The 72,089-nt window shown below is 37.8% G+C and overlaps 1 protein-coding gene across 1 annotated transcript; it reads right to left on the bottom strand.

Moving 5' to 3' along the window:
- Positions 1 to 28,603: 28,603 nt before the first annotated feature.
- Positions 28,604 to 31,335, bottom strand: SCL13 (SCARECROW-like 13). Its single transcript, XM_079039583.1, has 2 exons — positions 31,189 to 31,335; positions 28,604 to 30,468 (listed from the first exon to the last, which is right to left on the bottom strand). The coding sequence occupies exon 2, from the start codon at positions 30,354 to 30,356 to the stop codon at positions 28,725 to 28,727; it is 1,632 nt and encodes a 543-aa protein (XP_078895709.1). The 5' UTR covers positions 30,357 to 30,468; positions 31,189 to 31,335; the 3' UTR covers positions 28,604 to 28,724.
- Positions 31,336 to 72,089: the final 40,754 nt, after the last annotated feature.

A 72,089-nucleotide genomic window follows, 5' to 3' on the forward strand; every position in this document is an offset into this window, starting at 1 on the left:
GACGCCAGACCTTATTTCTTTCAAACTCATTGAGTTCATCTTGCATTGCCTGAACCCAATCAGAATGATCAAGAGCAATATTGACGGTCTTTGGCTCAACTTTGGATACGAAGGAATTATACATACATAACTCTACTTTGGAGAATAGGGAGGTTTTCTTTGCCTTCACTTGAGATCGGGTTAGGACCTTTTCAGACACATTACCCACTATCTGAGATACAGGATGATCTCTGGTCCATTTGGTGAGAGGAGGAAAGTTTGGATCATAGGATGGATCCAATTCAGCATTGACCATTTCTTCCAACTCTGATTGAATATCATCATCATAGAACATATCAGAATTCTCCCCCTCGACAGATGATGAATCATTTGGATCTTCAGGTTGATTTGGACCTTCAGGTGCTACTGAACTTTCAGGTGTAGTCGGGCTTTCAGGTGCTACAGGACTTTCGGTTGTTACAAAGATTGGATTCTCCCCCTGAAAATGTGAGTCCTGTTGATTTGAAGAGAATTGATTCTCCCCCTCAACCGAAGTGTCGTGCTGAGGAGGTTCATTTCGAACTGGTTCTCCTTCTCCCATTTGTTTGGCTGCATCTTCGACAATCTGCTTCAGACGATTGATTTTGTTGCCTTCTGCCTTGGCTTCCAAGAGAGTGGCTTTCTCAGGTTCATCGAATAAGTCTACGAACTGATCAAATAAATTAGCAATCGTAGCTATGACTTGACCTGTTTGAGAGAAAATCTCTCCAATTGCTTCTTCAGTAGTCTTTAGTTTCTTGACGTAATTGTCATCGAACGTCACATAATAGGTTTCTTCAATCTTTCTAGAATGTTTATTTAAAACCCTGTATGCCTTTGAAGTAAGAGAATATCCCAGAAAGATTCCTTCATCAGCTTTAACATCAAACTTGTTGCGATGTTCTTTGGAGTTGAAGATGAAGCACCTTGAACCGAGCACATGGAAGAATTTTACATTCGACTTCCTGTTGTTGATGATCTCATAAGGAGTGAGAGAGAAACGCTTGTTGAGATAAGACCTGTTCTACGTAAAACAAGCTGCAGCAATAGCATCAGCCCAGAAATATAACGGAAGACAAGCAAAACTTAGCATAGTTCGGGCCGCCTCACACAAGGATCGGTTTCTCTTTTCGACAATACCATTTTGTTGAGGTGTATAAGGGCTGAGAAGTTATGACTGGTTCCTTTTTCTGCCAAGAAGTCTTCGAATTCTTTGTTCTTGAATTCCAGTCCATTGTCGCTCCTAATGTTTCGAACGACTTTTCTCAGTTGTACTTCGACCTGCTTGATAAACATCTTCAGCTTAGGAGTGGCCTCAGATTTGTGCTTCAGAAAAAATACCCATGTAAAACGTGAGAAATCATCAACAATAATAAGAATATACTTGCTACCGCCAATGCTCTCGATTGATGATGGACCACATAAGTCGATGTGAAGCAACTCAAGTGGTTCAACAACTTTTGTGTTTATAATCGATGGGTGACTTTGACGACTCTGTTTCCCCATTTTGCATGCAGTGCACAAGTGTTCCCGATCAAACTTGAGCAATGGAAGACCCCAAACATGACCGCCGGTGACAAGCTTGTTGATGTCTTTGAAGTTGAGATGTGAGAGTCTTCGGTGCCACAACCAACTTTCGTCTGAATGAGCTTTGGAAAAAAGACATATGGCTGGATTTCCTTTGATTGGTCTGAGATTCAGAGGAAACATTTCGCCTTTTCGATCTGATTTGAGAATGACCTTGTTGGACCTCTTCTCTATAATTTCTGAACCTTCGTCGTCGAATGAAACTTTGAGACCGGTACCTCCCACCAGTTGAGATACACTGATGAGATTATGTTGCAACCCTTCTACATACGCCACCTTTCTTATTGTGAAGTCTCCATTGGTTATCATCTCATAACCCTTTATTGTTCCATAGGAGTTGTTACCAAACTTGACATTGCCACAATTTTGAAGTGATCGAAACTCCCTTAGCTCTTCCTTCCTTCCTGTCATGTGACGTGAGCAGCCACTGTCAATGTACCATTCTTCGTCAAACTGCTCGTCACTAATAAACTGCAAAAATTAAGCAGATTTAGGAACCCAAAGTTTCTTGGGTCCACGTGAGCCTTTCACAAGAACAGGAATAGTAAGAGAAACATCAACAAGATATGTTCGTTTTATTAAGGTTGTTTCATCTTTTCTTTTAATAGTAAACACTTTGATTTTATTAGAATTAGTTGCAGGCATTTTGGATTCAGATTCTGGTGTTTGGACTTTAGCCTGCTTTCGGTCTTCCTTAGCTGAGGAAATCTTCCTTTTTCCTTTCAAATCCCTTGATGATCTTGAATTTTGTGTAGGAACATAATTGGGCATAGAAGAAGATTGAGAACGAGTAGAATTAGAGGAAAAGAAATTAGAATGAGAATATTTCCTGACTCGAGATTCGGAATGACCCTTTCGGTTGTGATCATTTGGGGGACCGAACCTGGACCTTCGGTAGCTGTTTGATGATGAACCGAAGTTGGATTTTTGGGTGTTGTTGGTTGGTGGTCCGAAACTGGGTCTTTTATTGTAACAGCTTGATGGACTGAAATCAGGTCTTTGCCTGTTGTTATTTGACGGACCGAAACTAGCTTTTCGGTTGTTGTTTCTTTCAGTACCGAACCTATCCTTTCGGTTCTGTTCTTCGTGTGGCCCGAAAGTCTTTCTCTGGTTCTTCTGAATTTTTCTTTCTTCTCCCTTTGACTTAGAATCTTTGTCATGATAAGTGTAGTGAGGATTTTGGGAGCGCCAAAACTACTTTCGCTCTGAGAGATTTTTCTTGTATCTCAGGTTTCTCTGCTGTTTTTGATTTCTCACCTGTTTCGGTTGTCTGTGGATATTAGCCTTTTGTTTCAGCTTCTTAGTAACCGGTTCACTCTTCATAGATGAGGTTTTGCTTGTGGAGGTGACTTCTTCTACTGGAATCTCTTTTGTGTCACTAGTACTTGGTGCGTCAAAGTTGGTAGGCTTATTCAGCGGTTCGGGCACATATCTACCTTTAGCCTTCCAGGATGTTCGCTCTAACAGACCAACTGTTTCGTCTGCGTTATCTATCGGTGCTGACCAGAAAAACTCATCACAGCCATCTGCATTATCTTCGTTCACTATGGCAGTGAGTTCGGCTGTCTGATGTTCGGTTACTCCTGTGACCTTATACACTTGATTGGGAGTAGTTCTAACCTTCTGAAACACAACGGCCTTTTCTTTAAGGACTGGGGACTTAGATTTGGTCAAGCGAGCGAATTCCACAGAATTTTCAGAAATCAGATTTTTGTGGTTTTCGGGTTCGCTTCTGACGAACTCAGAACAGTCAACTTCGTCCTCTACAGAAATTACACTCATATAATCGTCCTCATTAAGTTCAGATGCATTTTCAACATCAATTTTGTTTTCTAAACTCAAATTGGTACTCAATGAGTCGAATTTTTGTATGGTTTCGGTCCGAAGTTTCAACTTATCATTTTCATCCAAAAGATTTTTAAGCATGTCCTTATGGTCTTTGGACTTTATAAAAGATTCTATTTTTTCCAGACCATACATGTAAGTGGGATTAACATCATTGGAAGATACAACACTTTCACGGTTGTATGCTTCGGCATCGATTTCATCCTCCTTGAAATCAAGGAAAGGAAGAATCATGCGATGTATCTTCTGCCCTATTTCACAATTTAGATGCAGTTGAGTAATGTTAGCATAAAGCCTTTTGGCGATCAAACAAAAAACATTCCTTTGTTTTAACAATTTGAGATTGTCTCTTTGTAAATAAATGTTTTCATCCCTAGACTTAATCAGCTCCAACTCCTTCTGCTCTATCCACATCCTTCGCTCCTCACTCTTGAATGACACCCTGCTTATTTGGTCAGTCAGATTAGAATTTGTGACCTGTGTTTGAGTTAAACAACTATCTAGATTTGAAATTCTTGAATTCTAGTTATTTAATTCCTTTTCATATGATTTTTGCGTAATTTTAAATGAAACAAAAACATATTGTACCTTTTTGATCAGTTCATGAAGTTCACTGATCTGCACACTAAGAGGTCTTGCTGTAAAGCATAAGTCCTCTCGCTCCTTGGCCTCTTCATTTCCACCATCAGTGTTGTATCCCCTCATCTGAGATACATCGGTCACCATCAGACATCTTCCATTTATTTCACCACCTTTCGCAACATAAGCCTTTCCATGAGAAGGCTTTCTCACTTCATCGTCTTCTCAGTCAGTCGACCACACCTGCACGCCACCGAACTCATCATCATCTATCGAACCCTGCACAATAAGAGCATTCATAGAGGGATTAGTAGCAGCTTTCTTCCTTTTTATCTCTTCCAGTCTTTTCAAAAGACTTGCTTCTTCATCTTTCTCTTCATCTTTCTCTGCCATCTTCTTCAGCACGCAATCTTTTCCGTAGTGATTCTTCCCACCACAGTAGAAGCAACTGACAACAGAGTCAGCTTCACCCTTTGCTTCCTTTTTCGATTCCTCAACCTTCGGTTCATTTTTCACCTTTTCAGAACTATAGCTCCCTTTCCAATTACGATTTTTGTTGGAAGGGAACTTTTTCTTGATGAACCTTCTAGGATTTGACACCATCATTGCATAGTCTTCGGCTGTCAGATCGTGATCTCCCAGATTTAGATCCTCTTCATCTTCTTCTACACTTTTACCCTTGGACAGAAGCGCCAGAGACCCCAGATTTGAAACCATGCTTTTCTCTTGCAGCACTGTCTTTTCTTGGGATTTTAGAATTTCCACCAGTTTCGCCAGCGATTACGATTTAAACTGCTCGTGTGCTTTGACCGTTGACACAACAGCTCTCCATTAGGATCTTAGACCATTCAGAAAAGTGACCTTCTGTTCAATGAGCTTCCTTTCAATACCATGTTTGATCATCTTGCTAAGAAGATGATTGAAGCGATCAAATGTTTGCGTAACAGACTCATCAGGATTTTGCTTGAACTCTCCAAATTCAGACAGGAGTAAGGTCTGAATTGAGTGCTCCAGATCTTCATCTGTGGAATACAGCTCTCGCAGCCGATCCCAGATTTGTTTAGCCGTACTACCGGAACTCACCAATCTAAACGTGTCAGATTGAAGAGCGAATCGAATTAGTCTCAGTGCCTTGATGTTGCACTGAAACTTCTCCTTTTCGTCCTGAGCAACATCTTTCACATCTTTCAACAAATCATTATACTCCTTTTGAGTTTTAATAATTCTGGATGTTCCTGAATGAGCAAATGGTCCAGTCACAATAGCTTCCCATATCAGATACCCATTATCTTCAGATCCAATGACGTAGTCTTCAAAGTGGTGCGTCCAAACCTCGTAATCTTGAGTGTAAAGAATTGGAATCTTGGTTGTAGATCCTATACTATTTGAGATGTTGATAGGATTGGATTGAGAATCGTCCATGCTTGATCGTTTAACCTGTTGTAAGATCAGACTAGTAATACGTAATATTAGGGCAAGATGAATAAATAATGAGATACGTCAATTATGGAGTGACGGCTCAATAAATATCAGTAAATGTGGAATAAACCCTAATCACTTCTTTCACAGAAGAGATGTGTATGAATTACACAGTCTCCTGCTCTGATACCAATTGAAGAGTTAAGAAACTCTTTGATCGTTTAGATCTTTGAACAGATTAATCACAAAAACAATAAACAGTAATATCAAGCACAAGAATGAATCAAAATATGTCGAATGATTCAATAGATTCAAGCCTCAGCAGATCTCGATAAAGAACTTCCGCTGTAGAGGCTGTTAGGGTTACAAAACGATAAAGATAATAATTGACTTCCAAATCCTTACGTACTAAGATGCATGCAAGCACCTATAAATACAAAACCCTAGATATAACTCTCGGATGGACAGGCCCAATCTGGAGACTAAATGGACTAAAGAGCGAGCCCAAGACGCAACACCTTTCACACCCTACAGGTTTTATGCATAAGAAACAATCCTATGTGCTCATACAAACCCTAATGCTTGGATCTAGGTTTCTCTATTGTACATGCTTTGAATCCAAGACTAATAAATTTAGATCTAACATATTATAAACTAAATTAGGGTTTAGAGAATTACCTTTGATTGTTATATTGCAATAACAATCACTCCCATGCTTTGAATTGCTTTAGAAAGCTTAGTGCCTCAAGTGTTGCACCTCTAATGGAGTCACAAACACCTTATGCAACTTGGATGAAGAGGAGAAGAAAGGAGGCTACCCAAAACGACTAGAAACCCTAGAGAATCAGTTATCCACGTTTTTGGGGCATAGGGGCCCTTTATATACATGTAGGCTATTAGGGTTTTCAACTAGGTAACCCTAATCTGACTGCTTAAGCCCTAAGCAGCCCATGGACTCGTTTAACATATCCCTTGGACGATTTCTAATGGGCTTCCCATAGAATTCGTTCAACCTATATATTATTAGGTGATCCATAGCCCAATTATAATTATCTTATAATTACAACTTCGGTCCCCTAAGTTTAATTAATCTCTTTTAGCCACAAAATTAATTATCCATTAATTCTTGACTAATATTAATTAAACAATATGATTTCTCCTTTAATATATTATTCTTATAATATATTAATAAATCATAATTAAACCTTTCTCTCCTTATTTCATCCTACATATTGCTGTGGTGAAGGCAACCCAAAAGGACCATGCTCATAATCGGGTCAAGTACATACCAAAATAGTTATGGACTTAGACACTAATCCAACAGTTGTTTCAACTGTTGTTGTTTCTATTGTTGTTGTTTCATCAGTGTGCATCCATTCACCTATATTGACATTTGTGTCCTTATCAGATTAGTTCACAGTGATGTCTAGACTTTCTACCTCCTCCATAATGGACTGAGTATTCGAAACCCCAGGTCGTATGACTTTCGTCTGCTCAGGGATTGTTGTGTTTTGTTGTGCACCAAAATTGATGTTTACATCCGTATTAGATACGTTTGCATTGAAATCGGGAATACTTGTCTCATCGATAGTTGATTTGACAGAGGTATCCATTTGTGGTGACACATGAAATGAACCTCCTATTTTTGTATCTGTTCCATCACTGTCATGTTTTAATTCCACAATAACATTGTCTATTTTATCCTCAACAAGAATGGGCTTTCGCTTCTTTAATTTTTGCACCACATCTATTGCATTCCTCTTTCTTGACATAGGAGAACTAGGATACAAAAGCTTTTTAATCACAACTCCTCTTCATGTAAACTATAGCTTCTTTACCCTCTTTGAGACACCCTTTTTGACAACAGGCTCGCCTTCTTTTCTAAGTATTTCTATAATAGGAGCATGAATCTCCGTAGAAACTTTCTCAGCTTTTGGCTCAACAGATTCGACTATAGGATCTTCTGTGGGTATCATGGATTCATAATCATATGGTTTCTTAGCAGGTGTCTTTGTTCTTTTGAGTACCCCTTTTCTAGTCTTTGTGGGTACAGTTTTTTTAACGACTTCTTCTTCTACTTTTTTGGACTTCTCTTCTTTTTACTTTTTTTTACCCTTATATGATTTTGATGAACCTTCAGCACCTATAGATGTAGCTTTTGGTTGAAGAAAACCATTTTGAGTGGAATACAATAAAGCTTGATATTGAATCAACATTTGATGTGTATGATTGATTAACTTGAGCATCGAATCATAAATCCTAGCAACCATTGGGAATAGCATAGCATCATCCACCATAACTTTTGGAACCGTCATTGATGGAAACTTGGGTGTATCAACATCAGTAAGAAAAAGAATATTTTCTTGAGTATACACTTCCCTTAAAATCAATCCCCAAAACCTAGCACTCGAAACTCCATTTGCTAGTTTTGAGTGAGAGATTGAATTACCAAATTCTTCCCATAACAAGGATGCATAATCAACATCTAGTCCATAAAACAACCCAACCATAATTGATTAAACTTCAAGCGTCGCCTTGTCCAACCTTGAACTTCGTCCTATTAAGCACCATAGAATAATGCTGAAGAAAAAACTATAAATACATGGAAAACTAGACTTCTTAAAGTGACTGATGACGGATAAAGTGGGTCAATGACCCATCTCATTGAGCATATGAATAACTTGTTCAGTAGTTACATCATAAAACGTGCCTGTAGAAGGTAACTTCAAGATTTGGGCAAATTGCTTCTTAGTAAGTTTCTTTGTTTTATTGTACATCAATTGAAATGTAACAACCTTCGTGGTTTTGTTATAAGTGACAATAGAAGCAGCCAAAGACAGCCATTGCATCAGAATTGCAAATGAAGATGATAAAGCGTGATTAAGAACAGAGTTTTTCAAAACCAAAACGATCAGTTGTAATTCTTCAGGATAAGCATCAAGCAAGGGATTAAGCCAAAGATTGGTGTGTTGAATCTTCATCATCGGTTGTGAGACCTCTTCGTCATTGGTTTTGAATTGATCAATGATGTTTTGTTCAACATCCATTTGAGTAAATTGAGAGAATTGTTGAGAGAAAAATTACGATAGGGTTCTTAAGAGAATTATAGGAGCATAAAATTGGAATTAGAATAAGCAATTTCCTTAAACAACTAGTGTGAAATTTGAATTCAAACCGTTGCCTAATTATATAAAACCATGTGGAATATTGGTTACTTAATCCTCACCATAAAAAATTGCCACATATAAAAGTGATGATCACTTTTTGCCTTGAGCCTCATGAAAATCTTGAACCGTACGATCTAATAGATATTTAGCATCCTCCAATCAGAAATGAACCACCATGACTTTTGATACAACTATAGAACCATCCTTTGTTATGGAGGCTGGGCTCATTCACTTATGGGAAGGACAAGCGAAATCATTTTCCAGACTTCACAAAATCTAAGTTTCGAATTGGTAATACTCAAAACCTCAAAGCATATGTGTGCGAAAGAAAAAGATAGAAGTAAAATAAATAAATGGCATTGTGATATCAAATAATCTTTGATATAAAAGTAGATAGATCCCGAGCAAAGATACGCTTCATTCGACATCAAGAGAGATTATGAACTGCTTGTGTGGTTTCCTGTGAATTACGATCGAAAAATCATTAAGGAGTATTGAAGGGACTCTTTTTCGTAAGGTTCATGGGTGGTTTCATTTTCAAAAAAAAGTTACAACTTGAAATAAGTGTAAAGAGTTGTGCAAAAATACTTGGATGACCAGTGTAGTCAAGAACAAGCAAGCTTTAAAAATTTTAAAGTAACGAAAGTTAGAGAAAGATATTCAAACGAAAATACATAAAAATTTAAAAACTGGATCTATTGGGTGGAACAACTTGGGATGAGTAGATTTCATTAAGATCACACAATGAAAATGAAAATGAGATTTTGAACATCGAAAGTATTACATTGAAACAAATGTTTCGTGATAATCTTGAACATAAAATGTTCACCGTCAATTCATTAAGTTGAGATTTGTTGGGTTTCACCTTCATCATGCAAAAATGATTTAGGATCATTAACACACAGACATAAAACATACCTATATCTTGGTTGGGTTCAACCATTGATGTCTTGGGCATGTGTCATTGTGTGTGATCGTGTTAGAAATTTTGGGTGAAAAAGATTGGATATCAAGACTCATTGTACCTCTGCGAAAAATTGACTTAGCATAAATCTCTTTACTCAACATGAGAAGAGAAAGGTAGCTCTTCGACTATTGTGAATACAGCCTATTGGGAAGAAACTTTGGTGTGAAAATTTTCATTATGGCTTCGAACACAGAGTCAATGAGGCTTGAGGACAACATGTTGCAGCATGCTTCTAGGGACACCTAACTAGTATAAAATTTCCATATCATACCTGTTTCCTTTGAATTTGCTCAGTTAGCACGCAAAAGAACATGTTAAAATGAGCTCCAAAAAAAATAAGGAAAATATTTATGTGTTTTTCAATTTTCTGAAAATGAAAATTCAAACATAACGAAAATACTTTGTATTTTTGATATTATAAATGCAAAAACAATAAAAATCTTTTTGGATTTTTGAATTTTATAAACGAAAGAACAAAAAAAATCTTTTTGGATTTTTGAATTTTATAAACGAAAATAAAAAAAATAAGAAAATCTTTTTAGATTTTTGAATTTTATAAACTTTAATAAAAAATAAAAAAATCTTTTTGGATTTCTGAATTTTATAAACGAAAAGACAAAAATAAGAAAAAAGATATTACAATCACTGATTATTTGTCAAAGATAACAAACACTTTGCACGCAAACCAATGTTTTTTTTTCATCTCTAAAGAAATATCCCAATGATAAGTAGTCACCAAAGACATGTACTTTCTATCGAAAGACTAACTCCATACCCAAGACTGACACTGAATCATTTAGAGGAAAATCGAATGCGAAGGCATGCGAACGCTAAATGTGAACAATAACTTCTAAACCGTTATCAGACAATTAATGAAAGTTAGTAAGACACTCAAAAGATATATTAACTAGTCGAAAGTGAGATAACAATCGAAAGTAAGTCCAATATATTCACATTTTAAATCCAAGACAAATTATGTAGAATGTGGAACATAACAAGCTTCCATCATTCCAAATCCATTTAAGATTCTTAAAAATGCTTTTTCATCTAACGATTTTATAAAAATATCAGCAATCTGATTAGTTGTTTTCACAAAATGGACTTCAATACTCCCATCTTCTACTTTGCCAACTTTAGGCATAGAAATGTAATCATGTAATAACGAAGTTTCAACTTTGATTTCTCTTTTTCAACATTTTCTTAAGAAACGTCTACTTTCTTTACTTTTACTTCTTTCCATTTAAAAACTTTCAACACTAATTCTTGAGAAGTCATACTTCCATTCAGAGAATCGTTTAAGTAATTCACATAAGCCTCATGGACTTTTCCTTGAGAATACTTTTCAGATTGAAGTTTTCGAACCTTTCCTTCCAACCAAGGATTTAGATTTTTAGTGTCATTTCTGCCTTTGACAAAAGATACTTTTGATTTTTTATTTACATCAAGATTTGAAAAAAATGGACCAACAGGCTTAAAAGGCACATTCTTCTTTACAACATTTTCCATCTTTGTAAAATTCATTTGAGATTATGATTTTTGTGGTCATTGTTGAAAGTGGTTTTGGTATCGATATTGATAACCAAAATGTGAATCTTTTTGAAAAATCTTTCTATTTTGGGAAAAATTTCTTTGTCCATTATTTTGAAACTCCTTCATCTTATGAACATTTTTCTCAACAAAATTTTGACGAAAACTTTCTTGTTATTTTTGTTGAGTTTGAGTTGAACTTTTCATGTTCATTTTCTGATTCACTTTTTGAGCAACCTTTGCTTTTGTAGAACAACCATTTTTATTTTCAACATTCCTTTGACCATTACTTGAATTATATTGAGGAAATTTTTTGAAGTATGAATTTTTGATGTTTGTGAAAACTTCTTTTCGGAATTTTGTTTATTTTTGTATTTTAAATACTTTGCTTTCTGTTTTTCCTTTTGTTGCATCCAATAAGCCTTGTTTCGAGCTTTCTTTCCAGAAATTTCATTTCTCAATTCAGATTTCACACCCTTCTCCTTTTGATTTTGAAATTTCTCATTTTGATTTTTGAAAGGAACTTCTTGTGAAACTAGTTTTTCTTTCTTTTTGTAATCATGAACTTGTGTTTTTATTATTATAATCATTAGGAAAAACTTTCTCATTGTTTTCTTCAGTTTTAATTTCAACTTTTGATTTTCCTATTTTCACAACTCAAATTTTGTTGGCTTTCATCTCATTTTTTTTGAAAATAATTTTGGACTCTTCTGCCTTTGAAAAACATGTTATCTTTTGTTTAGCCTTTTTTCCTCCATATTCTGATTTAAATAAAAACCTTCTTTAGTCACCATTTGATTATCTTTTTTCAATAATTCGTTCATTTTTTTTTATCAAAAGTGTCAACGTTTCCTTTCTTCACAAAGACTTGATTTGGAAGACCTTCGATACATAATGGACAAAGAACATAATTTGTTTCCAAATAATATTTTCCCTTTTCTTTCAAAATCTTTGAAAATTCCTCTATATCAATATACACCTAAGTTTCTACAACTCGAGGAATTTCCTTCTCATTCGAATCATCATCACTGTCACTTTCATTATGAGTAATATCCTCAACAACAACTTCCTCCTTTTGCGAGTCACAAGATTTGGTTATCAAAGATGACTCGTTGTTTAATTTCGCATTAGAATCAGCATTATCTTTTTCTTTAACCAACAAAGTGACATTAATGACAGACAATTTCGAGCAAGCAACACATTCCTCTTCCTTAATTTCACTTATATTGTCATAATTATCTTCGATATCAGCAAAATTTTGTTGAGTACTTTGTGATGAATTCTCAATCTTGTTTAAAATCTCGATTTATTCACTTTTGATTAAAATTTTGTTCACTTTTGGTTAAAGTCTCCTTTCAATTTCACTTCCGTCTTCTTCTCATCTTATATCTTCTTTACTTTCGACATCACATTCTGACTTCCACCAGCATTCCACACCTTCCTCTTTTCAATATAGTTCTTAAAACCTCCATTAATTAGCTTCTTGAAAAACTTCTTTACTCTGTTATTAATGTAATAAGAACTTCTTCATCATCAAAATTTATCAAAATTCCTTCTTCATCTTCTTTTGCATAACCCTCATACTAATGTTCCTTCACATTTGCTTTCGACACCAATGCCATTAGACCACCATAGTTCAACTTTTTCTTCTCAACAATCTCCATTATCTCTGTTGCGCGTGTTTTGAGAATATAGCACGAATTTGATAGCAAAAAGCTACCAAAATTCTCCTGTGTCTTGATCATCAAACATATGTTTCTCCATTCCTTTCTAAGTCCATACACAAAAGTAAGATTGAATTCAAGAGAAGTATGTTTTTGTAACTTCCCATTTATACTACCAAAAATTTCATTTCTATTTAAAGTAAAAGTTACCAATTATAAAACCATTTTAAGAAAACCATCTATTCCTAATTACAATTATTGAAAATCAAAGTATTATAATGAACGTGAAATCCTCAATGTTGCTGATGAGTGTGTATAGTCCCGCCTTCGCTTTCCCATAGCCATTGCTGATACCTGAAATAATAAAAAAAAATGGGTTAGAATATAGCTTAGTGCGTTTCATCCAAAATACCCAATACGATAAACGTATAAGCATGCATAACGGATCACAACCGCTCGGTTGGAATGCCCAGGCCCAATAAGTCCTCGAACTGGAATGCATACATGTAATAGGTCCAATACGCCATCGAGTTGGAATACCCAGGGTTTGTTGGCCTACCACCTCAACCCAACCGCTCTTCCCGAACCTCCATGCCTATGGCTTACAGTTAGCTCACATCGGGTCTCTGGGTCTACAACACAAAGCATGACCGCCGCAACCCACTACTACCATGTGTCGACATATAAACAATCAAGGATCGAGTAGGCACATAATACATGAAAACAACAAATCATACAGCTCACTACCACTTACTAGTACTCATACCGCACATTGTCCCGATACCAGCTAACCTCCATGAAATGCATAACAATAAGTATCCAGATGTGAGATAGCACCCAAATAGATGATTATACTCTAGAGCCACAACCATACAAGGAATGGGCAAGAAAGCCAAGATCAAGAGTTCTCAGGCTATCCTTCATGACTACATACAATCCTAGGGTACTCCACTAGATGACAACCAACAAGTATAGATAGACACACAGATGTAACAAATCACGACAATATAGAAACATCCTATATACCAAGATACATATTTAACAGATCACTACAACATAGCAAAACCCTGTCTACCAGGATACATATCTAACATATCACCACTGCATAACAACATCCTATATACCATGATATAGATCTAACATATCAGTACATCATAACAACATACTAAGTACCAAAAATCCAAGGAATACATGACCGTATATACTCAGAGGTGAGATACACACCCGAACAGGTGATCCTACTCTAAAGCCACAACCAAACAACAAAAAGCAAGAAAGCTTATATCAAGAGTCCTCAGTCTCTCCTACATGAATATATACAGTCCCTATGGAATCCTTCTACTAAAAGATAACTAAAACTAGTGGGACGTCATTAGGGCCTTCAACCCACGGGTACACTGAGGCAAAACTCACCTGAATCGAAGAACTCTGGAACACTAGGATACAATCCCTTTTCAGCACTACTTGCACCTACGAATCCGCTAATCACCAAAACCAAGTAAAATCTTAATAAACAACCAAAAACCCTCAAGTTTGACCCAAATTCAAACTTAGTCAAAAATTCAATGGTCTAGGCCACGTCATGGTCCTCCTTGGCCATTCATTTCAAATGGAGAAAAGAATGAGGTTGGAGAATTAATTTCGCATCCAATTTATCAAATCAAAGATTTGTTTGATCAATTGATTACAATGTATCAATAAACACGAAGAAATAAGAGAGAAGGTGAAGTTATAAAATGAAATTTTCTTGCTGAACGTAAACGTGGAAGCAATAAACTTGAATATTACGCAAATTGTCGTGAAGCTCAGGAACATGTTCTTGATGATGATCATCGTGTTCTTTATGTTCAAGAAAAAGGATTTCAAGTTGATTCTTATGATGAAAAAGTTTTTTGCTTGATTGGAGTTCATACCAATGATATTTTGTGTTCTTGTGATTCGTTTGAAAGAATGATTCCTTATCGGAAGCTGGTGATCCAAGAAAATCACAAGTATCAAACTCCAAAATATTTGATTCAAACTCATAAGTTGAAGTTATGGGAAGTGGGTTTGTTCATGAAATCAAGTCTTCAAGATGCAAAAAGATGAGAAAGAAAAAGAAGAAGAAGATTAAACAGAAGAACAAACGGGTTAATTCACAAAAATCGTCAAATGTTGTTGTGAATCCAAAATCCGTGAAGTAAATTTGGGTTCCAAAGCAACAATCTCCAAAGGTTGAATTGAATCTGAAGTCAAAACCCAAAAGTGTTGGTGGTTCTTTAGAAGAGCATGAAGAACACGAAGAACGAGTTGTACATCACGCATAGTGGGTGGTACAATATTTAAATTGGTGATTTTCTTGTTCTAACAAAAGAACCAAGATATTCAAATTTTGATTCGTTCATTGATAATGGTACTCGATTCGTTAAAAAAGTATCACAAATTCTCAAATGGATTCGAAAACGTCCATGATTTCGAGTCGTATATTGCATTTTTCATTTTTGATCGATTTTCCTTATTGGATCTAATCCGTTTAAACCCCATAGTTGCTCCAATTATTTTTGTTTAGATCAAAATTCCAAAAATCAAAATCATATTTCCAATTTTGTTTCTTCTTTTCGAAATTACTGTTCACCCAAAGTGTTCATCATACTTGATTCAGCCCAAAAATCATTTTGTGATCCATATTTCGAAGTTTACAGTTCATTACTGAAATTTTAGAGCTCAATCATTCCTCTTTTGATCTGATAAGTGTTGATTAAGCCCAAATGTTTGTGAATATTGTGTCATCAGCTGTCTGATTCGATGCTTCATCCTATGCTTATACGAGTTGTACATTTACATCGTCCATGCAACTCATCTGATGCGTGTTTGTTCTTGAGTTTTCAATATCGTTATCTCATTATTATTTTCTTTTCTTGTTAATCAGTTGAATGCGATTTGTATGTTGATCAAAATCGATTGGAATGTTTGTTTGATTTTGAATGCGAATCGTATTTGGATTGGAGAGTATTAGAGCACATTTGGTTTGATTTAACTTTTTGGAGTCAAAATCAGTGTTCTTGAGAACTTAGAACTGAAATTGATTTTGATTTCGAAACCAACATGAAGTTCGTGTTTGATAACGAATGGATATATGGTTATTTTGATTTCAAATGGTGTATGTGTGTTTGTTCGACTAGATTGTTCATATATTGGGAACACATTGGAAGTCGTTCATTCTCACCTGGGTCTCGATTGGGTTTTGCCAATGATAGAGTTGGATTCGTGATTCTCAAATAATTTTGTTACTTCTAAAAATCGATGTGTATGTCTTGAAAGATGACAAATGGGTTAAAGGTCAATTTAGGATCGAATACCTTTAGGTCGATAGTCAAAGGGATATCGATGGGATTACTAGGATCGAGATTTCGAATTGTAATTGAACGAGTTGGTCATAGGATTCGAAACTGACTGATGAAGGTAATTTTGATGTCAGATCGGGTTTCACTTTTGGCATATGAATTTTTTATTTGAAGATGATGTTGGAATCGTATGCTGGGTTTGCTTTGGAGTGAAAGAGCTGATGAATTGCAATTTTGATCTGAGTTGACTTGTGGAAGTCAAAATATGTTCTATTGATTTCAAATTTACAAGAAGGATTGGAATCGATGGAAACTTGGATCCATTGACGAACATATGGTCGATGTGAAGTCTAAGTAGAAATTGGAATCGATTATGCAAAGTCAAGGATTGAATGAAGGCGATTTTGATTTCATTATGCTTGTTATGTTCGCTATTGAGGATTGATTTGGTATTGATAACGAATGGATTGATTGTTTGAAAAACGCGAACATTGAGTTTTGGAGTATGATTGATAACGAAAGGGAGGATGGAAATCAATGTTCGATGGAATCGTTGGTGTCGAAAAGCGAAGGTTGAAGAGTTGATATTGATTGTTGAATCGATTGGTGAATGAATTGATATTGATTTCGAAGGTTTTGGTGACAAAAGGCGAAGGATTATAATCATAATAAAGAAGATTTTGATGTCGATGATTTTGGCAAGACCTGTAGTAGCGAAGTGTCGATTAAGCAATTGAGTGGTCCAGAAGTTATTCAGAGATTCGATATGCTTCGTTTTCGATAGTTCTTTGATTAAGAAAAAACTTCATTATCAATGGGTTTATCAATGGTGCTATGGATTTCGTTACGTGGTTCACAACTTGGGAAGAAGGAAGAAACACAAAAGTTTCAAAATTTGTTCCAGAAGTTTCGAAGACATGGCAGTTTAAACCCATTTCAAAATTAGGACTAATTTTCGACATTTTAGGAGAAAAGCAAGTATTTTCATTTCAATCCCCTGGACTTTTGTCGAACTTTGCAGTTTATACCCATATTCGACATTGGGGTATAATTTCGACATTTTGAAGCATTGTGAAGAACTTTCGAAAAGAGTCCCTGCAATTTCGAAAAGCTGGCAGAAAATACCCAACTTCGAAATTGGGCTAACAAATTTGAGAAATTGAAGAAGTTACAAGTTTGGTCCCTGCAGTTGGTGCGAACTTACACTTTATGTCCAGTTTCACAAATGGGGAGTGTTTCGCATCTTAAGCTGCATTTGGCGCAACGGGTCCCTGCAAAATTCTATTATTGATAGTTTTTACCCGGATTTTGGAAAATCTTGCAACTCTCACCCAAAAGTCAAAAAATTTCACAAATTGGAAATTTTTTCGAGGCTTTTTTCGTGATTTTTTTCCGTGCAAGATTTTCAAGGTTTCATTTTGGCACACATCAAGAGGGAGTATTGTGAAGTTCATTCATCAGGCGCTTCTCACCCTTAATGGGTTTTATAATCATTTTTTGATTATAAAAAGGGGGAGAATGATGGGTATTTGAAGCGGGTTTTTGGGTATTCATTTGCACATTTGAAGACCGGTGTTAATTCGAGGGGGGAGTTTGGTCTTGATCGCGTGAGCTCGTTGGATAATGAAGTCGGGCATCCAATCCTAACTTTGAGGGGGAAAATGTTAGGGTGCAAATTCATGCTTGGATGTATTTGTGCTTTACCCACTTGTATTGTGTAATGAGTTGTCTTTCCTATAAATAGGAAGTGAGCGACACTCATTTATATAAATGAACCATTGGAGTGTCAGACTAGAGAGAGAATTTGTACAAGACCCATTTGTATATTCTTTCTAGATCTAACATGAGCTTAAACAGATTTATTTACTCTTTGTGTTCTTGAGTTTGTATGATGATTCACTAGATCTTTCTCATTCCGTGCATGCCATCATAATCAACACCACTACATGGCCTACCCCGATCCACTAACCAACAACAACGCTCGAGCTCAACAAGACTTAACTTATCCTACCAAGTCTTCAGGTCGTGACGCAGACCTCTAAGCCCTAATCAAACAAAAACAGACAAGGAAGCTCTCATTACATCCCTCAACCTGGGCCCCTAACATCCTAGAGTTTAAAACATAAGCATGACCTATATATTATATTACAACTAAAACTGATCCCTCAATGCTTGGGCTCAACAAGACTTAACTGATCCTACCAAATCTTCAGGTCGTGACTCAGACCTCCAAGCCCCAATCAAACAAGAACATAAGCAAAATCCCTCATCACATCTCTCAACCTAGGCCCCTAACATCCTAGAGTCTAAAACACAAGCATGCCCTACATATGATATTAAAACTAAAACTAATTAATACAACCTGAGGGGAAAATCCAACAGTTTACGATGATCTTGACACAAAACTGGAAGATCCAGCAGTTGCGCGAAAGTCATGAACTTGGAGAAATCTTACTGAGAACCGAACCTTGGGACAAGGTCTTCTTGCTATGAGGTTACACTCTCCCCTACTTGAGATATGCTAGATTCTGAAAACTTCACAATCCTACGATACTCAGACTAACTTGACCTTCACTACTTGATCCCAACCACTGATGTCTTGATACATAGGAGAATCTAAAACCTCACAACATTCATAAATGTCTAACGTGCATGCATTTCGAGGACAATGATAATTAATCCATTCACAATAGAAACCAGATTAAAAAAAGTTAAAACAAGATAATTTCATTCAACTGATCATCCAAGATTACAACTGAACTTGAAACACAAACAGGAATAACATATGAATACCAATACTGTAGTAATTGCTAAATAAAAGAACTGCTAACTCAAATCTCAGTCTCCGGGACTCCAGTCGGCCCATGACGACCGTCGAATAATTGCCAAATTAGGGGTGTAGGATCCAACACCTCACCAAAAATGAGAAAAGGACAATGAGCTCTGATGTGGCCTTTTTGGCCGCAATGGAAACAAATTCGCACACTGTAATCTCTACCTAAATGGCTCTCCTTTCCACATCTGTGACATACAAAGGTTCTGCACCTCCACTCAACTAATCTTGAGCTCCAAGCGATGGAATTAAACTGCTTCGTTGCAGGATGGGACTAAACTGTAACCTGACACTGCTCCCTCGTTTGAGTCTCTTTCTTAATCTCTCGCCTCCTCGAAGCATCCAGAAGCTCAACGAGGGTACTGCATCTCTGGGTAGACACAAACTGCCGAATATCCATCTTAAGCAGGCTCAAGTACCAAGTCATCAGAGTCTAATCTGAAGCAGTGAACTCATGACAGAACAAATCCCTCTCAGTAAACATCTTGGTGATATCTGTCATCGACTCAGACATCTGTCGCAGATCCAGGTACTCATGAGTTAGACACTCACGCTCCACAAGAGGAATATACTCCGCTCAGACCATGCCCAGAAACTTTTCCCAAGTCACTGCGGCTCGCTCGGCCTGCAAAAATCCCTGGATTACAAAATCACACCAATCCTTCACACCACAGCGAAGAAGATTCAACACAAACTTCACCTTCAGCAAAGAAGATCCTCGAAACGATGATCGGGCCCCTGTCGCCTCTGAAATTTGGAGGCTTCGTGTAACTGAACTCTCGATACATCATATCCCCGATTCCCTGGGATCCACCAAAATAAACGGCTATTGTGGCTGCTGCAGTAGCTACTTGCGGGATGGTGGCATAGCAGCGGTCAAACTCATCGATCAACTTGGTCTTGACTGACCCAAACAGCTTCAGAATCGCCTCTACCACCTTGGCAACAATGATCTTACGAATCTCCTCCTCACTCATACCTGCTCTCCTAGTGCCACCAACACCTGATCCTGAACCTCCAAAAGTCGCCAGAATGAAAATATATCATAGAAATATTAGACATCAAAACACTGCTCAGCATATCGGGACACCCTCCTATTAGTTCCTTAGTAGCCCCTAGATTCCTCCTGAATCCTCTACGAATTTTGTGCTTTTAGTAGTACGGACCCATAGTACCTTCCATACCTATCTGTATTTGATTCAGAATTCATCCCAAGGTCCTAAGGCACTACACTACACCATTCCTAGGTGTGCTAACAACTACTTCTCCTACAAACCCAACTAACTTCCTAGGATTATCCTTGCTCCTGCACCACTGGCTGATTTTGATCATGCTTGTTGTATACAATACGGGGTCAAATAGACTGTCAAATAATCAACTCTGCCCTAAGTCCACAACCAAACAAGGAGCAGGAAGTAAGGCTAAGTTGATCATTTTAAGGCTATTTAATCTCGAACGTATACAAGTAATCAACATACATGCATCAATCACCCAATCAAGTAACATAAGAAATTCCATATATCATAAAGCATCACCGAAATCAAGCACTTTTATCCAAAGGTCCCTATAAGAACCCTAGATTATCCACTAGCATGCTTTTCTAACGATTCACATATCAGCAACATCAAAACTCAGTAGATATAAACAACCAAGGATCAAGTTATCACATAATACAAGCAAAATACAATCAAACAAGTGACAATCGCGTTCTAGTCCTCATACCGCACACTATCCCACTACCAGCTAACCTCCATGAAATACATAACCATAAGTAACCAGATGTGAGATAGCCACATGAATAGATGATTCTACTCTAGAGCCACAACCAAACAAAGAACAGACAAGAAAGCCTATATCAAGAGTTTTCAAGCTATCATATATAACCACATACAGCCTTAGGGTACTCTACTAGATGATAGCCAGCAAGTACAGATAGACACGCAGATTTAATAGATCACTACAACATATAAACATCCTATATACCAGGATACAGATCTAACAGATCACTACATCATATAAAAATCCTATATACTTGGATACTTATCTAACATATCACTACAACATAACAACATTCTATATACCAGGATACATATCACTACAACATAGCAGCATCCTAAGTACCAACAATCCAAGGAATACATAACTGTATATACTCGTAGGTGAGATAACACCCGGATACGTGATCCTACTCTAGAGCCACAACCAAAAGGAACATGTAAGAAAGCCTAGATCAAGAGTCCTCAGTCTATCCTACATGACTATATAAAGTCCTTATGTCATCCTTCTACTAAAAGATAACTGAACTAGTGGGTCGGCATTGGTTCCTTCAACCCAAGGGTACAATGAGGCAAAAGTTACATGAATCAAAGAACTGTGAAACATTGCGATTCGATCTCTTTTCAGCACTGCTTGCACCTACGAATCCGCTAATCACCAAAACGAAATAAAATCTTAATCAATAGCCTAAAACCCTCAAGTTTGGCCCAAAGTCAAACTTAGTAAAAAAGACAACGGTCAACGTCACGTCGTGGTCCTCCTTGGCCACATCGTAGCAAATGCCAAAACAAGGCAGTCTCGATTTTTGACTTCGCCACGTTGTGGCCACTAGAAAATCACCAATTTCTTAATAAGAGCTTAATCCTTTTAAACCTAAGCTCACACTTCTAGATCTACTTCTTCGCACTGACTTAATGGATAAAGTTTCTAACTTTATCCATTAGGACCTCACCATAGGACAAGATCATAAACCTTAAGTCCATTAAGTCCTAAATGTGACCAAAACTAAAATATGAGGCTAAGAACACTCAAGCTAAGATCTTTTTCTCACTATCTTAGAAGTTCATGACCAAATGAGCACCACATCAAACTATGGAGTTCCTCAAACTCCAAGAGCACTCAAGAAAGGGACCGAATCATCGAAAATTAGGCTCAAGCATCAAACAAGAAACACAAAGGTCAAGATATTAACTTTATACCTTCAATAACTCAGAAATACGAAGAAGATCTTGAATCCATGCTTGCTCCTTGCTTCCTTGCACCAAAATAAACCACGTTCTTCTTCTTCAAGTTTTACTAAATGAAGCAAACAATCTCAAGATATATCCACCAATCTCATTTCTATGGAAGAGTGGAAAGGGTTGTGAAATGAAGGGATGGAGGCTAAATAACATGACCTAAAATGGAGGTTAAGATGCTTAAATATGGATGAAACCCTAAAAATACATGGGTTGGGTCCTGAACAGGCGGTACGCCATGGCCATCCATTGCCATGATATGGTGGCTCTCGAAAACACGTGTTCGATAAGTATCATGTCGCATCGTAGGCATCCAAGCCCCACATCGTGACTAAGGGTCTACTCCAAAAATCCTTATTTGATTCGTTAAGTCTTGGCCCACCTTCTTTGGAAAAAAAGATGTTACCGTTTTACCCCATATCGATTGCACCTGAAGATCAGATTATTCATCCTGTCATAATAGGCTTCAATATTTTCGTTTTCTTTCTACTTGAAATCAACAAGTTCAGAAATGCATTTTATCACTTAACTCTTCCTTGTTCTTTCATTACCCTGATACTTCTCTTTTAGAGTATCCCATATTTTCTTAGTTGTGCATCTAATAACGTAGGTGTAGACGACAGGAGGGGGAGCACCTCTCAATTCAAGAAGAGCATTCTTATCACATGCCTTCCTGGTGTTTGCTCGTGTAACCATATCTACATCTGTTCGAGCAGTACCAACATTCTCAACCAAATATTCATGATGATTTCCGTATTTGACAGAATTCCACAGATTTTCAGCAATTTCATTAAGATAACCTTCCACCCGGTCGGCCCACTAATCATAATACTTAGGAATCAACATCAAAATCTTCGTTGTAGATCCAAGAAGATTTGTATAGTTCATCATCGTGTTCACATTGAGATTAGCCATTTGATTTGATTTGATGAAAAGAGAAATCACTAGAAGAGAATTGAGATTATTATCAGATCGATTGATAGAACCAATAGCAAAATCAATTAATCACTTATTGATTAAGTGAAGAATTATGTTTTCAACTTGCTAAACAATGAACCAGAATGAGCGATTCACAAAGATGAAAAATGCTACGAAGATTATTCGATCAATGAAGTGAATCCTGCTCTGATACCAACTGAATAGTGTTAGAAATAATGTTTGAATCAATCAAATATATGAAAGCGATAAATAACGTCGAGTTCTAAATATGATATGTTTAGCTCTGATTAAGTCTGGAAAGAGTACAAAAGTTTAAAGTACAAAAAGTAATCAGAGAGTGTTACTACTCTAGACCTAAGCACTTACAATATTTATAGGGTACATCAAACATACAAAAAATACAATGACTTGACCATACATATCGAATCCTATAGTTGCCTTGTAAATAGCTTAGATAACGAAAGTACTAAATTTTCGTTATTTACAGACACAAAACCGAAAGATATATCTTTTAAATCTCACTACAACTTTCGACTCTACAATTTTGGATGAAATACAAGTTCAAGCTTGTTGATTGTTGAAGCTAAAGCTTGTGGACCTAGAGCCTACATTGCTTTTCTTAGCTTTAGAAGGTATAAAGCTTAAATCTTGATGATGCATTTGTTAAATCTAGCTAGTTTTGGGTTTTATGAGTTTTGTGATCCCATAATCTTGGTTTTCTCATTCTTATTTTTGTTATTTTCCAAATGGCGCCCTCTCGTGGTGCCACGTCATTAGTACGCACTTTGCGCACGTGAATTTCTTGATTTTCAAAATGATGTAACTTCCTCATACGAGCTCCGTTTTCGATGTTCTTTATATCCTCCAAAATCCCTCGACGAGATCTACACCTTTTATTTAGACTACGTCAGCTAATTTTAATTGAATTTATTTTTAAAGCTATATTTTTAACAGGCTTAGACTGTTAAAGTCCGTTAAAACTTCATAACTTTCTCATTTGATATCCATTCTTGACTCTCTTTATATCAACAGAACCATATAGGCGAAACCCTCAACTCTCTTTTAGACTGTTTTTCCTAACAATCAACCGATCTCTACTTCAGTTTTTGAGTCGTATACTGTTGCGCTGAAACTTCGAAAAAATCATAACTTCCTCTTACGAAGTCAAATTTTGACCTTCTTTATATGCATGATCTCGGCTTAATGACTACTACGACTTTCGTTTAGGTCACTTAGGATAAAAAGTAATCTATCAAAAATTCACTTTTTACGATACGCAAATTCGTGTCTGTTTAATCGCAAAACTTCGAAGAAACATAACTTCTTCATACGAAGTTGGATTTTAGCATTTTGTATATGTACGGAACCCTTATCACATAATATATAGCTTTGGTTAAGGTTATTTATCTTAAATAATCTTTTATCAAAAAGTCATTTTTAACGTTAAATATGTCTTAATTGACTACCCCGAATATGTAGGTGTTACACCCTTGGGGACCTTCCTAACATCAGCCTCCACCCTCTTCAGCCTCCAACTTAAAACCCTTGCCCCCTAAAGAAAATCTTGAGCCTTTTTATGTGTGTTTGGGTGCATTTTGGATGAAAGAGAAGTTCAAGCTTGTTGATTGTTGAAGCTCAAGCTTGTGGATCCAGAGCCTACATTGCTTTTCTCAACTCCAGAAGGTATAAAGCTTGAATTTTGATGATGTATTTGTTAGATCTAGCTAGTTTTGCGTTTTATGATATTATTGGTCCCATAATCTTGTTATCCATGAGCATGGCTAATTCTAATCCAATTGAGTTGTGCTTTCAAACATTTTTGAGTGTTTTGAGTCATAAAAATGTGATCTTGGTCCCTTTCTTCGCTCCATTCAAGAGTTATGATGTTTAAGTGGAATATTAAGTTAGGGTTTTAGCTTTTGGACCATTTCTAGCCAAGGAAAGTCATAAAGGTGAAAACTTTATGACTTAGAATGATGTTTTGGATCAAGACCTGAGTTTGGATGTAAGGTCATTAAGGAATAAGCACTTTTTAAAGAGAAAAGGATCCATATGGCATATGGTGGGTGTACCAAGAGGTACGATGGGTGTACTGGGCTGAGGCCCCAAGGATTGGAAGCATCACGACTACGCCCAACGTAGTGACTAAGTATGTGAGGCATACTTAGTTTACTTTGACCTTCTTTGACTTTTTGATTTTCTGACTTTGACCTTTGACTAGGGGTTTAACAAAGTTTAAATTAGGGGCATTTTGGGTATTTTTAGTGGTAGATTGAGTTTAGGTCACTGTTTATTATATAGGTGACCAGTAGAGGCAGCAGGTGGATTAATGACTTGTTCAACTATATTTTCATATTGTGAGGTGATTTTTCCTCACTGTAACTGTGGGTTGATGGAACCAATGTTGGCCCATTAGATTGTGTATCATGGTATATTGAATTGATGATATGCCGGTTATGTATTATACTGATAGATCTGTATGATTACCTGTATTTACTGAGTATGCATTAGATTGGTAGATCGGTATGATTACTTGTACTTGCTGGTTATTAATTGTTATTGTATATGTCGACATGTTATGGTTTGTTGGGGTTGAGGCGATCATGCTTTTTGGTGAAGGCCAAGATACCTGGGGCAGTCCAGATATACTAAAGGCCCGAGAGACGGCCCAGTCATGCCAAAGGCCCGGAGAGCGGTCCAGATAGGCTATAGGCCCTGTGTGGCGGTCCAGTCAGGCTGAAGGTTCATATTATGCATGTTGTTATTTGTTTAATTATATGTGGTACTTTTGGGGAACTCACTTAGCATTGGGTTACAGTTTAAGTGTTATGTTTCAGGTACTTCATATGATCGGGTTAATGCATATGCTTAATCGTACACATCCTTTAGGTTTTATGAGATTTGATTTTGGGATACTCTGATCTGTGAGTTTGGCCTTGGAAACTATTTTTTGTAAACATTTATGGTTTTTGGTTTGGTTTTGAAAAATGAAAAATTTTATCATGATTTTTGGGATGTTACATATGAGTTCTCTCTCTCTCTCTCTCTCTCTCTCTCTCTCTCTCTCTCTTTCTCTCTCATGAAAGACTTATCTTCGAGCTACAAAGACCAATTATCAAAAGGTCTATAGAACAAGTATCCAAACGACTTTTATGGATAACCAATGTAAATACACCTCTCGGCTCTGGGTTCCAATTTATCTTGCTCTCGCGCCTAACGAGAGCCTCACAACCCCGAACCTTGATATATATGAGTGAGGGTGGTTTCGCTGTCCACATTTTATGAGGAATTTTGGCAACCTTCTTGGTAGGAAAAAGATTGAGGATATGGGTAGTTGTCTCTAAGGCATACCCCCAGAATAATATATGGAGTGAAGCACGACTCGTCATGGAACGAACCATGTCAAGCAAGGTTCGATTTTGCCTCTCAAATACACCATTAAGTTGTGGTGTCCTAAGAGGGGTCAGTTGTGGCGATTAACATCCCTTGTGGCAAACCTAAAAATACCACATACATCAGTATGGACAAGGTCTAACATTCCTTCACCTCTTTCACAAGTTCAAATGAAATGTGACTTAGTCATATTGTCTAATAGACAAGACTTGCATTCATCATCCGACTTTAGGTCAAATGATTCCAACACTCCATACTTTTGGAGTTAGGTGTTGCATTTCTTGTTAATACGCCCAAGACGACAATGCCATAAGCATGCCTTCTCTAAACCACTAGAAGAATCAATATTAAATACATTATTGCCAAGTTCATTCACACATACACAACCATTTCATATACGTCATTACAAGGATAAGATCTGAAAATAAAACACCACTTTTATAAACTAAAATCACACCATCATTATTGTCAAACATATAATGATAACCTTGTCTAAATAAAGCATGAAAATAAATTATGTTTCTTGTCATTTCCGACAAATAACAACAATTGTCTAAATTAACCCTAACACTATCATCATACATAAGCTCAAAAGTCCCAATCCCAATAACAGTCAATGTATGTCTGTTCCTCATGATCAGGTTCGACTTCCCATGCTCGACCTCTTCATTTTCCCTTAGTCCCTGCATATCAGAACAAAGATGGAAACCACATCCTGTATCAAGGATCCAAGAATTTGAAATGTGAGTGCAAAGCCAAAACACTTTGCTCTTTTCTTATCTTACTTCTTGTAGGTACTTGGGGCAGCTTCTTTTCCAATGTCCCTTGTAGACATAATGAAACCAAACAACCTCTTTCGGATCACTGACATGAGGAGTATCAAAGTTGACATTTCCCTTTGACCCACCACTGGACTCTCCAATGTGGGTTTTCCCTTTCCACTTGGTTTGGGAATAAGCCTTCCTTTTCTTTCCCTTTCTTTGTTGAATAACCATGACCAGGGCACTTGCAGAACTATTCGAATGACACTTCTTCAATCCAGCTTCAGCAGTTTGCAATGGACTATGGAGTTAAAGACCATACCAATGAGTGACTCCTTGTCGATATTTACATTGAGGTTCTCAAGTCTCTATATTTCTCTGCTTCTTTTGCACATGATCACGCACAAATTCCCCTTTTTCAGTTTTAACGCCATAAGGGCCTTGATGACTTCGTAACACTTTTTTCTCGCTTTCTTATGGAACATTTGAGAAAGAGCCAAGTTCATTTCGTAAGGCCAATAGTCCTCATAGGTATTCCCCGAATTACACAAACAAATGAAACCCCAAAAACAAGAAGACGGAAATCTTTCGTCTCTTCAAAGATATTCCCCGATTTACATGACCAAAGTGTTGGTGGTCGGGGACTCAATATAAAACAATAACAAAACTAAAAATAAAAAACATCAACCAAAAGAAAAGTTAATTGTTATTTTTTATGGTGTTAATGGACAAAATATGCAAAGAAAATCGAACCTAAGGAGAACTTTGGAACTGTTTTGAAAGTTGGACCAAATTTGAGTAAACCTTAAAAACCAAGTTTGATTTATTGTAGATCTTGCAAAATATGTTAGAGCTCGAGAATTTGATTTGTCGATACATTTACTCATTGGTCATTTATGTGGTAATTTACAAGTTTGATTTATTTGTCTATTAATTCCATTTAACAAAAAACTTATCAAATTAACATTCTGCGGGTTTGTACTTTGTAATCAACGCCTGAAAGTTTAATTTTTGCTGAAATTTTGTTGCTGTTTTGGTGGAATTTCGCTGCTGTTTTTGGACCATTATTGCTGATGTTTTGGGCCGATTTCGGTTCTTACTATAGTTTTGGACCATCTATATTTGTTTTTGTTTGAATTTTAACTATTATATAAAAGTAAATAATCATAAATTTATACTCGATAAACTTTTGTTTTTAAAGTAGGAAACCGATAAAAAAAAAACAGAAGATTGTTGTCGCTGACTTCTAGCAACGCTGCTTCCACTTTTGGCGACAACATACAGAGCCATCGTAAATGTGGCAGCGTCAAAAAGTTCTTTAAACTCTTCAAAGAACTTAACTCTCTTTTGACCTTTTCTCTAGATTAGTAGAACTATTCTAGTATTAACAACCAAATGTTTTTAATATCAGAATAAATCGTTAAAAATACACTAGGAAAGCTTCAAAGGCATTGGATGTTGCGCGATCATAACTACTAACTCGTAGATAAAATACATCATATAAATCAAATAAATACACAACGGTATGTTAAAGTATCACCAACAAGCAAAATCATAAGACATTACATGCAAAAATAAACTCTCAAATATCTTTTAATACAAAACCAGTGTGTAATAATACATGTTGTTATTATTATTATTATTATACATCTTCAATCCTACACAAAATTAACCCTAATCATTACTAATCACCTCCAAGCCGAACAAGTTACCATCGGCCGATTCTTCCACCCAAGAACAAGCGCACCATCTCTCTCACCAAGCCTATACCCCTCACTATACTCGCTCAAAACCCCTTGAACCGCTTGAACCACCGCATGGCTAATCGGGCTAGCCGTGAACCCAGCCGCCTGAAACCGAAACCGCCACTTAGCCAACGGCTCATGTCTTTCCACACGGTCCGTATCCTCACACGCCACTATATTCACCATATCACGAGCCACACAATTCTCTTCCGCACTAATCCTCCGCCTGTCGCCCCGTGGTAACTCAATGTTCTTCGGAAGCTTCGCATCAATCGACTCAAACATAGCCGTGTAATACTCAAGAGCCTCTTCAAACCGTTTTGAAAACGAGGAAGTATTCGTGTTCGATTCTTGTTCAAGAAGTGTAACAACTTTTGGAGACAAACTTTTAACCAACCGTATCAACCGGTCACGGTGGTTAACCGTGCTAACCGACTCATCCGGCATATGGTGCAACATGTAAGGAAAGTTAACCGCTAGGGCTTCACCCTGGTAAACCCTAAGGTTTACCCAGTTGACCTCACTTCCTGATATTGCGGCCGCATGGAACTCGAACGGAACCCCGTTCGCCTCTGCGACTTGCGCGAGCCGTTGGCCGACCTTCTCGAGCCCACCGGCTCGCGCATAAGACGAGTCACCGTCATCAACGCCGGTGACTCGTAGGCTCGGCGGACCGCCAGGCCGCCGAGCCAGGTCTTCAATGAGTTGGACCCATTGACTGCCTTGTGCGATTAAGAAGTCGATGACATGGACGTGGTTTTCGTATTGGAATGCTTCTTTGATGACAACGTTTGCTGACGTGTATGCGAATTTGTAATATGGGCAAATTTGGTAGAGGGTTGACATGTAAGACATGAGATCTTTTGGGCTTGGTTCGTAGCATTTTAGTTTTTTGTAAATTGCGGATCCCGAGGAGAGTTTTCGGGCACGAAGGCCTTCGAGCATGTAGGCGCCTAATCGTTGAATCGGGTCACCGGTTACTGAAACTTTGGTTTGAATATGTTCCATGAGAGTTTCGGTGATTTCTTTAGCTCCACCATCATCCATCGATTGAGCACATAAGATGAGGGCTTGTTTCAAATCAAGATTTGAAATTCCAATTTGGAGCAATTTATTGTTCTTATTGACGTTTTGAAAGGAGCTTGTGATTGACCCATCTTCAAAATCGGATTCTCCAAGTAGTTCCATTGCCACATCTCTTATAAATTGCTCATTGCTAATGGGTGACCCGTATGTGTTTTCCGGTGATGAGTTGTGGAGATTTGATACGCATGATTGGGAAGAGCCTTGTGGGGAAAATGGGCTCCGGGTGTTTGATGAGACGCTGGTGAATGGTGAATTGTAGATTTCTAGTGCTGGAGATGATTCCAAGGTGAAGAATTGGTCGTTGAAGGCGTTGCCGGAAACAATGGAGGTTTCTTGGTGGCGGCTGGTGACAGTGTCACCAGGGTAGCCATTGTTGTTCAAGATTTGGAAACGGGAACCGGTTAAACGGAAGGGTTCGATCTGGTCTGATTGGTGATACAACTGGTGAATGGCAGCTCCTGAGCTTCGAGGATTCTGGGATGTTTGCATTTAATGTAAGAAAATCGGCGAATCAAGTGACAAAATTTTAACTTTTGGTATAATTAGATCGCGTGCATGGTATCTGATTCGATAAGATTGGCTTCAATGATAGCTGTTTTTCCTGAATTCAAAAAGTTTCGAGAAATGAGAAGCTTGCAGATGACGAAAGATAATTAATAAATCTCGAATCTATGGAAGAGTAATGATACAGGCATCTAGAAGCATCATGGTATCAGAAATAGTGAAATACTGCTATAAAAAGGACCAAATATTATCTAAATTAAAACCCTTGTGGTAATTTTGATATGGATGAAAATTGTTGAAATGGATTATAGTACCATGATCCTAAAGAACCCTAATTTTAATGGGGATAATTACAACTAAAAAAAATTGCATTGTTTCCTATTGATAAAATCGCCCACGAAAACGCGTATTTAGAGAAACGTAAAGCCAAATTAACTTTATTAAATCAAAGAAGGAAAACAAAATCCTAATGATCAAATTAGAAGAAAGAGAAGAAGTAATTCATGTTCTTCAAAACAAATCCTGTTGTGCCAATATATAAGAATTAAGAAGCCTAATTATGATAACAGAAAGAAATTATCAATACAAGATTTGAAATTAAGGCATATAATTCTAAATTAAGATGATTTAACAAAACCCCATCTACCCAAATTCATGAATCATCAAACTAGTCGAACAAATTATACCCCGAAGCTTGTTAAATCAATCAGAAATCCATCAAAGACTAAAGAAATCATGCATAAATATGAAGAACAAAATCGGGGAAAATGATTGGAACATTGAATTGATAGTATAAAGTTTTTTCAACAAAACATACCTTTAGATGTTCAGATTGTTCAAAGATTTGATTATTTTTCAGAGAGAGAGAGAGAGGAAACGAGAGAGTCTGACTCTTGTTGAATGTTGAATGGTGGAGTATTTCTAGATGATGATGACGAATTTAGTACATAAATATGCTGTAAGGGATGAGAGAGAACTTTTTATCTGACGAAAATACCCCTGCACATTTCTAATATTACCAAAAATATTTGGTCATGGTCACTCCGAACTGTGGAAGTGACTTTGGATGGGTTTACATTTCTTTTTAAGGTGAATATGATTGGAGAAGACTTGCCATTTCAAGTACCCTATCATGGAGTCATGACCACTTTCTATATATTATGAAACCTGATTTATGAGTCATGTCTGGTTTTTGGATGTTATGTTTTTATTATGGATTATGTAATTTTCTTGTAAAAAAATGATTATAACGTGTTCAAATATACGTATCATTGTTCTTACTTACTTTTTTTTTTTGGCTAAAGAAGCATTCTTCAAGTGATTATTAGTATATTACTATCTCATTTAAGTAGTATCGTGTTACATTCATTGTTGTCTAAATGGCAAAAAATATAGTATGAACTGGAAATAAAACTTTTATATTGTGGTTGTAAATATTTTAGCTTTTAACTATTTGTGTAACTATGTTATTCGGCAACCAACTGCACTAAGTTTTCTAGGAGCTTATATCATAGTGATATTGATTTACATAGATCTAATCGGTGATAACTGATAAATTGAGCATATTTTGTATCCATAAAAATTTAATTTGCTTGGTAAAAATAGCAAATTTTCGTTCTTGCATTGAATAATTGTTTATATAAATACTTAGAATAAATAGGCTCAGAAAAGTGAATAAAGTACAAAAATAGAAGAACAATACCATCCCACATGTTACAATCATTATTTGGTAGATGATTATCCCAAATACATTGTGATGGACAATGATCATATTGTGATATTCTAAGTAATATATGTTTTTTATTATTCTTGTATTTAGGTGTGTTATTATGTTGCTTTTTTCGGTTTTTAGTTAAATTGGTTCGGTTTTTTCGGTTTTTTATATCTTAAATTTAACCATAACCAAATCAAATAATGTTCAGTTTAAGCGGTTTCAGTTTATTCAGTTCGGTTTACCGGTTAAACCGAATAAAATTTCACACGTAAACTAAATATTAAACTAAACGAATAAAAACTTACTAAATTTTCACCAAATGAAGAAAATACACTAATATATTACATATTATATTTAATTGTATACGAAGATGAAAGAATTAACCATGAGTTAATTGACATTTAGGCAATTGGTTCTTGTTTTTTAATATAAAATATAAAACATTTATAAATTTATTATAGTTAATAATTAAATAATTAATTATTAAAATCTTTTTAGTAACTAATCTATAAATTTATGCATAAAATATTAATTCATACACATAAACTATAAATATATATATTAATTATATTGTTTTATTTGGTTTTTCGGTTTAACCAAAATTATAAGAATTCAACCAAAACTAAACAGAATAAAATAACATTATTCGGTTAATAAAATTGAATTAACCGATATGCCAAACCAAACATCATTTTGTTTAGTTAGATATTTGGTTTCAGTTTTTTATCACCCCTATTTGTATTAGGTATCTTTTTATAAGATATTGATAATAATTATTTTGTATTCATAAGATATCTCAAATAATTAATTAAACTTTTAATGTTTAATTAATTTACATATTTGTATTAGGTATCTTTTTATAAGATATTGATAATAATTATTTTGCATTCATAAGATATTTCAAATAATTAATTAAACTTTTAATGTTTAATTAATTTACATGTTGTAGGTATGCTATATGTAGTCAACCGATTGTGCAACTAATACGGAAGAGACAAGCATAGCGTTTCTTGAGTAAAGAATATGATTTGCATACTTCAGCCTAAGATCTAAATTATAAATTTTATTGTTTGACAAGCAATTGAGGACAAGTCAACTTTTAATATATAAACAATGTAATTTTTTTATTGACATGAATGTTCTGGGAGTTTGACAAGTTTGAAGTATAAACTTCATATAACTTGGTAAATCCAAAGTTGTACCTAATTTTAAAATAGACTTTTATCAAGTTTTAACATTAAAATTTTTATTTTTTAAAAAATAAGATTCCAACTATTTTATGAAACAGATAAAGATATATTTATTTATGGATTAATCCAAAAAAAAAAAAAAAACAATTAGCGGTTTTTTTCAGGATTAAATTTCAACTTTATTTTTTTTCTGAAATTTTTTTTATATATTTCTTTTTCAGTTTTTCATGATTTAGCACTTACAATTTTTATTTTTCTATTTATGTCTTACATTTTTTATTTTATGTTTGTTGATTTAGCCCTTACATTTATTTATTTTCTCGGATTAAACATCAACTTTATTTTTTTTAAAAGCCCTTATATTTTTGTTATCTTAGAATATTTCTTGCATCCATTTTCATAATTCCATAGAAGATGTTCTAGCTTCAAGATGGTTTAGAGTAAATCTACAAAGATAGTCTCGTAAATCTGTAACATCCCAAAAATTTCAACAAATTTAAACATTTCAAACAACCCATTTACTAATAAAAGTGTTTACAAAATCATTGTTTCTAAAAAATTATTTAAAATCCGAGTCTCCCTAGATTCAATCAGTCGTAAAACCAAGGACGTGTATAGTTACGCACTCGCCTTTCCACGGTCCTCCGAAGTACCTGAAACCATAAACCAAAACTATAAGCACGAAATTTAATGAGTTCTCCCAAAATACCACCACACAAACAAATCACATGCACAAACACTCATGCCTGGCCCAATCAGCATCGGGCTGGAATACCAGGCATATCTACAATGGGCCCAGTCATCCTCGAGATGGAATACCCTCGTATCATAAGCATGTTTGGTCCAATCAACCATCGAGCTGGAATACCAAAATATGTCGGGTCCAATCAACCGTCGGGTTGGAATACCCACAGGCCCAGTCAACCTCCGGGTCTAGTCATCCATCGAGATGGAATACCTTAGGTTGGAATGTAAATATATAGAACGGTTCCAGTCATCCTTGGGATGGAATACCCTCAGCCCAATCAACCATCGGGTTGGAATGCCCCCGGTCTATTGGCTCACGCACATAGCAGGAAAGCCTCAACCACTAAGAATATGTGCCGATATAGCAAATAAACATATAAACAGTCTACATACATATAATAGGATATCAAATCCAAAGGGTTGGCCTTGGTGCCTTCATCCCGTAAGTACAGTGAGGAAAGACTCACCTCAATCCGTTGATAATCAAATGCCTGCTCAGGTTGCTGAACCGGATAACCTCGCGCCAACTAACAAAATACAATATTAATCAATAATTATCCCGATAATCCAAAATCTGAGGCCCACTCCATAAATCAACTTCCAAAAGGGTAAAATACCATTTTACCATTTTCTTATTTGGCCCAATACCAAGGCCCAACCCAATCACACAAAAGACCAAGATGGCAACTCAAAGCCCAAAATGGCCCAACAAGGCCCAAAACCACATCTTACATCGTGACCAGCCTTGATCACATCGTGAGAACCCACTTAATTAGATCCCAACTCATCATTACTCAACCTAGGCAACTTACCCAAAGAAAAGTCAATGGGCTGCCTTCACGTCGTGAGCCTCAATCAGATAACCAAAAATGGGACCAAATGCTTCTCACGTCATGAGACCTTGTTTCTCACGTCCTAAGAACAGTCTAAGGCTAAAATCCAACTTTTAAGTCCTTAATCCATTAAGCTTTTAATCCTAATTCTTCCAGAAGCTAACAAGGACTCTAAAGGCCAATAAAAACGATTACTTGATTGACATGCATGCCCCAAGCATGTCCTAAACCCATCTTAGGTCAAAATGACAAGAAATAGCCCCAAACTCAAACAAAATTCATAAATTATAACCATACTTTAGATCCATAAGACTAAATCATAGAGAACGACTCATTGATCCATAAAGTTGCCAAATTTATGGATCCCAAGCATGTAATCCATCATAAACATGCAAAAAGGAGCTTATAACTTAGATCTAGCAATTTAAGATCATAAAGATTAGATCTTGGACACTTACCATGGTGTAAAATGTGCACAAGATGATGATGATGAAACCTCCTTGTAGTACCAACTCTCTAGAAATTCTCCTTCTTCTTCTTCTAGCCACCAAAACACTAAAATGGATCCAAAATCACCAACATGGATTAGGGTTAGGGTTTTTTTGAGTTATTGTTGAGTCAAATATGTTGTAATGTGTCGAAGTTTGTTGAGTCAGTTTCGAATATTATGTAATTTATTTACTAAGGCATTTTAGTTACGAAGTCTAAATGTCGAGTCCTTAGTATTTTTTGTATACTTTCAGTACTCCTATAAATAGGAGATGTACTCTGAGATAGATAGAACTTTTGGTGTGATTCTATCTAACACTCTCTTTGTATGTTGAAAGTATAAATGAGCTGAAACCAAATCTTATTTACTTCTCGTGTTCCAATTACATTGTTTTACTCTGATTTCTTTCATACACTCGATTAATCACATCTATAATTGGTATCAGAGCAGGAATCATACTGCAATGATCTGATTTTCATTATGAATCATAAGTTTTTGAGTCGCGATTTTGATTTAAAAGTTTCTGCACTTTTTGGTTCTGAAAATCATCTCTGATCTTCAGTTGTGATTTGATTCTGTAATTGATTTGTTTAGTCGAGTGATTGATTTGGAATTCCTGATCAATTCATTCATTCATCTGTGAAATTTATCAAGTTTTTCTGAAAATCACGTACGTACTTTCATGGCGAACTTTAACATGAATACGATGACCTCTTTTTCTCATCTGCTAGGATCTTCAACGAAGATTCCTAAGCTAATTCTGAATTATTATGATCAGTGGGCTGATCAAATGAAGGATTATTTGAATGGACTGGATGAGGAGTGCAACGACGTGAAAGTTTAAAGCATTTTTTCATTTTTAAAATGAACACTTTTCATAACACTTGTTAAACAATCTCTTTTTTTAAGTTTCAAAACATAACTCCATATTTGAATAATTAATAATCCATGATCCTCAAAACATAACTCTTCCTCTAGTGTGTACAATCAAGCCGGTGCCGTCCCGCTAATCTGAAAACCTGAAACACATAACACATAACACTGTAAGCACGAAGCTTAGTGAGTTCCCAAAAATACCACATACAACACATATTAGCCACTCGAGGCTATAACTCTGTGGGCCTCTGGCCCTAACTCTATGGACCCTCTGGTCCTAACTCTATGGACCCTTTGGTCCTAACTCTGTGGACTTTTCGGTCATAACTCTGTATACTCTGAAACACACACACACAACATAAATCACATAGAAATAATGCAGTGCATCACATCACAAAAATAGCATACAAATACTCTGTTACATAACTCTAATTACCACTCTAGGTAAAGTATAGTGAGAAGACTCACCTGACAAGCATCAAGTAAATACCCTCGCACTCGAAACTTGAACTAGCCTCTGCCTAGCACAAAAGATGAATATCTCAATCAATACTCTTAACACGACCCTAATAAATGAGGGATATTCTTCTCTCTCTAACTCTTGAGTTGGGTAAAAGACCATTTTACCCCTCCATGGTCTCCCTTACTCATGTTGACTAACCCCAAGAGTCAACAGAAGTCAATCTCAAGTCAACAGTTCATGTCTGACCCGACTCGTCAAGTGCACTCATGCAACTCGTCGAGTCCACTCACATCCTCAGAAGTCTCGTGAAAGGTCCAGCTCAGCTCGTCGAGTTGACCCCCAACTCGTCGAGCTATCGCATGCTCAATCTCATCGGGACAAACCCCCACTGACTCGTCGAGTCAACTTATGTACTCGACGAGTCCCCTCGGTCTGATTCCTCATTCAGACGTCTAAAGTCAGATCTCTCATCCCAAACCCTAGATCTAGCCTTTTTAGACACCAGAGACACATAAAGTCTCAACCTTTACGTTCATGCATGGCATAAATGCCTCAAAATGCCAAAACAAGCCCTTCTTAAGGTGTTAAGCACAACAACCCTCATATGGATGAATAAAGTTGGGACCTTTGGACTCTAGGGACCTCACAAGGTCCAGATCTGAGGACTAGGCTTCTAGCTAATCCATTTTACTCAAAGCCCCAAACCAAAGGTGGTAAAAGCCCTAGAACTCCAAACACATGAGATCTAACAAACAATAATGAGAAAGGTGCATACTTTTACCTTCCTCAGAAGCTCTGGACGATCTATCACTGGATCCAACTTTCCCCCTCTTGATCTTGGCTCGATCTCCTTCTCTTCTTCTCAAATGATGCACTAAAAATCCCAAGATAGCTTCTCTCTCATTTTCTAGCTCAAATGACCTTTAAGGTTTGCTTCCAGGGAAAGGGTGGCTGCAAATGAGGCCATAAGTGCCTTTAAATAGGTCCCAAACTCCAGAAATTAGGGTTTCTCTAATCAGTGACTACTCGGCGAGTCCCTCCTCTGACTTGTCGAGTCCACGAGAAAAACCCGGCTCGACTCGGTGAGTTGGACCCTCAACTCGTCGAGTCTCTTCTTTAATCACAAGATCAAACTACCCGATAATATCCCTGAAAATCCAGATGTTACAATTCTCCCCCACTTGAATTATATTTCGCCCACGAAATCACTCCTTAACCACTGACATAATGAAATCATCAACCCAAAAGGCACCACCGAAAGGATGTCATACTACACCGATATCTTTCTCTATGGACACCTTAAACCCCACAACACTCCCAAGACCAGATCTGAACCAACTCTTCTATCGCTAATATACTTCTTCCCACTATCCAGAAGCTCTAGTGGCCTAACCCGCCGCCATACCACCTACTCAAGCGATCACCATGATATTCGCTCCTCGAATATCAAACCCTGATAACTCATTGATCCTCTGATTCTCACAAGACCAAATCCAACAATCGGATACCGCTCACTCATACCAACATGCTAAAAGATCTGAATCACGCCCGAAGAAACGGAAGGGTCCACTCCTTAATAGGGCTCATTCACAAAACCACTATCAGAATCCATCCGAACAAAGAATCCTTAACACTCTACCCTCAGACACAGCTAAAAACCATACCCGTTCAGACGTGTCCTTGGACATCACATTCGTAAGCCCCAACTTCGTTTCTCATATACCTTTTCAATACTGGCCACTAAGTCAACCCCTGACTCCACCGTTGAACCTCCAAAGGTCACCCATAACATGACCCGAAAATGTTTCACCGATTTCCTTCTCATAATCAACAATCTCAGCCCGGTGACACACAAGTCATGAAGCTCTCTTTACCCCAACGAATACCACAATCCCAATAAATCGTTTCACCCTCGACCTCTGTCGAACACTACTCCCTAGATACATGCGCCCTGCGATACCTCCCGTACCCGATTGTTGACCTACACATGTCTAAGACATCAGCTGATAAACAATACCCCTCAACTTGGGACTCATCTCAGAATCTAGTATCTCATTTCACCTACTCAAAGCACCACTAGAGCCAAACTCATACTCGAGAGTCTGGTCTGACCCAGAATTGGAACCACTTGTCCTTATGAACCACTCCACTCATGACTCATGACCCGCAACCCATGCGTACATCACTTCCCCAATTCCTTCTGATTGTGATAACCACACCTTAACTCAGAATATAACGATTCATGATCATGAAAGAGACCACAGTCTCGCTCCAGGTCCCCAAGAACTCAATAATAAGGCTACCCAAGCCTATCACTCCTCTGCATCATGCTTTGATTTGCGAATAATACGGCTTCCTGTAGTACCTCGACACCCTCTTGCTGACTAGTGAATACTACGGCTCCCCGCAGTATCACAACACCCTCTTGCTGACTAGTGAGTACTCCGGCTCCCCGCAATATCACAACATCCTCTCACTGACTAGTGAATACTATAGCTCCCCACAGTATCACAACATCCTCTCGCTAACTAGTGAATACTACGGCTCCCCGTAGTATCACCACACCCTCTCACTGACTAGTGAATACTACAGCTCCCCACAGTATCACAACATCCTCTCGCTAACTAGTGAATACTACGGCTCCCCGCAGTATCACCACACCCTCTCGCTGACTAGTGAGTACTACGGCTCCCCGCAGTATCACAACACCCTCTTGCTGACTAGTGAGTACTACGGCTCCCCGCAGTATCACAACACCCTCTTGCTGACTAGTGAATACTATGGCTCCCCGCAGTACCACTACACCCTCTCGCTGACTAGTGAGTACTACAGCTCCCCGCAGTATCACAACACCCTCTCGTAGACTAGTGAGTACTACGGATCCCCGCAGTATCACAACACCCTCTCGCTGACTAGCAACGCTTTCTCTTATCATCCTACAGTCTCATACTCACCTTAACACCACATTGCGTCCTTTAACTCATGCTCTGCGGACTAACATAGATAGGTACCCACACTCATCCAAATTATGCATCATGATATCTGACGACAACCGCCATAACAAAACACCCTTCCCTGCTGCAATCCACCTTCTTAAATGATCCTTCTTGATGTCAATACCCGAAGGGCTCCCACTGGAACCGTAGATACTTGATTCACCACTTGCCGCCTCAGACTCAAGAATCTAAAAATAATTCAGAATTTAGGGCGTCATACTCGGATACCACGGAACACCATCGCAGAACATCACGATGTCTTGCCTCAACCACCGATCCCATACTTATGACATTATACACGGATACCTCAAAGCATTCCCTCAGGATATCATAACTATCCTTCATTTCACACAACGCGCAACTTCGGAGTATCCCAAATCTCAAACGAAACACTGATGAATCGATAATGACTCGGAACATGATGAAAACCTTCCGAAACTCCCTCCTCTATTGCTCAAAACTCATGCAAGAATACACTGACCGACCCTGAGGTTAGTTGTCTAATTTCATATTTTCTCTTCCCAAACTACATATAACAGCCCATACATCGGACTGGAATTTCCCAATCGCCAAACTAACCTTACCAGCCAAACCACCTCGAAGAATTTCTAACCACCACAAGTTCCCTGACCAACGGCCACCGACCGTGGTGACACTCATCCTTTCATGAGCACGAGCCTCATGCATAAACTTTTAAACACCAATAACACTAGTATTTTGAATCCGTACCACAGGTCTCTATATCCAGTTCTCTAACCGCTCTTGAACGAACCTCTGATTCTCTCATTAGAATACCCGGTTCTCCCCCACTCAGGGTTTGAACCATCATCATTTGATGCATCAACAATCTATCCCATAGACTATTCCCACCAGAAACATCGCACCTACTCCTGGAAGGTGCTACGTACGCTTAATGATCTCCCGATAGAGATCAAGCAACCCCAAATAACCCCAATCTCAGATGAAATCCTCAGAACTTCCCATCATGACTGTCTCTAGTCATTCAGAAACTCACACCCTCCCATCACCGGACCTCCCCAACTGTCCAGTATTAACTCTGACTCTTAGTCTGGAAATAATGAACTATCATTCTCTTCATCCTCGACTCCTCAACCACGCTCTATCAAATCACTCATCATAAGAGCAAAGACTCCACTTCCACTCTCGATACCCATCATAGACAAAAAGAGTCACTGCCCTGATATACTCCTCTTGATCGTTCCATGCTACAGCTAACACATTCCCTACCATGCTCAAATAGGGTGTATCCTGGTCCTTGACCATCTCAGTCCCTACTGACAACCTGCTCAGGCTATATCATTCCCTCACGACAGACCTACTGCCAGCTACTCTGATTGAAGATCATCATCAATGTGATCCCACAGTGCTCACTTCCAACTCAGAAACTGAAATCTCAACACCTCTTACGTCTCCCCCAGGAAACGAAAATAGCACTACTTGGGTCACAAAGGTGACATCTCTACTATCAGTCGGCTGCCCAGCTCAGACCGTATTCTTCCATAACGCACTGTCCCTTCTCAACTCTGAGTCTTGCGACTCTATTGGCATATCACCAACAATCCCTTGTAGCTAACTCAATTTCCCTACCAAGGGATGCTCCACTAAAACTCGTTCATCCTGGCCTTTTGGACCCATACTCTTTCATATCCAACCTTAGTCTAGATAATCACTGCTGGATAACCGGTGAAACCAGAAGCACTAACCATCACATATCATGGTACTCGAACCACGATATCTCCTCTCAATCGGCCACCAATCATGGTACTCGAACCATGGCATCACCTTTTGATCTACTACCAATCATGGTACTTGAACCATGACATCACCTCTCGATTTGCTACCCATCATGGTACTCGAACCATAACATCACCTCTCGATTTGCTACCAATCATGGTACTCGAACCATGACATCACCTCTTGATATGCTACCCATCATGGTACTCGAACCATGACATCGCCTATCGATCTGCTACCCATCATGGTACTTGAACCATGACATCACCTCTCGATCTGCTACCCATCATTGTACTCGAACCATGACATCGCCTCTCGATCTGCTACTTCGAACCTCTGGAATACTCCCTGCATCGAGTATGGGTCCTCTGCTTTTAGTAGTAAGGGCCCATACTACCTGCCACATCTACCCATACTCTCTACACGGACCATCCCAGATTCCCTAAGTAGCTGCTCAACCTTCTCATCACCAATGCTCTACTATGTCAGCATACTCATCTGACTAATGCCACTTCCTAGGCTCTTCCTAGGTTCTCACACTTCTCCGCCATCAGCTGCTGAGAAACTCCTTATGATGCCAGTCATCTACCTCCTGAATATCATCACATTCACTTGGTAGCTGACTCCCATCATCAGGAGTTCCACAAAGCACGAAGCAAGCAACATTCGGGCATCGAATAAACACATATAACCCACTCTAAGTGATAACTCCTCTAGCTCTACTCATACTCAAAAGATATCTTCGAACTCTGCAACTCTACCCCCCGCAGGTGTCTAGCTACTCTCTCGGTAGGCTTCACAATGCTCATCTAGGTATCTCTCCTAGATTACTCCTCTACCCACATCCATCTCTACATAGGATTCCTGCTTATTACTCTTTACTTAAAACATACTCGAGAGTGCGTCACAGATAACAACAACTCCTAGGCTAAGGCATCACAAATCAGGCCATTCTAGTCCTAAAATATGAAATACCTAGCCTATCTCTAGCATACATAATATCTCATAACATACTTCATAACTCAAAAGTAATGGTATTTTGGGAAATCACTGATCGGGCTCTGGCTGATTGTACACACTGATCCTTCCGCTTTTCTCTTAGAAACTCTTGCTTGTTTTAGAAAATCATTTATTTTGAAATTTTTCCTCATTTCTTCAGTTTGAGTCCAGATATACCCGAAGGTACATCCGAATCCCTCAAACCAAGGCTCTGATACGAACTTGTAATGACGTGAAAGTTTAAAGCAATTTTTTCATTTTTAAAATCAATACTTTTCATAACACTTGTAAAACAATCTCGTTTGTTCAATTTTCAAAACATAACTCCATATTTGAATAATTAATAATCCATGATCCTCAAAACATAACTCTTCCTCTGGTGTGTACAATCAAGTCGGTGCCGTCCCGCTAATCTGAAAACTTGAAACACATAACACATAACACTGTAAGCACGAAGCTTAGTGAGTTCCCCAAAATACTACATACAACACATATTATCCACTCGAGGCTATAACTCTGTGGGCCCTCTGGTCCTAACTCTATGGACCCTCTTGTCCTAACTTTGTGGACCTTTCGGTCATCACTCTGTATACTCTGAAACACACACACACACAGCATAAATCACATAGAAATAATGCAGTGCATCACATCACATAAATAGCATACAAATACTCTGTTACATAACTCTAATTACCACTCTAGGTAAAGTATAGTGAGAAGACTCACCTGACAAGCAGCAAGTAAATACCCTCACACTTGAAACTTGAACTAGCCTCTGCCTAGCACAAAAGATGAATATCTCAATCAATACTTTTAACACGTCCCTAATAAATGAGGGATATTCTTCTCTCTCTAACTCTTGAGTTGGATAAAAGACCATTTTACCCCTCCATGGTCTCCCTTACTCATGTTGACCAACCCCCAAAGTCAACATAAGTCAATCTCGAGTCAACAGTTCATGTCTGACCCGACTCGTCAAGTGCACTCATGCAAATCGTCGAGTCCACTTACATCCTCAGAAGTCTCGTGAAAGGTCCAGCTCAGCTTGTCGAGTTGACCCCCAACTCGTCGAGCTATCGCATGCTCAATCTCATCGGGACAAACCCCCACTGACTCGTCAAGTCAACTCATGGACTCGATGAGTCCCCTCGGTCTGATTCCTCATTCAGACATCCAAAGTCAGATCTCTCATCCCAAACCCTAGATCTAGCCTTTTTAGACACCAGAGACACATAAAGTCTCAACCTTTACATTCATGCATGGCATAAATGCCTCAAAATGCCAAAACAAGCCCTTCTTAAGGTGTTAAGCACAACAACCCTCATATGGATGAATAAATTTGGGACCTTTGGACTCTAGGGACCTCACAAGGTCCAGATCTGAGGACTAGGCTTCTAGCTAATCCATTTTACTCAAAGCCCCAAACCAAAGGTGGTAAAAGCCCTAGAACTCCAAACACATGAGATCTAACCAACAATAATGAGAAAGGTGTAGACTTTTACCTTCCTCAGAAGCTGTGGACGATCTATCACTAGATCCAACTTTCCCACTCTTGATCCTTGCTTGATCTCCTTCTCTTCTTCTCAAATGATGCACTAAAAATCCCAAGATAGATTTTCTCTCACTTTCTAGCTCAAATGACCTTTAGGGTATGCTTCCAGGGAAAGGGTGGCCGCAAATGAGGCCATAAGTGCCTTTAAATAGGTCCCAAACCCCGAAATTAGGGTTTCTCTAATCAGCGCCTACTCGGCGAGTCCCTCCTCTGACTCGTCGAGTCCACGAGAAAAACCCGGTTCGACTCGGCGAGTTGGACCCTCAACTCGTCGAGTCTCTTCTTTAATCACAAGATCAAACTACACAATAATATCCCTGAAAATCCGGATGTTACAAGGAGCTTTGGAATTGCATTACTGGAAATGTTCATCCTCCTTCGAATGTTCAGAACATTGGTTCATCTGGTTCAACTCAATCTGTTAGTGATAAATCTACAAGGCTGAAGAACAATGAGAAAAGATGCATGAGGGAACTGCAAGGTGCATTTCCACCTGTTGTTTACAACTATCTGCGTGGTTGTAAAACTGCTAAAGAAATCTGGAATACTCTCAAAGAGAAGTTTCAAGGAAGTGAGAAAACAAAGATTAATTCTGTGAAACAATGTTTGGTTGAGTTGAAAGATTTCAAACAAAAAGATGGTGAATCCATTGAAGGATACTATGATCGCTTGAACGAACTCATTTACAAATGGAATCATTATGGAATCACAAGGTCAACCATGGAGTTCAATCTCGCATTCATTATGGGACTTCACAAGGAATGGAGAAGTGTTAGCATGATGGTGGAAATTCAGCAGAGTTTCGATAATTCAACCTTGAATGATCTATACAACTTGTTGAAGACTCACGAAGGAGAAGTTAATGAAATAGTTGAGGAGACAAAATTGGTTCTGGGAGGTCCATTAGCTTTGGTTTCGAAAGTTATTGAGAAGGAGACACTTGAGAAAGAGAATTCTAATGAAGAAGGATTTTTGATGAATCCTGACGATGAGGCAGTTGCATTTTACTCTAACAACAGAGTAAAGAAGTTTTTCAAGAAACCTTTTAATCCAAAGTCAAAACCAAATGATGGTAAAGGAAGTTTTGTCAAAAAGGTTGTGAGTGATGATAAGAAAAAGGTCGAAAAGAATGATGTGAAGGTTGATGATGCAAAAGTTGAAAAGAAGCTCAAAGGTGACTCTGGAATCGATTGTTATTATTACCACAATGCAAATCACATGGCTAATGACTGTATGCTTCGAAAGAAGGATGAAAAGAAGAACAAGGTGAAAAACGAATCATACTATGACGAACGTCTAGAGGAAGTTCGAGCAAAAGCAAAGGGTATGTCTTTAGTTGCTATAGGTGAAGGTGAAGATGATGGAACTTATCAAATCTGGTCATTTGGGTCAGATGATGAGGAGATGTGTAATCCTACACATGGTACAATGTATGCAAGGTTCGTGGAAAAAGATGAAGAAGTGGTGACTGGTCGTTCTTTCGTGACCAAGAGTGGAGATAAATCACTAATGACTACCAAGGTACGTTCTATTCTTCAATCTTTTAATATTCCTTTACAAGCATATGATTCTGAGATAAATGCTTTTGATGATATTTTGGCTTATTTCGATACTCTTGTTGTGTCTGCTAGTATCGAGGCTAAGAAATATAGTATACAATTGCTAGAGACTCAAAAGTTGTTGGATTCGAAAAGAAGGAGGGTTGAGTATCTAGAACTTCAATTGAAAAATTTTAGTTGTGATAGGGAAAATTTGGACAATGATGTAAGGATGTTATAAGCACAAAGGAACATCTATTGTAATTCTGCTAAACGTATATATGCGAAATTAACTGCATTGCATCATTCATCTAATATAAGCAAAGAACAACATAGGAAGTTATTACCTTTTCTAACTTTCGAAAGAGAAAAGGTTGATAGCATATCTTATGACTGTGAAAAAACCATAGCTGAATTTGACAGAGTTCCTGATAATCGATTTTTCTTATGGTATTGTTAAAATAGATGAATATCTTGATGCTAATGAACTTGTTGAAATTGTGAATGACACATTGACCAAAAGTGAACAAATAAAAAATTTTAAAAGAACTGAGAATTCGAAATCTAACTCTCAATCTAATTTCGTTGATATCGAAGATAATTTTGATAGTTTTAGCGAAATCAGTGAAATTGAGGAAGAGAAGGTGTCAATTGTTCTCAAATGTCTGTCATTAATGTCACATCTAAGTCTAAAGGCAAAGAAATATGTAATGATTCGATGGTTAAGATTGACACTGACAAACCCTCTACTTTGAAAGTTTATGATTTCTATCATGTGAGTGTCAGAGATAGTCAAACTGATAGTAGTGATGATGAGCACGAGGATGAGGTTTCAAAAAATTCAAAGTCAGAAAAGAATGTTTCGAAAGAAACAATCATTCCTTGAATTGTTGTGGATCAAGTGTATGGAGATACTGAAAATTTCGACAAAGTGTTGACTAAAAAAGGTGATCATTATCTTGAAACAAATATGGTTGTGTATCCAAATTTCAAGTGCTCAGATGATATCATCTTTCCCAATCAAGTGTTTGTCATTGTTGGGAATAATAATAACATTAAACTGGAATTTAACAAGATAGTCGAAGAAGATTACAAGAAAACATCAGATGAAGGATTCTTTTTAAATCATAGCACCGTCGAAAATAATCTCACAAAGAATTCCTACATTTTTCAAAGACAAAAATCACAACGAAAATGGGTTGAAAAACAAAAAATTTCAAAAGAAGTTTCAAAACAAAATGTTGTTGAAACAAATCAAATGGTTAAAATCAATTTGCAAGATTTTAAGGAACTAATTGAAAAAATTTCGAAAGAAAACGGAGTTTCGAAAAGTCAAGCAAGAAAGAAATTTTTTTGGCAAGTTATTGATAATCGTAAGAAACCAAATGATTTGAAAAAGAAAAAGACTAAAAAGATAATGTCTAAATCTATTAAGACAATGTCTTTAACAAATTTAAATATTAAGAAAAATCCTACTCAAACACAAAAGTCTTTGTCTCAATCACTACCACCAGAAAATTCTACGAAATTTAAATCTCAAACAACCAAATCTTTGTCTCGGAATCTTAATCAACATGATCACACAAAGAAGTTTCCTACATCTCAACCATCAAGGAATTTTACAACCCACAATCCACAAAGGTTTTCACAATATCATTTTTCAAAACAAAATTCTTTTACACAAAAATCATCGAATTTTCAAAATCGATTTTCTTCGAAAACAGGTTTTCACTCAAATGTTGCAAATCGAAAGTTTGAAAATGTTCGAACAAAACCAAATGTAAAATTCACTCCAAAAAAACCAAACTTTCTAAATCCATCTGTGAAACAACCTTCGAAAGTTTCATACATTAAGGGTTATTCAGATATGAACAACTTAGATCATTGGCTTGAAGGCAAAGACAAAATCTACCAATCTGGAAAATTTTCTCAACAACAACTCAAAGATGCCTATGAGAAATATTTGAATAAATCTTCAAGTGGAAGTTCTTCTTCGAAAGAATATAATCTGTTTCTTCAAACTTGGCGACTGTGACATCCCCATTTTTACGACCATAAAAGACCGATTTTGTTTATGCTTTGTTTAAAAATCAGAGTAATATTTTAAATAAAAGTGTTACGGAATTTGTCCCAAAACAATATATGATAAAGATTTATCAAAAGCATTTCCGTAGAAATGTATTTCATTAAAAAGACTCAGGATGTCATGTTCGATACGGATCATAAGCATAAACAATATAATATAGGCCTTACTACATTATTCCATATTTACATGCCTAAAATCCATTAATCTCTCATCCCAAGACATCACATCTATGCTCATGTGCCACTACCTGTAATACAAGAAACTGAGTGGGTCAGGCTTGGGAGCCTGGTGAGCACATAGGGTTTTTTAACCCACAATAAATAAGTTTATTAGCTTTATCAAACCAAACAAACCCGATTACCCGTTCCCGTTATCCTCACTTTACGTCCCTAAAACATCTAACACAAGGGACCTAGTCTAAGGACTCTCATCGGGATGGACACTACTGCTAAGGGGATTCCTCAGCAATAAATGTCCTTAAGGCAACCATGTGGGGGATGGAGTACATCTGGTGAGCACACAGTTCAAATAAACACACAATTCAAATAAACACCTACAGGTTGCGAGCCTGCTAGTGTTCCACTGGACTGTCTAGAATAGTATGTGGTCCTTATTTATACTCTGCTAGATGACTAGATCATCAATAACATCTATAACGAGGCCTCTCATTATTTCATTTTATCACACAACAACTATTACATCTACCCATGTTCTACCCCAACATTTATCGTAGATATAAAATACATATACAGTTTAAATCATTGAAAACATGTATAAAAATGTTCATCCAACATATGATAGCAAGTATTCAGGTAATATGCACACATAGCATGTAATTTATATAAAATACTTCATATCTATGTGTAAGTTGAAAGTAACTATGCACTCACCTGAAAGGTGGTGACTCAGCACTCGGACAGCGCTTCGATACTCTCAAAACAATTTTCCTTTGTTAAAACCTAGTACCAATACCACTAGGGTTTAGTCTAACGATAACCGCGACAAATTAATTAGTCTGACTATTATTATTATTATATAAGCGTTAATAACACTCAATATAACTCATAATAATAGCCCAAATAATTATTTTAAGGACCTAATAACATTCCTATAATTATTTGAAAGCTATATTAAAAATTGTGTAAGCGTAGCTCACTTACAGCGGATTTTAAAGAAAACCGGAACTTTATTTGGAGCAGCATTTCGAAACCAAACGACACTTTTTCTCGGGACTCCGGGAGCCTTGGGGCTTCCTTTGGGTGCTAGGGGGTTTACCTTGGCTTAGGGGACTCAAAAGGGGCTAGAGAGAGAAAGTTCTTAGAGAGAGAGAGTGTGAGTTTTGGTGCCAGAAAAATGGCTGCCCTCGCTGCCTTTTTATAGCCTACGAGGACTCGGTACGCTGGGCGTACCTCGGACCTACGCTGGGCGTAGTGGCTCGGATAAGGATAACAGATGGCGCTCCTCGGATGGGTCATCGTGGCATGTTCCGGAACCTCTCAATCCGAAGTCCGTTGGGCGTAGCCTTCTTCCGACGCGGGGCGTACTCGGACGCGGTGCGCTCCTCTCGTATGCGAGGCATAGTGAGGCCAGGTGTCCGAATTCGAAGACCAGACCGTGATCAGCAAGCTACGGCCCTGATCGATCCACGTCATCACCCATTGCACCAGCTTCGCAAATTCAAGTTGCAACTTCGAAAATTCGTATCTTCCTTATATGAGCTCCGTTTTCGACGTTATTTATATCCACGCGAAGGTGGGAATGTACTCTACAACTTTTGTTTAGACTCCGTCGGCTAATTTTGACTCGATTTCAAATTTTATATTGTTAACATGTCGGGACAGGATCGGTCCGTTAAATTCTCATAACTTCTTCATACAAAGTCAGATTTGGGCGTTACTTTTATCAATGTTCTTAGTTTAACATATTCTACGACTTTCGTGTAGATCGCTAAGGCTAAATATCGCTCTATCGTAAATTCACTATTTACGCTTCCCGGTATCGTGCCGGTTTCATCACGAAACTTCGACGGGTCATAACTTCTTCGTTATAACTCGGATTTCGGTGTTCTTTATATTCCCGAAATCCTTGTTTCGACCACTACAACTTTATGTAGAGATATCGGGTTTATCTCACACTTTAATTTTGACGCTTATTTTTATTCTTTATTAATTATACATTTATAATTAAATAATAAGCATATAAATACACATAATTCACATAATACTCAAATATTTCATCTTTATTACTTCAAAAAAAGTTACAATAGTTGACCTAAACTATTACATTGTTAAAATTGCTTAGCCCCGAAACCCGGGCGTTACAGCGACCAATTTCGAAAGTGAAGAATTTTGAGAATCTAACTAAGAAGAAAAAGGAGAATGTCAGTGACAATCCTAAATCTTCGAAAGTTTATGTTTCTGAGACTTTAACTCATGACATGGACTTAATTGATAGTTTCAATTCAAAAGTTCGAAATTGGGTCTTAAGTTCAAGTTTACACTCTATTTTTCAAACTAATCACCAAGGACCCAAACAGCCTTGGGTACCTAAAATCTTCCATTAATTATAGGTTTTATGTGACGATCAATATGATAAAAAATGGTATATAGATAGTGGTTGCTCGCGTCACATGACTGGAAAGAAGGAAAATTTACGAGACTTCAGAAGTTTGGATAATGTAGGAGTCGTGAAGTTTGGAAACAATCACAAATGTCAAGTGAAAGGTTATGGTAAATCACGAATAGGAAGTTTACAGTCAACCGAGTTGCTTATGTCGTAGGTCTTCAAGATAACTTGATTGTTTCGCAACTTGTTGTGGGCACTGGCAATCAAGTGGTTTTCAATGAAGAAGGAAGAATCATTTCAAATGTCGAAACAAAAGAGGTTTTGTTAAAATCTAAGAGACATTGTGACATGTTCACTCTCAACATCAAACCAATTGTTCGGAAACCGTCAGTGTGCTTACTTTCAAAAGCTCCAACAGATGTTAGCTGGTTATGGCATCGAAGGCTTTCTCATTTGAATTTTCGAAATCTAAACAAATTTGTGGTAAATGATCTTGTTCGAGGTTTACCTGTTTTAAAGTTTGACAATGATAATTTATGTGCAGCTTGCGAACAAGGAAAACAACATCTTCAAGGAAATCCAATTGTCATAGATTCGAACATTGTTGAACTGTTGGAACTTCTTCATATTGACTTATGTGGACCATCAACTGTTGAAACACTCAACAAGAAACGGTACATTTTAGTCATTGTTGATTATTTTTCACGATTCACTTGGGTTTATTTTCTCAGGTTAAAATCTGAAGTAGCATAAACAATGATTGATTTCATCAAGCAAATAGAAACAAGCTTAAGGAAGAAAGTTTGAAAAATCAAGAGTGATAATGGCTCTGAATTTAAGAACAATGTTCTTGATTCGTTCTTAACGGATAAAGGAATTTCTCATATTTTTTTTCACCATATACACCACAAAAAATGGTGTAGTTGAAAGAAGAAATCGTTCTCTTTGTGAAGCAACAAGAACGATGCTCACATATTTATCAATATCTTTGGGCTGAAGCAGTTTCTACAGCATGTTTTACTCAAAATCGATCGTTCATTCATCATCGTTTCAATATTACTCCTTATGAAATTATCAATAACCGAAAACCTAATGTCAAATTCTTTCATGTTTTTGGTTGCAGGTGTTTTATTATGAATCTCAAGGATAATCTTTCGAAATTTCAATCTAAGGCTGATGAAGGAATATTCTTGGGATATTCATATAATTTGGTTGCATATAGAGTATTGAATAAAGGAACGAGAAAAGTGGAAGAAACATTTAGTCTCACGTTTGATGATTATTACGTTAAAAGAGTTGAAAAATGCTTTGAACAACATCTAATTATTAATGAATCAAATGATGAATATGCAAATGTTAATTCGATAGATTTTTATTATGATTTAATATTTGGTGTTCCTGATAGGACTGCTGATGTTGAAGTTAATGTCGCGGACTATCGAATATCTGAAGTATCAAAGCATTCTGAAAATTTGACATTAATACAAGAAAATTCAGATTTAAACTCACCATCGAATTCTCCTAGAATCGACGAAAGTACGCTAAATGATCGAGTGGAGGGGGAGCACTTGCATTCAATTTCTCAAGTTGAGGGGGAGCATTCTTTTGTGGGGGAGAATAGGAGAATGAATGGAGATGTCGAGGGGGAGCATCAAAATGATAATAATGTCGAGGGGGAACATATTGATACAAATATGTCGAATGTAAATCAAAATGAATTTTTTTTTAAACTTAACTGATAATGTTTCTGTTGCAGGTTCAGAAAATGATGAAATGTATGAAGATACACCATTTGATTTTGATCCAACATATCCACTACTGGAAAAATGGACAAGAAATCATCCAAAAGAAAAAGTCATTGGAAATCCACATGATGGAGTATTGACAAGAGCTGAAATTTGTGCAAAGAATGAGTTACTTAATACTCATCAAGAGTTTTGCATGTTTAATGCTTTTATTTCGAAAATAGAGCCTAAGACAGTTAAGGTTGCAATGGAACACTCAAATTGGGTTGTTGCTATGCAATCTGAACTAGCTGAATTCGAAAGAAACAAGGTTTGGAGATTAATTCCTAAACCTGAAGATGTTTCAATTGTTGGTTTAAAATGGATTTTTGAAAATAAAACCGAAAAAGATGGCAACATTGTTCGAAATAAAGCTAGGCTTGTGGTTAAAGGCTATTCGCAACAAGAAGGTATCGATTATCAAGAAACTTTTGCTCCTGTCGCAAGACTTGAGGCTGTTCGAATATTTTTAGCCTATGCAACTCACAAGGATTTTGATGTATATCAAATGGATGTTAAATGTGCTTTTCTCAACGGTGAACTTGAAGAAACAATTTACATTAAACAACCTCCAGGTTTTGTAAATGAAGAATATCTTGATCATTGTTATATCTTAGATAAAGTTGTTTATGGGTTAAAACAAGCATCAAGAGCCTGGTATGCAACTCTTACCAATTTCTTAAAACAATCGAAATTCAAACAAGGACCGGTTGTCCCCACTTTATTTCGAAAGAAAGTTTGGAATCATCTAATGCTTGTTCAAATTTATGTCGATGATATTATTTTTGGCTCTACTGACCCTGCTTTGTCTAGTGAATACGGAAATTTAATGAAAAGTCAGTCATGTATGATGGGAAAAATTAACAGTTTTCTTGGGTTAAATATTTGTCAAAGCAGAGAAGGAATTTTTATCAATCAAGAAAAAATATACCAAGAATTTGCTTGAAAAGTTTGGATTCACGAATAGCACAAAGTTAAGAGTACCAATGGTAGTTGGAACAAGGCTTACACCTTTGTTAGATAAACCTGTTGTTGATCTTACTTTATACAGGAGCATGATAGGTTCGTTGCTTTATCTTACTGCAAGTCGACCTGATATCATGTTTTATGTTTGTAATTATGCTAGGTATCAAGCAAATCCAAGAGCACCTCACTTAACTGTTGTGAAAAATATCTTTCGATATCTCAAAGGAACAATTTCGTTAGGATTGTGGTATCCTTCAAAATTAGGCTTTTTCATTCAAGCATACTCAGATTCAGATTTGGGAGGTTGCAATCTTGATCGAAAAAGTACAAGTGGTGGATGTCAATTATTAGATGGGAAGATTGTTAGTTGGCAATCGAAAAAGCAAACATGTGTTGCAATTTCGACTACTGAAGCAGAGTATGTTGCAGCTGCTGCTTGGACTTCTCAAATCATATGGATACAAAGTCAATTGCATGATTATGCAATAGATATGAAAAAGATTCCATTATTGTGATTCACAAATTGCAATACGCATTTGTCATAATCCAGTACAGCATTCGATAACGAAACACGTTGCACTTCGTTATCATTTCATAAAAGATCATGTGGAAGATGGAAATGTCGAAGTTTACTTTGTAAAGACAACTGATCAGCTAGCTGATATATTTACAAAACCCTTGGATGAAAAGTCATTTGTTAGAATTTTTATAGGTTTGGGAATGATAGAAACAAGTTATGTTCCAGGACTAATTTCGAAAGAATGAAAAGTTGGTGTTGAGGAAAAGTGTCGATTCAGAGGTAATGGTTAATCATTCAGAGGTTACTAGGGTTAATCATTCAGAGGTTACTGTTCACATTCAGCGCTTCGACACGCTTCGCTTTCGACATCTAGAATGAAAAACTTCCGCAAGTTTGGTACATTTAAATTTTCGAAATTTCTTTGTTATTTCTTTTCAAAAATTTTGAAAACCACAAAAATATTTTCGTTTTTTGTTCTTTATTTTCGAAAAATCGAAAACACCAAAAATATTATTTTGTTGTTTGTTTTTATTTTCGAAAAATAAAAAACACCAAAAATATTTTTTTTGTTGTTTATTTTTATTTTCGAAAAATCAAAAATACCAAAAATATTTTTTTTGTTTGTTTTTCTTTCGAAAAATCACAAAAATATTTTCTTCTTTAATTTCGAAAATATAAAATCCAAAAAGATTTTTGTTGTTTGTAGTTTGTTTGTAATGAAGATTTTTAGGAATCATGCTTGCAGTTCTGGAGTCAGGATTTCTTTCAAAAAACTTTGAACTAGTTAGGTTGTCCCTAAAAGCATGTTACAGCATGTCGACCCAAGCCTCCATTGACTCAATGTGTATTTTCGAAAGCCTTAATGAAATTTTTCCTTATGAAAATTTCTTCCCAATTAGGTTGTATTCACATTAGTCCCTGAGCTACCTTACTCTTCTCAATGGAGTTAAGAGTTTACTGCTTGGTCCAAACATAGCAGAGGTACAATCGCTTCGAAAACCAATCTTTTTCATTCTAAATTTCTAACACATTCACACACAAAGACGTATGTACAATAGATGTTTGATCCAAACCAATCAAGATTTAGACATATCAAAAATCTGTGTTTATGATCTGGATTCATGAGCCTGTGATGAAAGTGAAACCCAATATTTTGAAATTTTTTAAGGAATTAACGGGGAACTTTGCTCCAGATTTTCACGAAACACTTGTTTCAGAACCAATTTTTTGATACTCAAAATCATATTCTTTCGTTATGAGTGATCTTGATCAAATGTTCAAAACCCACGACATTTGTTACCCAACAAGATGCAGCTAAAATTTTGTTTTTCTGAATATGATTTTTGTATGAGTATCATTCTTTATCTTTGTCACATTAAAAGTTTTCCAAAGCATACTTGTCACTACCTGGTCAAACAAGTAATTTCGGTTACAATTGATCGCACTTATGTTTAGTGTTGAAATGCAACGAAATTTTGAATATAGCCTTATAAAAGAAGCCCTTCGATACTTCTTTACAAGTATTCGATTGTAATTCACGGGAAACCACACAAGCAGTTGATTATCTCTCTTGATAATTAATGAAGCAATCTTTGCCCAAGATTTAATTGCCTTTATGTCGAAATTTTATTTTCGACATCACATATCCAAAAAAAATTTATTATTTCTTCTTATCTTATTTCATTGGCACGCTGCACTCACGAAATCTTTGAGGTTCTGAGTACTACCAACTCAGGCTGGAGATTTCAAAAGTGTGGCATATGACTTTGCTTCTAAACCCAAAACCGAAAGAGCCCAACTTCTATGCCGAAGGTTTTGGTTCTTATCTTCTTGGTACTCACAAACAGTCTGATGTGATCGTTTCGCAACATGGTGCGAGTTTCAAGGTTGCTTTATCTGATGTGGCGTTAAAAACGGCTAGTAGTGCAAGTTTCAAGGAGAGACGTGGCTAGTGCTTTGATTAAATCGTTTGGTATTCAAATGAGGATACATATAAAGGGAAATTGGTTTATCATTAACACTTTACGCGTTCAAAATTCTCTCAGACGATTTAAGCCCTAATTTCTCTCTGTTCTTCAAGGTTTTCAAAACCCTAATCAATGGCTGCTGCTCAAACTCATACCACCGAAGATGTTTCGTCTCAGCCAATCATGAAGCTTCATAGCACTAATTATCAAGTTGAATATGATGTTCTAGTGTATCAAGATGAACTCAAGATGTTAATTGTCGCTCTCAAACACTCAGGCTTGTCAACTGCGATGTTCAACTATTTCGATGTTCTTATGTCATGGATGTCAATGGCGGGTTCCATTGCGACTTATAGCAAGGCCATGGATGTCGTTACCTTCAATATGGTAAATAACAACAAGATTCGTCTCACCAAGAAGTTATTCACTTAAATTCTTAAAATCCTTAATTCTTCGCCATTCCACAAGGTTATGAATGCTCAGTTCATCCATATGTTCAACGAGATGGGTCATTAACCACCTCTTACCAAGATCAGTGACTTCAAGAAATAAAGCTTGCCCTATATCTGGAACTTTCTCTTAGGCATTTACCTTCGATGCTTAACTGTTTGAAGTGTAGGGCTTAACAAGGGTCGTTTGGAAGTATATGCTATGGTGGCTGGAATATACTATGATCTAAATGTTGATTATGCTTCGCATATGTGGAAGGAGTTTCTTAAAAGCGTACATAACATGAATGTGGTTCAAGGGATATCGTGTGCTTGGTATTAGAGTTTGATCATACGTTATGCTTATGAGAAGGAAGGAATTCAAGTTCCAGTTGATGAACCCAAATCAGAATTCTTGAAGTATCATTTTCCGAAGACAGTCGAAGATGATACAGAGGTATCTCCAAATATTGCAAGAATTATGGATGCTATGCTAAAAAAGACAGATCCTTCGAATCCTATTTTGGTGGCGTATTTGTAGAAGATTAATCCTTTAGTGGAAACTGGAGTTCTTTTACCAAGAAGTGATGAGGGGTCTTCCAAGAAATCTAAGAAGTTGTGACAACCCGAAACTTCTAACATATGTAATTGATCCGCGTATCAGCACTAAAACTTGAATTCATTATCTTTTATTAAATCTTGTGGTTCCATATGGGTGCTCTAGACTTAGTATAATCTAGATATGAGTCTTAGGAAGGGTTGGAGAGTGTTTAGCATCACAAAATCGGGCCAAACTCACCAAATAAGGTGTGTACGGCCACACACCTGTGTGTGCGGCCACACACATGTGTGTACGGCCACACATCCATGTGTGCAGCCACACACCCAACCGCAAACACCCTCAACCTCACACCCAACCCAATATATGGATGGATACCCCCTTTATTCATTCATTTTAGATGTTCCTTTTCCCTCTCTCTACTTTCTCTCTCTAGATCATCAACCAATAACACTTTGAAGGCTTCATATTCGTGATCTACTCCATCTACAAGCTGATTATAGTGGTAAACACTTGAATCCCAAACTTAAAACTCATCATGTTCATCATATTCATCGTCCCTTGAAGGTGTACGGCCACACACCTTCATATGGGGGCAGCACACATTCAAAACTCCCAAGTATGAAGAGCAAACACTTCAAAAATCATCATATGGACTCAAATGAGGAGTGTACGGCCGCACACTCCTGTGTACGGCCGCACACACCCTTTGTACAGCCGCACACTCTTGTGTGCAGCCTCACACACACTCCTGGCCGCACTCCCCAACCGCACACTCATTTTCAAGACCATACACCCACTCTAATTCCCATATTTGGCCCTAAACTTGCATAGATCATTAAGTTTGGATCATAAGACACTTATTCTTAATAATTCCAAGCCCTAAGAATGTTTTCCCATCGTGTTTAATCATGAAACACCTTAGTTCTAACTCATTTATGTGTCATCACATGAATATTAGGGACCATTGGCGTTCAGGGCATCCGTTGACACTCGAACCCTACGTTAAACTGTGAGTTCATACCCCTACTCTTTTTCAATGTTTTTTATTGTTTTCAGGGGGAATACAAGCAAAGTACAAGGAATACTTGTACTCAAAACTTGTTTTACATGTGTTGTGTTCCATAATACATATGCTTTTAACACTGATCATCTTAACAGACAACAGTTAGAACTTGCAGAACACATTATCGTATTATTTGTGAAAAACGTTATAAAATGTTGTATTTTGTATTTTTCACAAATGGTTTTCCATATTATAACAGTTAAAAGTATAACCTTTGAACTTTGAACATGAAACCTAGCACATTGTTTTGTCCTCGGTAACACTCCACAGAGATACGCGAGTGGAGGATCATCGTTTGTAATAGCATCTTTCTGTATATTTTTACTAGTAAATTGTTATTCCTATAAATTTGAGACACGTCCTCGGGAACACTCCACAAAGATACGCGAGTGGAGGACCGCCCCCGTAACCAGAATCTCTTAGATAGAGAGCGTGACTTGAGTGTATAGATCTATACGGGGCAGACTACACCACACCTGGCTGCTAGCTACAGCCGAACCAAAAGGTTCAAGGGTGACGAAAGTCATAAGGTGATGTGGACTACTTATTGACATATCTAGTCTATCATATGGTTATGGAGCTCGCAATTTGAATAACAGAGATTTACTTGTTAGTAATAATGGGTTAGTAACCAGTATATACTTATTAGTTTTATGTACATGTTAAAACTAATACATTTCACAAGGATAACCAGGTTTTCAGGATACTTCTTTCTCATTACATCTCAGCTCGGTAACCAACTTTTAGGAAAATATGGGATTTTCCTGGGATATAAGTTGTACATAACCAGAATCGTGTAACAAACCAGATGACTAAACTTTACAATTAAGAAAATATGGGATTTTCTTTGGTGTGTAGCATTTTCAGAAAACGAAAGGAAATATGTACATTTTCAGAAAACGAAAGGAAATTTGTACATTTTCAGAAAACAAAACCACTTATGAACTCACCAGCTTTATGCTGATTTTCAAACTGCTTGTATTCTCAAGTCTGCATTAGACAGGTACCCATCGACTCTTTTTGGCGAAGACGGAGTGCGTAGAAGATGCGACTTTACTTTTGTTCATATATACATATGTATAACAACTGTATTACTTGGTTTTCAAACAAATGTAAATTCTAATATGTAATGTAATGTTTGTTTACTTCGCTTACTATGTACATTGGTTGTGATACATACATGAAGTCACCTCCGCCCCGGAACGTTTCCGCCTTGGGTTTCGGTTTGTGACAAATTGGTATCAGAGCCCATGTTTATAGTGAACTAAGTATACCAAACCTTACATGGTATAAGACTATAAACACTAAGGGGCCTAAGTGCTCTGAACTAAAAGTATACTTTAAAATATAAGTATTTTCAAAAATTATATAAGTATACCTAACCGTCGAGATCCGTAATTACAAGTAGAACAAAACATAAGTAAATGGGTGTTGTATGCTACGGTTAAACCTGGGTAGTGATGTAGTCGTGTCTAGGATTAATATAGCCTGACCAACTATATTCATTCGAGACACGACCAACATGTTCTTGGGAGTGACTGTAGTATGCAGCATACCTAAAACTTACCCAATACCAAACAATGAGTCGTTGTCACAGCGAATCACGAAATACTATGGGAGTGTTTCTAGAGCCAACTTCGTTATAGAAATCCTCATTCCAACGTTGCTCGTCGATCATTCTTTTAGCGATAATTTATCTGCTTTGATAATTCATTCCTGCTTTATCGCTTAATAGAAATTAATATCTATCATATCTCTTGATCCAATTCAGAGGACTTACCATCCTCTCTTTCCTGATCTTTATAGATCAAGATGCCTCCAAGAAAGAGACCCAGCTCAAAGAACAACAATCCTCCTCCACCACCACCTCCTCCTTAATTTGACCCTGTGATGTTCCAGGCAGCTGTTACTGCCGCAGTAGCAGCCACCATGTCTCAAATGAACCCCGGTGGTTCAGGAGGTGGTCCTCAGCCCTAAAACCAAGAAGATATCCAGGGACACCGAAAAGATGGTTCCTATAAAGATTTCATGAACGCGAAACCCACGTCCTTTGATGGCACTGGAGGTGTCATTTCCCTCACCCTATGGTTCGAGAAAATCGAATCTATCTTTGAGATTTGTGCCTGTTCGGAATCTGACAAAGTGAAGTTTACAGCCTGTACCTTTATCAATAAAGCCTTGACTTGGTGGAACGGCCGGGTCAAATCCCTAACTCTACCTGTAGCCAGTGCTATGGGTTGGGAAGCCATGAAAGAACTTCTTCTAGCTGAATAGTGCCCTCGGGGCGAAATACAGAAGTTAGAGCACGAGCTTTGGAACCCGAAGATGAAGGGTTCCGATATTGCCGCATACACTTCGAGATTTGATGACCTGGTGCTACTCTGTTCGGGATTGGTTACTCCAGAGAGTAAGAAGATAGAGAGATTTATTTGGGGGCTGACTTAACCGACAAAAGGAAATGTCTTAGCTGCGAGGCCGGATACATATGACAGTGCGAAAAGCCTAGCCCAAACCCTGATTGACCACAGTGATGATGTTGAGGAAACAATCGCCACCCCTGAATTGACCAAGAGGAGTGCTGAGAAAAGGATGTTTTGGAATAAGAAGAAAGGTCAACCTTCTCAAGGATCTTCAAAGAAACAACAGACAGTAGCAGTCCATGCAGCTACTACCCCTGTTGTTGTTGCTTCTGTTGTGGGATCCACAACTCAAACACCTACTAGTAGGTATGCTGGTAGCCTTCCCCAATGTGAAAAGTGTAAATACCATCATAACCTCGGCTCCTGCCGTGAACTTTCATGCACCAACTGTGGTAAAAAGGGACATACGGTCCGATCCTGCAAGGCACCAGCCCAATCAGCCAATCAATCTTCTGGAGCAGGTGTTGGTCAAGCCTGCTATAATTGTGGAGAAGTTGGGCACTTCAAGAGAAACTACCCCAAGAAGGCGACAGCTGATAATACTGGGAGAGTCCTAGCCATGGGACGAGAGGAGGCAGTCGTCAATCCCACCGTTGTCTCGGGTACGTTCCTTCTCGACAACTTTTATGCTAGTATACTTTTCGATTCTGGTGCTGAACGTAGTTTTGTTAGTCATTCGTTCAAGCATAACCTTAAACATAATCCCCAACCATTAACCGAAACATTTACCGTCGAGATGGCTAACGGTGAGAAAGAAAACACTAGCGATATCATCATAGGTTGTACCCTTACCTTGAACGACCATACTTTTCTCATTGACCTTATGCCAGTCTCCATAAAGAGCTTTGATGTCATCATTGGCATGGATTGGTTGAGTCCCAATCATGTTGATATCCTTTGCTTCGAAAAAAGCCATCCGTCTCAACCTTCCCTCTGGTCAGACTCTCATGATCTATGGAGATAAGCTTAGCTCCAATCTTCGTATCATTTCCTGCATCAAAGCTCAAAAGCTTCTGCGGAAAGAGTGCCAAGCATTCCTAGCCCATGTCATTAACGAGAAACATGAAGTTAAAGACCTCGCGAGCATCCCCGAAGTTTGCAACTTTCTTGACGTCTTTCCTGAAGAGCTTCCGGGAATTCCTCCTGAACGTCAAGTTGAATTTCGCATCGACCTAATTCCTGGAGCTACCCCCATAGCCAAATCTCCCTATCGATTAGCTCCAGCGGAAATGCAGGAGTTATCCAGCCAACTCAACGAGTTACTCAATAAAGGGTTCATCATACCGAGTTCCTCACCCTGGGGAGCTCCGGTTTTGTTTGTGAAGAAGAAAGATGGATCCTTCAGGATGTGTATCGACTACCGTGAATTGAACAAGTTAACCGTCAAGAACCGATATCCCCATCCTCGAATAGATGACCTCTTCGATCAACTTCAAGGAGCTAGCTACTTCTCAAAGATAGACCTTAGGTCAGGGTACCATCAGCTACGAGTTCATGAAAGTGATGTTTCCAAAACAACTTTCAGGACTCGATATGGACACTACGAGTTCGTAGTGATGCCCTTCGTTCTAACCAATGCACCGGCTCTGTTCATGGACCTGATGAACCGGGTGTGTCGTCCCTTCTTAGACAAGTTCGTCATCGTTTTCATTGACAACGTACTTATCTACTCCAGAAGTGAAGAAGATCACAAGCAACACTTGAGGTCAGTATTGGAAACCATTAGATCCAAAAAGTTGTACGCGAAATTTTCCAAGTGTGAATTCTGGATTCGGAAGGTAACTTTCCTCGGTCACGTGGTAAGCGAAGAGGGTATTCACGTGGATCCATCCAATATCAAAGCGATAGAGAATTGGTCGGCACCGAAGACACCCACAGAAATTCGTCAATTCTTGGGTCTCGCCGGTTATTATCGGAGATTTATCCAAAAATTTTCCAGAATCGCCAAACCTTTAACCACTCTGACACAGAAAGGTGTACCCTTTTGTTGGAGTGAAAAGTAAGAAAACACATTCCAAACATTAAACTGAGCCTTGTGTAACGCACCGGTCCTGTCCCTGCCCGAAGGAAGAGAAGACTTCGGTGTTTATTGTGATGCGTCTAACCAGGGCTTAGGCTATGTGCTTATGCAAAGGGGAAAAGTGATTGCATATGCCTCGAGACAACTGAAGGCACACGAGGTCAACTATACCACTCATGACTTGGAACTAGGAGCCGTAGTCTTTGCACTGAAGATTTGGAGACATTATCTCTATGGGACCAAGTGTACGATCTTCACTGACCATAAGAGCCTGCAGCACATCTTTGATCAGAAAGACCTAAACATGAGGCAACAGCGATGGGTAGAACTACTCAGTGATTATGAGTGCGAGATCCGCTACCATCCCGGCAAGGCTAATGTGGTGGCAGATTCCCTTATCTGAAAGAATAGTTCAAGTCGAAAAGTGAAGACCCTGATGATGACAATCCATTCCCATCTATCCATGCAAATCCGAGAGGCCCAATTAGAATCCCTTAAACCTGAGAACATGTCAAGAGAGGCCTTGAGGGGAATGGATAAGAAACTTGAGATCAGAGGTGACGGAGTCTACTGTTTCATGGACCAAATTTGGATCCCAAAGTCCGGAGGATTTAGGGAGATTGTCATGGAGGAAGCACACAAGACCAGATACTCTGTTCACCCAGGTTCGGACAAGATGTACTTGGATCTCAAGAAACAATACTGGTGGCCAAACATGAAAGCCGAGATCGCTACATTCGTGGGCAAGTGTCTGACTTGCGCCAAAGTGAAAGTCGAGTACCAGAAACCCTCGGGTCTGCTCCAGCAACCCGAGATACCTGAATGGAAATGGGAGATGATTACCATGGACTTCATCACCAAGTTACCCAAGTGTCCGAGTGGGTATGACACCATTTGGGTAATTTTCGATCGTTTGACAAAATCTGCTCACTTCATCCCGATCAAAGAATCATTCAAAATGGAAAGACTGACGCGAATCTACATCCAGGAGGTAGTCCGACTGCATGGTGTACCTGCGTCCATTATCTCCGACCGAGATAGTAGGTTTACCTCAAGGTTTTAGCAATCCCTTCAGAAAGCTCTTGGAACTAGGCTAGACATGAGTACGGCCTATCATCCTCAGACCGATGGATAGAGAGAGAGAACTATCCATACTCTGGAAGACATGCTTAGATCATGTGCCATCAATTTCGGCAAGTCGTGGGACACACATTTTCCTTTGATTGAGTTCTCGTACAACAACAGTTACCACATTAGTATCAAGGCTGCCCCGTTTGAAGCCCTCTACGGTCGCAAGTGCAGATCCCCTTTGTGCTGGGCTGAAGTAGGGGACACGCAGCTAGCCAAGAGTCGATTCCCCGACAGTGCTCTCACTAGTCCTGAAATCATTCGCGAAACCACCGAAAAGATCATCCAAATCCGGGAACGATTGAAAGCTTCACAAGATCGCCAAAAGAGTTACGCTGATAACCGACGGAAACCCTTGGAGTTCCAGGTTGGAGACCGTGTCCTGTTGAAGGTCTCGCCCTGGAAACGCATGGTACACTTTGGAAAGCGTGGGAAACTTAATCCGAGGTACATTGGACCCTTTGAGATCCTCGCCAGGATCGGTCCGGTAGCCTATAAACTCCGATTACCCTGTGAGCTTAGTAACATCCATCCTGTTTTCCACGTCTCTAATCTTAAGAAGTGTCTATCTGATGAAACCCTTGTGATCCCTCTTGATGAAATCGAGATCAACGAGAACCTGAACTTCATGGAAAACCAATCGAAATCAAGGATCGAGAGATCAAACATACAAAACAAAGTCGCATCCCAATAGTGATGGTTCGCTGGAATGCCAAGTGGGGACTGGATTTCACTTAGGAGCGCGAAGACTCGATGAAACAGAAATACCCGCATTTCTTTCCAAATCCATGATTTGTGTCTTAATTTTGAATTTCGGGACGAAATTCCCTCTAACGGGGGGGATAATGTGACACCCCGAAACTTCTAACCTATGTAATTGATCCGCGTATCAGCACTAAAACTTGAATTCATTATCTTTTATTAAATCTTGTGGTTCCATATGGGTGCTCTAGACTTAGTATAATCTAGATATGAGTCTTAGGAAGGGTTGGAGAGTGTTTAGCATCACAAAATCGGGCTAAACTCACCAAATAAGGTGTGTACGGCCACACATCCATGTGTGCAGCCACACACCCAACCACAAACACCCTCAACCTCACACCCAACCCAATATATGGATGGATACCCCCTTTATTCATTCATTTTAGATGTTCCTTTTCCCTCTCTCTACTTTCTCTCTCTAGATCATCAACCAATAACACTTTGAAGGCTTCATATTCGTGATCTACTCCATCTTCAAGCTGATTATAGTGGTAAACACTTGAATCCCAAGCTTAAAACTCATCATGTTCATCATATTCATCGTCCCTTGAAGGTGTACGGCCGCACACCTTCATATGGGGGCAGCACACATTCAAAACTCCCAAGTATGAAGAGCAAACACTTCAAAAATCATCATATGGACTCAAATGAGGAGTGTACGGACTCACACTCCTGTGTACGGCCGCACACACCCTTTGTACAGCCGCACACTCTTGTGTGCAGCCTCACACACACTCCTGGCCGCACTCCCCAACCGCACACTCATTTTCAAGACCATACACCCACTCTAATGCCCATATTTGGCCCTAAACTTGCATAGATCATTAAGTTTGGATCATAAGACACTTATTCTTAATAATTCCAAGCCCTAAGAATGTTTTTCCATCGTGTTTAATCATGAAACACCTTAGTTCTAACTCATTTATGTGTCATCACATGAATATTAGGGACCATTGGCGTTCTGGGCATCCGTTGACACTCGAACCCTACGTTAAACTGTGAGTTCATACCCCTACTCTTTTTCAATGTTTTTCACTGTTTTCAGGGGGAATACAAGCAAAGTACAAGGAATACTTGTACTCAAAACTTGTTTTACATGTGTTGTGTTCCATAATACATATGCTTTTAACACTGATCATCTTAACAGACAACAGTTAGAACTTGCAGAACACATTATCGTATTATTTGTGAAAAACGTTATAAAATGTTGTATTTTGTATTTTTCACAAATGGTTTTCCATATTATAACAGTTAAAAGTATAACCTTTGAACTTTGAACATGAAACCTAGCACATTGTTTTGTCCTCGGTAACACTCCACAAAGATACGCGAGTGGAGGATCATCGTTTGTAATAGCATCTTTCTGTATATTTTTACTAGTAAATTGTTATTCCTATAAATTGGAGAAACGTCCTCGGGAACACTCCACAAAGATACGCGAGTGGAGGACCGCCCCCGTAACCAGAATCTCTTAGATAGAGAGCGTGACTTGAGTGTATAGATCTATATGGGGCTGACTACCCCACACCTGGCTGCTAGCTACAGCCGAACCGAAAGGTTCAAGGGTGACGAAAGTCATAAGGTGATGTGGACTACTTATTGTCATATCTAGTCTATCGTATGGTTATGGAACTCACAATTTGGATAACAGAGATTTACTTGTTAGCAATAATGGGTTAGTAACCAGTATACACTTATTAGTTTTATGTACATGTTAAAAGTAATACATTTCACAAGGATAACCAGGTTCTCAGGATACATCTTTCTCATTACATCTCAGCTCGTTAACCAACTTTTAGGAAAATATGGGATTATCCAGGGATATAAGTTTTACATAACCAGAATCGTGTAACAAACCAGATGACTAAACTTTACAATTAAGAAAATATGGGATTTTCTTGGGTGTGTAACATTTTCAGAAAACGAAAGGAAATTTGTACATTTTCATAAAACAAAACCACTTATGAACTCACCAGCTTTATGCTGATTTTCAAATTGCTTGTATTCTCAGGTCCGCATTAGACAGGTACCCAGCGACTCTTTTTGGCGAAGACGGAGTGCGTAGAAGATGCGACTTTACTTTTATTCATATATACATATGTATAACAACTGTATTACTTCGTTTTCAAACAAATGTAAATTCTAATATGTAATGTAATGTTTGTTTACTTCGCTTACTATGTACATTGGTTGTGATACATACATGAAGTCACCTCCGCCCCGGAACGTTTCCGCCTTGGGTTTCGGGGTGTGACAGAAGTCAAAGTAGGAAACTAAAGAAATTACTTTGAAAGAAAGTCCTAAGAAGATTCTGGCTAAATCACCAAAGAAGCGTGTTGATGATATAGAAAAAGTTTCAAAGAAAGTGTTCAAGAAAATGAAAGTGACTACAACTGGTTCTTCGAAGGAATTAATACCTTCGAAATCAGGGGTGTTTAAAAGTTGAAGATGTTGTCACACAAGTCTAAAGTATCTTCTAATGATAAATCTCCTTTTGTTCGAAAAAAATAATTGAATAGGAGGGGAGTTATTGTTCGAGAAATCCAAGCACCGGTTTCTCCATCCTCAAAGAAAAGAAGATCTGAAGATGTTGCGAAACATATAGCTGATAAGAGAAAGAAGAGATAGCTGATCATTCATGAAGAGTCATCACACAGTGAGATTGTCCCAGAAACACCTTTGGGATCGAAATCACCAGTCAAAACATCTACTCCTACAACAGTTGTTTTAATTCCACCCGAAGTTGTGTTAACTGAGTCATTTACTGAGGAGGTTCCAACTTCAGGCATTCTTGTAAACGTATCTGATACGGGTGCAAATGTCAACATGGGTGATGATATCATGAAGTCAGCTATTTCTCAAGGTATAATCACTTCATCTACTTTCGAAACCACTTTTGTCCCTAACACTTCACTTCCACCATTTATTTCGAAAGTTCTCACCACCACAACTTCACCCACTTTCGAAAACATCTTACAACAACTCTTCACTACTTTGTTCACATCACAATCCACTAATCCACCAAAGCCTAATTCTGATGATGAAACTGATGGAGGAGGTTTCGGAGGAATATTTGCAAACTTAGAATTTGATTTTGAGGAAGAAAACATTCCAGATCATATGCTAATGTCTGGAAAACAGTTCAAGATACTTAATCGAAAGCTCAACTCTATTCTTCAATCCCAAGCTGACTCAAGGGCAAAAGATTCAGTTTCGACTATAGAGGTAAATGTAATGCTCAAGGCACAGGAGTTACGTCTTCAAAAATAGATGGATGTCATGGATAAAAACAATGAGCTAAGGGTCAAGGCTCAAGCTAACTCATTCAATGGCGAAATCAAAGAGCTTAGGATGGTAGCAAAAGAATGTCATGTTCTATTTGTTAAAGATGTCAAGACTGTGCGAGAGGATGTGAATCGCAAGCTTGAGGAAATGAAGGTTGATGTTTCGAAAGAAATCCAAGAGTTGAGTAGTAATTACTCTTCTCTTCATTCGAAAATTGATACTATTGCTGGGGTTGTTATGAAAGTTGTCGAATAGTATCAGTCATTAATTTCTAAGGATGAAACAAAGGCGAGTGAAGATCTTCTAAATTTCAAAAAGATAGGCGTCTTACTTGGAGAATTGAAGGAAATTGTGTCAAATCCTACTACAACTTCTGCTTTAACTCCCGAGTTTTTAACTCATAAATTCAATTCCCTTGAAGAAGCAATAACAAAAAGCAGTGGCTCCTCTATCAAAATTTGCAAATCTCTTACCAACTAGTGCCCCACCTGTTGTCACAGTGGTGCAAGGGGGAGAAAAGGAGTTAATTGGTAAGGAAGTGAAAGTAAGCAAATGAGGAGGGGAGAAAGCAAAAACAGTTGGCAAGGTGATTTCAACTCAAATCCCAACTCCCATTGTTCCAAAAGTTACTACAGTGATGGCAACGAAAACAACGACAAGACCTATTCAGAAGGGGATTGTTATTGGTTTGGAAGTTTTTGGAGTGAGTTCAAGCTCTTCGAAACCAAAAACAACTGAAGCTGATAGAGGAAAAAGAAAGGTGATTGTAGTTGAAAAGTTGAAAGATGAGAAGAAGGCAGAAATTGAAGCAGAAATGGAAAAGCAAAGACAGATACAAAGTATTCTGAGGCTTTACGAAAATGATCCACCAACAATGGATAAAGGCGATCCAAATAAACTTCACAACTATGAAAATATCGAAGCCAAAGTGTCATACAACCACATGTATGCATTCGAAAAGAAGCCAAGAAGAAGTTATTTTATCGAAAATACAGATATGAATTAGTTTGATTTTCCGATAAATGAAATGATGTTCATCACAGCTCAATACAAAATTATTGAGAATTTTCAGAATGAAGATGATTTTATCCATATGAAGTTAAGGTTTCATGTTGTGGTTGGAAAAGATCAGGAGGAGGTATGGACCCTTATCAAGATAGTTCAAGTGATAAGCGTGACAAAGGATGTTATGTTCGAAAACATGATCCAAAATTTTTGGTATCAAGTGATAAGGGCGAACAACGTGGCATGTGATTTTTCTGTAGCTGATTTCCCATTGATGAACTTGAATGATCTTATTCAAGTTGCATTAATTCTTAAGGATATGGATGCTTCAAAACTTCAAGGAACAAGCAAGGAAATTTTGAGACTTGGGCTTGGTCACATCAAAATTTTCATAGACAATTACTATGAATGTCTAGCCTTGAACGATATAGAGTTATCTTCTATATTTGAAAAAGAAGTAAAAGTAGATATGGAAGTTCTGAAGTGTCAAGCTGAAAGTATAACACTCTCTTTGTATGTTGAAAGTATAAATGAGCTAAAACCAGATCTTATTTGCTTATTGTGTTCCAATTACGTTGTTTTACTCTGATTTCTTTCATACACTTGATTAATCACATCTACAGTTATGGGAAAGTGGAGGTTCAAAAATAAACCCTAAAACCGAGTTAAAGGGGCTTAAATACATGGGAAACCCTAAAACTTTGTGGGCTTATGCTGCAGCGATGCTCACGTCATGAGATCTTACTGCTCACGTCTTGAGCTTAATCCTGGATAGAATCTACATGCGGCCCTCCTCACGCCGTGAGCCTCCATGCCTCACGTCATGAGGACCCCTTTTCTCCAAAAATCTAAACTTTTGACCCTGTAAAATCCTAATTCGATTCACCCAAGAAAACGGATGTTACAACTCTCCCCCACTTAAATTAGATTTCATCCTCGAAATCACTCCTTACCACATTCCAGCCACACCGAAAACTAGAATACTTCTTTCATTACCCCTGTAGAAAAACCCTTACTACTCTGCCCGAAATTCGAAATTATAAACCCTGTTTGACCCCCCCCCCCCCCTCTGACAGACAGCCCATGGTGAAACATTGACATTACATTTCCACTTCTTAATCTAACTAATCGTAACACTTCCATTCCTTGATTATCTTGTTGTTTCCACTGAAAAGCAAATCGCTGACTGATCCTTGCTGCTGAAACTTTTTGCTTGGTAGAATGCTTAGATAATCCATCGAGTAAAAGACTCATCCTGAAGTTAACGAATCCATGAACATAATGAGAAACAAGAGACAATATGGGAGTTAAACCTTCTAATGCTGAACAAGTCATTGACTCCTTAACTGCCGAACCGATATGCTACTGCTATAATTCTGAAGTCCCATAACTTGCTAGACCTACACACATGTAGAACCATTCCAAAGCACAATCACAAGGGACTTTTCTACCATCCGTACTAAGAACGTCCCTTTTTGGCCATGAACCTTCCAACTGATAATCCGTTACACAGAATCCAAAATCCATAACCTTCTGAGGTATGATCTTGCATATATATATATATATATATATATATACATATATATACATATATATATATACCCTCAACTTCCAATGCGAGTATCGACCAAAAACAAACTCAGTGCATAACTCAAAACCTGAGTTTCAAGGATTTACACTTGCATTTAACCTGAAATCTTCTGATTCATGGCATCCATTCACTAAACTAGGATATAAGAATCCCCAAACCAGTGTTGATACTACCAGTCTCACACCTGGTTCGGCCACTAGGTTTTTGAGAGAACCACAAAAACCAGGAACTCTCTGTCAACAACCGTAAACCGTCCTCATCAGGATACTTCTTGAATCGGGGAACCTATCGGTCTATTCTCAGAAACCTTTCCCTAAGACTGATTATCATCCATTCATTAACCTACCCCTAGTCCTTTTCTGGAGACACCACTAAAACATGTAAAAAGGATACTTAAAAGATATCGATCTCGAACTTCATCCAAATCCTAGTCCATAAGATTTACGAAAACCTCAAATAAACCCTTGACTCCATGACATGCCATTCCAGCCACTGCTCTCAAAAGCAAAGAGGATCAATACAAGAATTTTCACATTTCATCCAACCCCTATCAGCTCAGGTGTACCCCCACCTGGCAAATCACTCCAAACATTTAAAAAGAACTTTATGATTTGAGACTTCATAACCGATTCTCAACCTTGATAATCAAACCCCTAATAACAGCTTGCAAACAAACGAGATTTATAATGCATACATTCCATAGAGACTTTCTGATACATGATTGATACTCCCAAAAACCTTTAATTGTTCCCTTTATCCAAACCAGCTGATTTGTGAGTCTCCCGACTTCCATCAACACCCCAATACCGAAAGTACCACAAGAAGGAGAAATGAGCAATCATGATTACTGGGCCTACAACCCATAAACACCCCTCTCGGAAACATATATATATCATGAATTTACCACAATGCACATCCTTAGGAAACCCATAACATCAACTAAAGAAGGAAAAAATACCATAGTTCAATCGAAACGAAAAACCTGAATCATTAACAGAATACATCCCCATGAACGATCGAAACAACACCCCATACCTTGATTGAGACTGAGCAGATTCCACAAATACGCATCTAGCTCAAGAAGACTTCCAAGGTGATCCTGAATGCTACCAAAATGCGAGCCTGTTATAAACCAAAATTCCACACCACCATTGAGGGTAAACATACCCAGAGACCAAAGGAACATAAACCATATTCAACTTGATGATAGTTTGACACATTCCTTGAACTTCAACTATCACCACTTGAAACTTTTGGAGAATCTTCGTTGAATGATCAACGAAACGACCTATGATTGAGGATGCATTAACATTAGATCTAATGAACCAAAATCTGCACGGAGCTAAATGTACCCAATTCTGAAACTGATTCCTTGATCAACCTCTGCCCAAGCTAGACTATAATTAGGAATCCATACAACGAGCTGAAAATTTCCTCAACAACCGATACTCAACTTTAGTGATCCACGTGGTTCCTCATCTATTTATTGGCACCCCCAAAAGGAACCAATAGCTGCAACGAGCGCTTGACCAACCACTTTCTGCTAAGGGACAACTCTGATGGGTTTTGAGCAAATCATCAATCCTATGGTGTACATGCAAAACCCTAAACTTTGGATCTAGGTTTATCTAATTAAACATGCAAATTATCCAAAGCTCATAAACCCTAGATCTAGCATACTATAATCGAAATCATATATGTAAATAGGGTTTAGATCTTACATTGATTGTTATGTAGCAATAACAATCACAAACCTTCTTGATCTTGACTCTTGAAAGCTTAGTGCCTCAAATGTTGCACCTCTAATGGCTCACAAACACCAAGAGCAAGAGGATGAAGAAGGAGAAGACGAGAGACACCCAAAAAACGTCTAGAAATCCTAAGGAAACTCTTAGCCACGTTTTTGGTGCCCTATGGTCCTTAAATAGTGAGGCTATTAGGGTTATCTAACAAGGAAACCCTAATTTGACTGGTTAGGCCTTAAGCAGCCCATGGACTTCCTCCTTAGAGGCCTTGGGCAATTTCTGATGGGTTTCCCCATAGAATTCGTCCACTCCACTAATATGGAGTCCATTAGCCCAATATTCAACTATCACACAATTGACAGTTCTAGTCCCCTTTATTTAATTAATCTCTTTTGGCCAAAAAAATTAATTATTATTAATTCTTGACTAATATTAATTAAACAATACGATTTCTCTTTTAATATATTATTCATATAATATATTAATAAATCATAATTAATCCTCTCTTTCCATTATTCATCCTATCAAGTTGCTTTGGTGAAGGCAACCCAAAAGGACCATGCACCATCGGGTCAAGTGCATACCAAAATAGTTATGGACTTAAACACTAATCCAATAGTCTCCCACTTGGATAAGTCTAATAACTATTCTGCGTATGACTTCAGATC

The sequence above is a fragment of the Lactuca serriola genome, chromosome 4 (genome assembly GCF_051521515.1).
Source record: "Lactuca serriola cultivar US96UC23 chromosome 4, Lser_US96UC23_V15, whole genome shotgun sequence".
NCBI classification, from domain to species: Eukaryota; Viridiplantae; Streptophyta; class Magnoliopsida; order Asterales; family Asteraceae; genus Lactuca; species Lactuca serriola.

What these genes read in the sequence shown, in the direction of transcription:
- SCL13 (XM_079039583.1), bottom strand. Translation starts at nt 30,356, where the DNA reads ATGCAAACATCCCAGAATCCTCGAAGCTCAGGAGCTGCCATTCACCAG.